Consider the following 72089-nt stretch of genomic DNA (forward strand, 5'->3'; position numbering starts at 1 on the left):
AGAGAAAAGGTGTGAATGAAGGAATCAGAGGGACCCCGAAAGAGACAGAGGAGAGAATACCAGACACAGCCTGAGTGAATCCCGGAGAGTTGATGAAAGCCCAGAGGCTTTGTGGGCCGAAGGGCCTGTATTGTGCTGTATTGTGTTCTATGGTTCTATGGTATCGGAGAGCAATGGAGAGTGTCACATAACTGTGTGGGAGAGCCAGGGACAGCCAAGGGAGAAACAGAGAGATAAACACAGATACAGCACCACACAGGGATGGTATAAAATAGGGAGTTCAGGGGAACTGCAACATCGTCCAAGACAGAGATCCAGAGACAGGCCTTTCGGCCCAATTCGTCCGTGCCGACCAAGGTGCCCACCTGAGTTAGTCCCACTTGCCTGCGTTTGGCCCATATCCCTCTGACCCTTTCCTATCCATCTACCTGTCCAAATGTCTTTTAAATGTAGTCACTGTACCTGCCTCTGCTACGACCTCTGGCAGCTCGTTCCACATACCCGCCATCCTCTGCGTGAAAAACTTGCCCCTCAGATCCCCTTTAAATCATTTCTTTCTCACGTTAAACCTCTGCCCTCTAGGTTTAGACCCCCCCAAGCTGGGAAAAAGACTGCAACCGTTCACCCTACCTACGCCCCTCATGATGTTCTCCACCTCTGTCAGGTCACTCTTCAGCCTCTTAGATAACCCTCCCCACTGTCCACTGCACCGCCAATCTTGGTGCCATCCACAAACTTACCAACTGTGCCAGCCACAACCTCATCCAAATCGTTAATATTGATAACAAATGATAGTGGACTCCGCGCCTACCCCTGTGGCACACCACTGGTCACGGGTCTCCGATCTGAAAAACACCCCTCCACAGAGGGAAAGTCGGGGGGGAGAGAGAGAAGGTGAGAGGCAGAGAAAAGGAAGTAAACAAATGCCCAGCTCAGCCAGAGAGAAGCGCAGGGTGCCAGGGACTGCGAGGGATTGCTGAAGGGAAGTGTACGGGTTGGAGAGATATGTGGAGACCAGATTGCAAGAGAGAGACTGAGAGAACCAGAGCGAGATGGAGGGAGAGTAGAGAGAAAGAGACAGAGAGAGATGGATAGAGGGATAGATGCAGGATTTCAACCCAAAACATTGACAATTCCTTTCCTCCCACAGATGCTGCTCGACCTACTGAGTTCCTCCAACAGATTGTTTGTTGCAAGTAGAATAGAGTCATAGAGCACTACAGCACAGAAACAGGACCTTCAGCCCATCTAGTCCATACCTACCTGATCTTCTGCCTAGTCCCATCTACCTGCCCTCCAAACCCCTCCCATCCATGTACCTATCCAAACTTCTCTTAAATGTTACAATTGAACCTGCATTTACCACTTCCACTGGCAGCTCGTTCCACACTCGCACCACCCTCGGGTGAAGAAATTTCCCCTTAGATCCCTATAAATATTTCACTTTTCACCCTAAACCTATGTCCTCCAGTTCTAGTCTCACCCAACCTTAGGGGAAAAGCCTGCATGCATTAACCTCATAATTTTGTATACCTCGATAAGATCTCCCCTCATTCTCCTGTGCTCCAGGGAATAAAGTCCTAACCTATTCAACCTTTCCCTGTAACTCTGGTCCTCAAGTCCCGGCAACATCCGTGTAAATTTTCTCTGCACTCTTTCAAGCTTATGGATATCTTTCCTGTAGCTAAGTGACCAGAACTGCACACAATACTCTAAATTCGGCCTCATCAACATCTTGTACAACTTCAACATAATATCCCAACTCCTGTACTCAATGCCTTGATTTATGAAGGCCAATGTGCCAAAAGCTCTCTTCACAATCCTATCTACCTGTAACACTACCTTCAAGGAAGTGTGAACCTATATTCCCAGATCCCTCTGTTCTACCGCACACCTCAGTGTAAGTCTTACCCTGGTTTGTCCTCCCAAAGTGCATCACCTCATACTCGTCTGCATTAAATTCCATCTGCCATTTTTCAGCCCATTTTCCAAGCTGGTCAAGATCATACTGCAAGCTTTGATAGCCTTCCTCACTGTCCACTATGCCCCCAGTCTTCAAATTTGCAAGTCCCAATTTCAAGTCCCCATCTACAAATTTGCTGATCCAGTTTACCACATTATCATCTAAATCATTAATGTAGATGATAGACAACAATAAACCCAGCACCGATCCCTGGGGCACACCACTAGTCACAGGCCTCCAGTCAAAGCAACAACCATCTACTACCCCTCTCTGGCTTCTCTCACTAAGCCAATGTTGAATTCAATTGGCTACTTCATACTGAATGCCGAGCGACTTAATCTTCTGGACCAGCCTCCCATGCGGGACTTTGTCAAAGGCCTTGCTAAAGTCCATGTAGACTATGTCCACCGCCTTTTCCTCATCGACCTTCTTGGTAACCTCCTCGAAAAACTCCATAAGATTGGTTAGACATGACCTGCCACATAAAAAGCCATGCTGATTATCCCTAATCGGGCCCTGTCTATCCAAATACATATCTATCCTGTCCCTTAGAATTCCTTTGAATAATTTACCCATGACTGACATCAGGCTCACTGGCCTATAATTTCCCAGTTTATTCTTAGAGCATTTCTTGAACAATGGAACAACATTAGCTATCCTCCAGTCCTCCGGCACCTCACCTGTGGCTAAGGACATTTCAAATATCTCTGCCAGGGCCCCTGCAATTTCTGCACTAGATTTGAGGGGACACCTCATCAGGACCTGGGGAACTTATCCACTTTAATTTGCCTTAAGACAGCCAGCACCTCCTCTTCCGTAATCCTGATAGAGTACTTCCTATCACAATTCAATTCAGTTGAGAATGAATGTTACAGAAGGAACTTTCGTCTCCTTCAGAAGCCATTGAATAAAATCTAGCTTTGTGCTAGGATTATGTTTAACTAACCAGAATCACATCCTAGATTGAGATAAACTGTTCTTTTTAATCCAGTAATGCTCTATTCATGAAGAGCAGAACAGAATGTTTCTTATGACAACTCAATTCCCTCGGTAGAAGTTTCTTCATACATTGAAAATGGATTTTACAGATGGTGGTAATGTACAGCTCCCTCTGCACTGTTCAGTCACACACTCCCAGGGCAGCGACAGAGAGAGCAATTTGAACAAGAGAGACTGGACCCTCATGGTGACTTGGGGCTCTGCCAGGGGAGGACTGACCCTCGCCTGAGGAGCTGTCATGCCCGAGAGAAGAGGTGCTTTGCAAACCTAGAAGAGGAAGCCTTCAGTGGAGGCTGAGAGGCTGGGGACTGACTGAGGTGGGTTGTAACAATCTGGGATGACGTCCAGCCACAGAGAGAGACAGCATGGAAACAGACCCTTCGGCCCACCATCCATGATGACCATCAATGCCCATTGACACCAATCCTACATTAACCCATTTTACTCTCCCCACATTCTCGTCTACTTGCCCCAGGTTCTGCCTCTGATCTGCACACTAAGGAGCAAGTTTCAGTGGCTGATTAATGTCCCAACCTGCACACCTTTGGGATGTGGGAGGAAACCGGAGCACCCGGAGGAAACCCATGCAGTCACTTGGAGAACGTGCAAACTCCACCAGAGGCCAGCATTGAACCTGGGCCTCTGGTGATGTGAGGCAACAGCTCTACCCACTGTGCCACTGCGGCTGCCTAAGTCGACAGGGAGCTTGTGTTTCCATCCTTGAGAGGGGTAAACTCCTTGCTCACCCTACCAGCCCAGCTCAGCTGCAGGGGCTGGGTAAACATTTATTACAGCACCTTGGAGTTTGATAAGCCCTGGTTTCAGCTGACCTGGGCAGTGACACCTCCCCAGGGGTGTGTGGCTCAGACCCCGTGACCAATGCATCATTGCCAGGGGCAGGCCTCCCCACAGTTCCACAGTTGTGGCAGCGACAGACACCCTATCCCCTGTCACCTTTCAGATTATTAACATCAACAAAAAGGGGTCAAAGGTTATGTGCACCCAAACACGACCATCAAGGCCTGCGTGAAGGCAACGGCCCAGGTCGTGGCCCCTCTCCCGCTGTCCTGGCCTCTAAGCTGTACGGGAAGGCCGAGTGGATGTGCCCCTGGCCTTGAGCATGATGCTGGCTGTGGACAGACCTTCCTGCTGGGAGATCCCCGGAGATCACTGTGTTGTTCTCCCCAATGTCCTACCCTACGTCCTTCCTCACCTGTAACTCCTGGACAAGTGAGGTCTGTGATCAGCCCATCCCCGCACTAGGTCTTCTGGACAGCTGCCCCCACCATGTCTTCTCCTCGTGCCACCAGTGCTGTGGGAGGAGGACGCTGAGGGACAGGTCAGTGTCCGGTTCCTGAACCTCGGAGGGTGCCCACAAGGAATGGGGCATTGTTGAGAGAACTGTCCCAATCTCTGGTGGTCCAGTGTGGTACTGCTACCCCTCTCTCCTGGAGATCCCACCTCCCCTGAGGCTAGGCCAAAGAAGGCAGACGGGGTGTTGCGGCAGGATTTCAAGTGTCCTACAGGAACCACTCTCTTTGTGACCACCTGATCTGCTCATCCCTCCCAACCCACCTCTCCCCCTTCCCTGGCACTTTCCCCTGGAGGTAGCATACAGCCCAGTGGTGGGTAACCCTCACCCCCAGTGTTCCCCCCACCCCCACACACCTCATCTTCTTCTCCCTCTGTTCACCTCCTATCCCCTCCCCAATGGGTTCCACTATCACCTCTACCCCCCACCCCGCTTCACCCCCTATGATGCTTGACACAGGCAATCCTTCTTCTTCCCTCTCAGACCCGATGCAGGTCTTCACCCAAAACATTGATTTAAACCTTTTACCTCCACGGGTGCTGCTTGACCTGTTGAACTCTTCCAGTGTTCTGTTTTATGTTTGAAGTATTCTTTAACATAAAGGTAACCATAGCCAGGACTGCTCCAAGGGCTTTCCTACCAGGGCTGAGCATTGGCAGTAAGCCCACTAGTGACCTCTGCGCTGTGGTACCGGTTAGTATTGGTATTGGTTTATTATTGTCACATGTACTGAGGTACAGAGAAAAACTTGTCTTGCACACCGATCGTACAGATCAATCCTTTACACAGTGCAGTTTCATTGAGTTGGTACAGAGTGCATTGAGGTAGTACAGGTAAAAACAATAACAGTACAGAGTAAAGTGTCACAGCTACAGAGGAAGTGCAGTGTAGGTAGACAATAAGGTGCAAGGTGCAAGGTCACAAGGTAGATCATGAGTTCAAGAGTCTATCTCATTGTATAAGGGAACTGTTGAATAGTCTTATCACAGCGGGATAGAAGCTGTCCTCAGGCTCCTGTACCTTCTACCTGATGGGAGAGGAGAGAAGAGAGAATGACCTGGGTGGGTGGGGTCTTTGATTATGCTGGCTGCTTCGCTAAGGCAGTGAGAGGCAAAGACAGAGTCCGTGGAGGGGAGGATGGTGTCCATGATGCGCTGGACTGTGTCCACAACTCTCTGCAGTTTCTTGCGGTCCTGGGCAGAGCAGTTGCCGTACCAAGCTGGGATACATCCAGATAGGATGCTTTCTATGGTGCATCAATAAAAGTTGGTGAGTGTCAAAGGCGGACATACCGAATTTCTTTAGCCTCCTGAGGAAGTAGAGGCGCTGGTGAGCTTTCTTGGCCGTGGCATCAACGTGATTTGACCAGGACAGGCTATTGGTGATGTTCTCTCCCAGGAACTTGAAGTTCTCAAACCACTTGACCTCAGCACCATTGATGTAAACATGTGATGTAGACAGGTACACTGCCCTCTTTCTGGTCACTTCAGTCCCAATCCTGCTCAGACAACCGAGATCTAGAAGGAGCTGGCAGATTTGAGTTGATGCTGCTGGCATCAGCAAGCATTGGCTGCCTGTGTTTTACCGAGACCCCCTCGGAGTCCGGCACACTGTCCCCTTGTCAAAGTGCTTCCCTACCCTGAGAGGGAGGTCTCCGGCTGTGAGGGCAGCTGGACGGTGGAAGCTGGACAACGGAGGCTGTCCCGTCACTTTGGGCATCGAGGCGGGGTGCTCCCAAATGGGCTGACCTCCACTCAGTTGGGACTACTCATCAGCCCCTGACCCTGAAACCCTCCTCGGGGGCCAGTACCCCACCACATTAGTTGTATCCTGGAACCCCTCACCTTGTCCAGGCTGCTCCTGCATACTCACCATTCCCTCACCTTTGTCTGCCCTCTGGACCTGCCGTGAGGATCCGTTTTGTCATCCAGCAGTAAGAGTGGTCCCCAGTGGAGGTCTCTCCTAGTGGGAGTCCTCCGCCTTTACACTGGGAACCAGGGGTGGAGAGTGTTGCACAGAGCTATGCCGTGTAACAGGTCTATAAGTTGGTTCGCAGACCCCCAGGCCGCCTGTGGTTTCTGTGGCCTGGAGGAGTATGTGTTTCATGTATGTCCCAAGTGTGAGAGATTGCAGCCTTTGTCTGAGTATCTGAATGGGCTGCTCCTCAAGCTCTGCTCACACTCAGCATGCATACCATCTTCCCCACTCTGTCCAACTGTACTGCCACTTTCAGGGAGCTACATACTTGTACCCGAGGTCTCACTTCCCCATTGATCTCGATCCTGCCGTAAATGAGATAGCCTTCTCCACTGTACACAATTACCTCAGCTGTTATCCACAAACTTACTAACCATGCCACCTGCAGTCTCATCCAGATTGTTGATACATATGACAACAGTGGACCCAACACCAATCCCTGCAGCACACCACTGATCACAGGCCTCTAACCTGAAAACACCCCTCCACTACCACCTTCTGCCTCCTTCCACCAACCCAATTTTGTATCCAATTTGCTAGCTCACCCTGGATCCCCTGTGATCTAACCTTCCGGACCAGCCTACCATGTGGGACCTTGTCAAAGGCCTTGCTAACATTCATGTAGACAACGTCCACTGCCCTGTCCTCATCGATGCTCTTGGTCACCTCTTCAAAAAATTCAGTCAAATTTGTGAGGCATGATTTCCCATGCACAAAGCCACATTGACCATTCATAATCAGTCCCTGCCTTTCCAAATGCAGAGAGATCCTGTCCCTCAGAATCCCCTCCAATAACTTCCCCACCACTGACGTTGGGCTCACTGGCCTGCAGTTCCCTGGCTTGTTCTTGCAGCCCTTTTCAAATAAAGTCAGAACAATAGCCCCATCATCAATGGTTTCTGGGATGTGGTGGGGAGCAACTGCACGCAGGTCCTGGGGGAAAGCCTGACAACCAGGGAGATGCCCATCTCGTGGCACAGGGCAGTCATTGTCCTGATGCCTGAGATGGGAGATCTCCGCCTCTTGCGAAACTGGCACCCAATCTCCCCCCTCAGCACGGATTACAAGCTCATTGCCCGGGCCCTGTCCACCCATCTGGGGCCTTGTGCTGGCCCACAGCATCCACCCCAACCCATCCCAGGCTGCTCCATCCAGGACAACATCCATTTGGTCCGGGTCCTGATCCACCTATCCCAGGGGCTGGTCTGTTGGTCGCCTTTCTCTCCCTCATCCAGGAGGCATCTGACAGGCTGATCAGCATCTCCAACTTCCTGTAACCCCTCCCCTCTTGTTCCCCCTTCCCCCCTTTGCAGAAGGAGCTTTCATCTTCAGAAGCCATTGAATAAGATGGAGTGCTTTGTGCTAGAATTACACTTAACTAACCAGAATCACATCCTAGACTGAGATAAACTGTTTGAAGCAATTCACTGTTGCTCTCTACATGATGTGAAGTACATTAGAATGCTTCTTATTACAAAACAAATTGCTTGATGAAAGTTATAACATATATCACGAAAGAGCTGTGCAGATATTCTGCAGATTCCCTTTGACTGCTATTTAACAATAAAGCTCCACATCCAAAGTTGAGATAAGCTGTCTGGTTTGATACGTACCGGAGAGCTTCTCAATACAGCTCAGTTTAGTTGATGGAATTTTCTTCATACATCAAGAATAAGCTTTGAAGGTGGTGTCATTGACACCATTGACTAAGATCGAATGCTTCATTCTACAACTGCTACTTACAAAACACAGCAATGCCTTACATTGAGATAAACCGTTCTATTGAATTCAGTATTGCTCTTTGAATGAAGAGGAACCTTCCAAACACAAATTGATGGAAGTTACTGGAGTGAAACTCCAGTAACCTCATGGCCGGACTTTGGTGGTGCCGGACTGGCCGGTTTTCTGATTGGATGTTGTTCCTTTTAATACTCCCAACACACTTTTAATTGACTTTTTTACAAAATAGAACAATAAATGTTTAAAGGGAGTGCGGGAAACAGAGCAAGGTGAGTTTAGAGGGAGTGTGGGAATCTGGGCCGGTGAGTGAGCTGGGAGCACAAGAACTGGAGCCCAGGGAATCGGAAGTGGCCATGGGATCTGGGGTCCCAGCGAGTGGGAAAGGAGTGCAGAAAGTGGAGCCCCAGAGTGCAGCAAACATTACTGGCTGAGCCAGGTGCCAAACCATTGGGATTTCCAAATCATTGGAGAGTGCATTATCGGAGTTTTGCTGTACCTGGATTGAGGGAAGCTTTGCAGATAGTGTCAGAACCTCCGTCACACACCGGGGAGAGCTTCATATTTCATTTGCTGTGAAGTAAACAAACTTACCTCTGGCATTGAGATAAACAGTTTTAAATAGTCCAGGATTTTGCTTTGAAGTAGATTAGAATCTCTCTAATTAGAAATCACTTCGGTTGTTGGAAATAATTTTATATATTTACAACATTCTTTTCAGATGATGCTATTGAGCAAACTGCAGCAGCCAGTAACTAAATTAAGCCAGTCTTCCATTGAGTTCTAACTAATCCGTCACTGCTCTTTGCATGAAAGGCAGGAGGAGGAAGTTACTACCGACAGTGAGGATGAGCTTTACAGATGGCGCCTGCTGTATTGGCCATTGAATAAGATATTGTTTCGTTTTACTGTCACAGTTAAGTAAATAGAGCTACATCTTGCATTGAGATAAACAGTTCTTACGAATACTGCATTGCTCTTAGGAGTAGTTTAAAATGTTTCAAGTAACAGATCAGTGCAATTGATGGAGGTGACTTCAGACATTGAGAATGAGCTTTCCTGATAATGAGTAGTGTCACAATGACAACCTCACACTCAACGTCAGTAAAACCAAAGAATTGATTGTGGTCTTCAGGAAAGGGAAGTCAGGAGAACACACACCAGTCCTCATTGAGGGGTCAGCGGTGGAAAGGGTGAGCAGCTTCAAGTTCCTGGGCGTCAACATCTCAGAGGATCTGTCCTGGGCCCAACATATTGATGCAATCATGAAGAAGGCACGCCTGAAGCTCAACTTCATTAGGATTTTGAGGAGATTTGGTATGTCACCAAAGGCTCTTACCAATTTCTACAGATGTGCAGTGGAGAGCATTCTGACTGGTTGCATCACCTGCTGGCATGGAGGCTCCAATGCGCAGGATCAAAATAGGCTGCAGAGGGTTGTAAGCTCAGCCAGCTCCATCACGGGCACAACCCTCCCCACCATCGAGGACACATTCAAGAGGCGGTGCCTCGAGAAGGCGGCATCCATCATTAAGGACCCTCACCACCCGGGACATGCCCTCTTCACATTACTACCATTGAGGAGGAGGTACAGGAGCCTGAAGACCCACACTCAGCATTTTAGGAACAGCTTCTTCCCCTCTGCCATCACTTGCAGACTGCCCCCAGAACATTCTATGCAAAAAAAAGATGCATTTCACTGTGTGTTTCGATGTACATGTGGCTTATCAGATTTCTGAACAGTCCATGAACTCATGAACATGACCTCGTTATTCCCCTTTTGCACTATTTATTTTTTTTGTAACTTACAGTAATTTTCTGTCTTTGCCCTGTACTGCTGCTGCAAAACAACACATTTCACGACATACGTCAGTGATAATAAACCTGATTCTGATGTTGTTCTCATGTTGAACAGAGAGCTTCATTCTTGCATTGATATTTACTAAACAGAAATTTTATATCAAGATAATCTACTTTAACTAATCCAGAACTGTTCTTCAGATGAAGAATGTTTTATACAACAACTCAATTCAGCTGAAAAATTATATCACAGATTCACATTGACCTTGGTAGATTCTGCTACTGCCCAGCCTTACAGTCCACCTGTTATTAACTAAACATAACTACTTCTTACATTCAAGGTAACAGTTCTGAGTAAATCAGTGTTGTTCTTTAAAGTTTTTCAGACTGTTTCTAATCGATTCATTTTACAGAAATTACATCACATCTAATCAATACCCTTTGCATATGGCATGATCGTCTCCTTTAGATGTTGTAGTGGATGGAGAGCTGTAAACTACAATTTTCACAAACCAAATGGAGTTACATCATACACTGTGATCAACAATTCTAACTAATTCCAAATTTCTCTTTAACAGAGACCCATCTCCCTCCATTCTCTGCACATTCATGTGCCTTTCTAAGAGCCTCTTGAACGCCTCTGTCATATTTGCCTCGACCACCACCCCTGGCAGCACATTCCATGCACTCACCACTCTCGGTGTAAAAATCTTGCCCCGCAGATCTCCTTTGAACTTTCCCCCTCTCACCCTAAATGCCTGCCCTCTAGTATTAGACATTTCGACCCTGGGAAAAAGATACCAGCTGTCTCCCCTATCTATGCCTCTCATAATTTTATGAACTTCCATCAGGTCTTGCCTCAGCCTCTGGCGCTCCAGGGAAAACAACCCAAGTTTGTCCAACCTCTCCTTACAGCACATACCCTCTAGTCCAGGCAGCATCCTGGTGAACCTCTTCTGCACCCTCTCCAAAGCCTCCACATCCTTCCTATAATGGGGTGACCAGAATTGAAAACAATACACCAGATGCAGCCTCACCAGAGCTTTATAAAGCTGCAACATAACTTCCCTACTCTTGTACTCAATGCCTTGACTAATAAAGGCAAACATAGGGTACACCTTCCATCCACTCTATTAACATGTGCAGCCAGATTCTGGGAGCTATGGTCATAGACCCCAATTTACCACTGCCCTCTGTCCTCTGTGGGCAAGCCAATTCTGAGTCCAAACGGCCAAGTCACCATCAATCCCATGCGCCTTGATCTTCTGGATGAACCTACATGAGGTGCCTTGTTGAATGCTTTACTAAAATCCATATAAACAACCTCCACAGCTCTACCTTCACAATCACCTCATCACTTCCTTTAAAAGCTCAATCAAGTTAATAAGGCACGACCTGCCCTGCACAAAGCCATACTGACTGTCCCTGATTAGGCCAAGCTTTTCCAAATGCTCATAATTCCCATCCCAAAGGATCAACTCTGAAGCTTCCCTACCACTGAAGTGAGACTCACCGAACTATAGTTTCCAGGATTATCCCTATTTCCCTTCTTAAACAAAGGAACAGCATTAGCTATTCGCCAGTCCTCTGGGACCTCGCCTGTGGTGAGAGTACACAAAGATCTTGGTCAAGGCCCAAGGAATCTCATCTCTTGCCTCTCTCAATGACCTGGGGAATATCCCATCAGGCCCTGGGGACTCATCCACCTTAACATTCTCAAGAGACCCAACCTTACCTCTTCCTTTATCTCTGAATGCCCTTGCATATTATCACGCTCCACACTGGTCTCACTATCCTTCCTGCAACACACAAAGCACTGGAGGAACTCAGCAGGTCAGGCAGCACCTGTGGAGGTAAATGGACAGTCGACATTTCGGATCAAGACCCTTCATCCAGACTGAAAGTTAGAGGGGAGGTAGCCCCTATAAAAAAGTGGAGGGAAGGGGTGGAGCAAGAGCTGGGTGGTGATGGGTGGATCCAGGTGAGGGGAATGATAGGCAGATGAGGGAAGGGAGAGTGGGAATGATGTCACCCATTTTTCTACCGAGGTCATCTGTACCAACATCCACAACATCTGGTTGCTCACCCTCCCTCTTGAGAATGTTCTACAACCGCTCAGTGACATTCTCAACCCTGGCACCAGGGAGGCAACACACCATACCGAAGTCCCTTTTGCAGCCACAGAATCTCCTGTCTCCCTCTATCGAGTCTCCTCTCTCTTTCCTGGTGGTCACCCAACTGCTTGCAGCCTGCACCTGAGGCGTGACCACATCACTAAAACTCTGATCTATGATGCTCTCAGCATCCCAGATGATCCTAAGAACGTCCAACTCCTGCTCCACTTCCTTAATGCGGCCAAACAGGAGCTGCAGCTGGATGCATTTTCTATAGGTGAAGTCATGAGGGACACTGCAGGAGGAACATACCACTGCCCTGACTGCCATCCCAGCTGCACTAATAAGAGGAGTAATTTTAAGAAAAACTTTACCTGCTTTTACCTGTCCCTCTGCTCAGCCTCCTTACCAAAGCCTCTTGAGCCAAAGCCTCAGCAATTATACACAAGTACAGCAGTTACAGGTAAACACAGCCACTCTCAAACTGGCTGCTCCAAAATGGCCGCTCCACTAGAACCTGCCTCCCTGTTATACTTGCAAAGCAACTTTTAAAACCCTGTTGGCTCCTTCTCTCTGCTGCCAAGGCTGCCGGGACAAAACACAAGCCCTTACCTGCAAAACAATTAATTGCAGGAAGATATGTAGATTAGAGTTCTTCTAATGAGAAATCTGTACAGTTGACAGAAATTAAGTCATAGATGGAAAATGCACTTTTCAGATGGTGTTGAAATCTCCTTTGGACTCTTGACCTCACAATCTACCTTGTTATGACCTTACACCTTATTGTCTACCTGCACTGCACTTCCCTGTAGCTGTGACACTTTGCTCATAATTTGTTTTTACCTGTACTACCTCAATGCACTCTGTACTACTCAATGTTAACTGCACTGTGTAACGAATTGACCTGTATGATAGGTATTCAAGACAAGTTTTTCACTGTACCTCGGTACAAGTGACAATAATAAACCAATACCAATACCAAGAGATACCATCGAACAAGACGGATTGCTTCACAATAATGTTGCTATTAATTAAACAGAGTGACATCTTACATGCAGATAAACTAAACCAGGTTTACTGTTGACATGAAGAGACATAATTTAGAATGCTTCCAATAAAATAATTCAGTTGGTGGCAGTTACCCCATACATTGAGAATAAGCTTTGAAGATGGTTTGATGCCATTGAACAAGCCATTGAACAAAGTAGATGAGCTTCTAGCGCAGTTAGAAATTGACAGGTGTGACATTGTGGGCATCACAAAGTCGTGGTTGAAAGAAGATCACAACTGGGAGCTAAACATCCAAGAATACACATCCTCTCAAAGACAGGCAGGTGGGCAGAGGGGGTGGGGTGGCTCTGTTGGTAAAAACTGAAATCAAATCCTTAGCTGGAAGTGACATAGGATCAGAAGATGTCGAATCCTTGTAGAATTCTAGAGTTAAGAAACTGCAAGGGTATAAAGACCCTGATGGGAATTATATATGGGCCTCCAAATAGTAGCCAGGATGTGGGGTACAAATTACAACAGGAGATAGAAAAGGCATGTAAAAAGGGCAATGTTACGGTGGTCATGGGGGATTTCACTCTGCAGGTAGACTGGGAAAATCAGGTTGGCACTGGATCCCGAGAGAGAACCTGTAGAATGTCTACGAGATGGCTTTTTAGAGCATCTTGTGGTCGAGCCCACTCAGGAAAAGGCAATTCTGGATTTGGTGTTGTGCAATGAACCACATTTGATTAGGGAGCTTAAGGTAAAGGAACCCATAGGAGGCAGTGATCATAATATGATAGAATTCACCCTGCAGTTTGAGAGGGAAAAGCTAAAGTCAGATGTATTGGTATTCCAGTTGAGTAAAGATAGTGATAGGGGCATGAGAGAGGAACTGGCCAGAGTTGATTGGAAGGGGACCCCAGCAGGGATGCCAGTACAGCAGCAATGGCAGGAGTTTCTGGGAGTAATTCAGAAGACACAGGATCATCCCATCCCAAAGAAGAAACAGCATTTTAAAGGGAGGATGAGGCAACCGTGGCTGACAAGGGAAGTCAAAGGCAGCACAAAGGCAAAAGAGAGGGCGTAAAATATTGCAAACATTAGTGGGAAGCTTGAGGATTGGGAAGCTTTTAAAAGCCAACAAAAGGCAACTAACAAAGCAATGAGGGGAGGAAAGGTGAAATTTGAAGGTAAGCTAGCCAATAATATAAAAGAAGATACCAAAAGTTTTCTCAGATGTATAAAGAGTAAAGCGAGGCAAGAGTGGACATCGGACACTGGAAAATGACACTGGAGAGGTAGTAATGGGGAACAAAGAAATGGAAGATAAACTGAATAAATATTTTGCGTCCATCTTCACTGTGGAAGACACCAGTAACATGCCAGAAATTCCAGAGAGTCAGGACAGAAGTGAGTGTAGTTGCTACTACTAAGGAGAAGGTGCTTGGGAAGCTGAAAGGTCTGAAGTAGGTAAGTCACCTGGACCAGACGTACTACACCCCAGGGTTCTGAAAGAGGTAGCTGAAGAGATTGTGGAGGCATTGGTCGTGATCTTTCAAGAATCACTAGATTCAGGAATGGTTCTAGAGGACTGGAAAATCGCAAATGTCACTCCGCTCTTTAAGAAGGAAAGGAGGCAAAAGACAGGAAATGATAGGCCAGTGAGCCTGACTTCAGTGGTTGGTGAGCTGTTAGAGTCCATTATTAAGGATTAAGTTTTGGGGTACTTGGAAGCTCATGATAACATAGGCTGAAGTCAGCATGGTTTCCTTAAGGGGAGATCTTGCCTGACAAATCTGTTGGAATTCTTTGAGGAAGTAACGGGCAGGACAGGCAAAGGAGAGTCAGTGGATGTTGTTTACTTGGATTTTCAGAAGGCCTTTGACAAGGTGCCGCACATGAGGCTGCTAAACAGGATCGGAGCCCACGATATTACAGGAAAGGTACCAGCATGGATAGAAGATTGGCTGACTGGCAGAAGGCAAAGAGTGGGAATAAAGGGGGCCTTTTCTGGTTGGCTGCCGGTGACTAGTTGTGTTCTGCAGGTGTCGGTGTTGGGTTCGCTACTTTTCACATTATATGTTAATGATGTGGATGATGGAACTGATGGCTTTGGGGCCAAGTTTGCAGATGATACAAAGATAGGTGGAGGGGCAGGTAGTGTTGAGGAAGGAGGGAGTTTGCAGAAGGACTTGGACAAGTTGGGAGAATGGGCAAAGAAGTGGCCGATGGAACACAGTGTAGGGAATTGTACGGTCATGCACTTTGGTAGAAGAAATAAAGGTGTAAACTATTTTCTAAATAGGAAGTGAATTCAGAAATCGGAGGTGCAAAGGGACCAGTGCAGGATTCCCTAAAGGTTAACTTGCAGGTTGAGTCGGTACTAAGGAAGGCAGATGCAATGTTAACATTCATTTCGAGAGGACTAAAATATAAAAGCAAGGATGTCATGCTGAGGCTTTATGAGGTGTTGGTCAGACCACATTTGGAGTATTGTGAGCAGTTTTGGGCCCCATATCTAAGGAAGGATGTGCTGGAGTTGGAGAGGGTCCAGAGCAGGTTTACAAGAATTATCCCAGGAATGAAAGGGTTAACACATGAGGAGTGTTTGATGGTTCTGGGCCTGTACTCACTGGAGTTCAGAAAGATGAGAGGGGCTCTCATTAAAACCTACTGAATATTGAAAGCCTGGATAGAGTGCACGTGGAGAGGGTGTTTCCAGTAGTGGGAGAGTCTAGGACCAGAGGGCACAGCCTCAGAATAGAAGGACGTCCCTTTAGAACAGAGGAGGAATTTCTTCAGCCAGAGGGTAGTGAGTCTGTGGAATTCATTGCCACAGACGATTACTTCAAAGGTGAATATCTAAGCAGGGCTAATTTCACATAAAGATAAACAGTTTTATCCTACTGTTGCTGAGGGTTACAACATACATTGTGCATGAGATTTACAGGTGATGCCATGGGCTGCTTTACGTGCTGCTGAACAAGAGTGAGAGCTTCATTCTACACTTGTCGTTAACTACGCACCTTTCACTGACATTTACAATTCGAACAAATCAGTTTTCCTCCTTGGATGAAGAGGACTAATTTAGAATGGTTACAAAGAAAAACAAATTAATTCAGTTGCTGGAAGTTATTCCATTAGTCAGAATGAGCTTTGCAGATATTGCCGTAGGCTTCTTTAAATGCCCTTCACATGTTATGGATGTGTCAGAGTCTTAAAAAATATTGGACAGAGGTCTTTCATACTTTTTCTGTACTTTTCAAAATAAATTTTAAACTTAATCCTTTGACTGCACTATTTGGGATTGTTGGAGAAAAAGATATAACTTTGAAGGCTTCTGATTTATACATTCTGGCTTTTATTTCTCTTATAGCCAGGAGGGCCATGTTGCTTAAGTGGAAGGAAGTTACTCCGCCCACTCGTGCTCAATGGTTATGGGACGTTATGTCACAGCTGAATCTAGAGAAGATTCGTTGTTCAGTTTTTGAATCTAACTTAGACTTTCAAACCCTGTGGGGACCGTTTTTGAATTAGTTTCAATATCTCTGATTTGGGGACTAAAATGCAGATATTGGTTGACACGGTTACGTTTTTAAAAGTTTTTCCTTGTTTTTTCCATCTAACAGCTTCAGGTTTTGGTAGTGGGAGTAGATTTCTTTTCATAATAAAATATTTCAATTTTTTCTTCCTTTATTAACTAACTACTATATGTGATTATCAATTTAGAGTATTGTGATCTAAGTACAATCTAATACAACATATTCAGTAGTATTTTTATCCTCTTTCTTGATACACGTACTCTGTATTTTTTTTCATGGATTCAATAAAAATATTGTAAAGAAATGCCCTTGAGTTAGATGACGTGCTTCATGCAATTGTTATCATCCAGAATGGCTCGGTCTTACATGAGATATCATGTTCCAGCAGACACACTATTGCTCATTACATAAAGGGAAGTAGATCAGAATGTTTCACATTGCAGATCTATACCACTAATGGATACTGATTCATACATAGCAGTGCACTTTAGATAGATCTGAGGAGGAGAGAGAGAGAGAGAGACTGACACTGAGGAAGAGGAAAGGAAGGAAACGGGAGAAGAGAGTGAAAGAGAGAAGGGAGCAAAGGAAGAAACTGGGGAAGGGAGTTACAAAATGAAACGGAGGTGTAGAGGTACAGGAGAGAGAGCGGGGGTGAGAAAGAAACGGATTGGGGAAAGAGTAAGCAAAAGAAAGAGAGTGAAGGGAAAGAATGAAAATGATGACGAGAGAGCAAGAGAGAGGAAGAGTAGGAAAGTTTGGAGGAGAGAGAATGTGAGGGGAAGAAGTGGAGGAGAGGGCAGGAGAGAGAGAAGGAATCTGATGAGAAGGAAGAGAGGGAAACAAGGAGCAACGGTGGAGGAGAAAATGACGGAGAGAAAGATGAAGGGAACCTGAAGAGAGGAGAGAGGGAGAGAGAAGGAAACAGATGTGCAGGGAAAGAGAAGCTGATGAAGATAGGATTAGAGAATGAAAGACTGATGTGAAAGGAAACTGATGAAGGGGAAAAGTTGCAGAGGGAGAGAGGTGAGAGGGTGAACGAGGGAATGATTGGGAGGGAGAGAGAGTGCACCGCATGTAGTGCCACCTGCAGAGGAAGGGGCGAGGTCCGAAGTGAGCCCTCTGCGTCGGGAGCAGAAGGACATGGAGGAGAGTGAGATCAGGGAGGGGGGCATTCAAGTTCTAGGGCATGTGGATATCAAGAAGGAGATGGTGTTGGATCTACGGAAGAACATGAGGGCCTGATGGGATCTATCCCAGGATAGTGAGAGAGGCAGGGGAGGGGATCGCTGGGGCCTTGACAGAGATCAGAAGGGCAATGAGGACAAACCAGGAAATTATAGGTCGATGAGCTTTACATTATTTACAGCAAAATTAGTGGCAAAGGTTTTAAGAAGTAAGATTTACTGATGTCTGGAAAGGCATAGACTTATTAGGGAGAGTCAGAATGATTTTGTGTGGGGGAGGTCACGTCCTGCAGACTTGATTTTTTTGAGGAGGTGATGAAGATGATTGATGAGGGGAGGGCAGTGGGTGCTGTCTACATGGACTTTAGTGAAGCTTTCGACAAGGTCCCTCATGGTAGGCTGCTCCAGAAGATTAAGGCACACGGGATCCATGGTGATTTGGTAGACTGGATTCAAAACTGACTTGGCCATAGGAGACAGAGGGTAGTGTGGAGGGGTGTTATTCTGACTGAACGTAAGTGACCAGTGGTGTTCTGCAGGGATTGGTGCTGGGACCTCTGTTGCTTGTGATATATAGAAATTGTTTGGATGAAAATATAGTTGGACTAAGTTTGCAGATGACACAAAAATCGGTGGAGCTGTGGATATCAGGAAGGTTGTCAAAGGATACAGCAGGATACAGAGCATTTGGAAACGTGGGCAAAGAAATGGCAGATGGAGTTTAAACCAGACAAGTGTGAGGTGCTGCACTTTGGGAGGTCAAATGTCAGGGGAAAGTGTACAGTAAATGGCAGGACCATTAGGAGCATCGATGTACAAAGGGATCTTGGGGGGGTGGGTGGGGGGGTGGGGGCAAGTCCATAGCTCCCTGAAAGTGGCAACACAACTAGAGAGAATGGTAAAGAAAGTGTGTGGCATACTTGCCCTCATCAGTCGGGGCACTGAATATAAAAGTCAGGAAGTCATGTTGCAGCTGCATAAAACTTTGGTTGAATCATATTTGAAGTATTGTGTGCAGTTCTAGTCACTGCATCACAACAAGGCTCTGGGGAGGGTACAGAAGAGGTTCACTGAGATATTGCCTGGATTAGAGAGTATTAGCTATACAGAGATGTTGGGAAAACTTGGATTGTTTTCTCTGGAGCCCCGGAAATTGAGGAGAGACCTGATAAAACAATATAAAATAATGAGAGGTAGAGATAGGGTAGATAGTCAGAATCTTTCTTCCAGGGTAGAAATGTTAAATATTCGAGAGCAGAGGTTTAAAGTGAGAGGGGGAAGGTTTAAAACTGATTTGTGAGGCAAGATTTTACGCAGGGAGTGGTGGGTGCCTGGAATATGCTGCCAGGGGTGGTGGTGGAGGCAGATACAATGGCAGTGTTTAAGAGACATTTAGGCAGCATGTACCAGAGACTTGCGGTCTCCCACTGAACAGGAAGTAACTGCTTGGAGCATGTCCTGTCCTTCTCCAGTTCGTACCACTCCTCAGCTGCAACAGAGTAACCAAGCTCCCCATGAAAGCTGTGAAGGAGTGCACGGCTCCCCTGTTGTCACACTGTGTCTGCTCGTCATTGTCTATGTGATTACTGATCATAATCAAGGGGTTTAAACGGATCATTGAGGTCAGCTTTTAGTCAACAGGACTCGGAGCTCGGCATCAATCATCAGTGGACATGAAGGTGAATCTCACTGGTCTTCTGCTCACTGCCCCTCTGTTGTGCTACTCACGTGAAGTTATGGTTCAGGTAAGATGAAGGATTCATGTATTACTCTACCACAGACCTGTCGGTGTATTCCATCGCGCTAAATGTTGACAATAGACAATAGACAATAGGAGCAGAAGTAGACAATTCGGCCCTTCGAGTCTGTGCCGCCATTTTGAGATCATGGCTGATCCTCAACAATCAATATCCTGTTCCTGCCTTGTCCCCATATCCCTTGATTCCCCTATCTATAAGAAACATATCTAGCTCCTTCTTGAAAGTGCCCAGAGAATTGGCCTCCACTGCCCTCTGAGGCAGTGCATTCCACAAATTCACAACCTTCTGGGAGAAGAAGTTTTTCCTCACCTCTGTCCTAAATGGCCTAGCCCTTATTCTTAAATCATGCCCCCTGGTCCTGGACTTCCCCAACATCTGGAACATATTTCCTGTCTCTATCTTGTCCAATCCCTTAATAATCCTGTATGTTTCAATCAGATCCCCTCTCAATCTTCTCAATTCCAGCGTGTACAATCCCAGTCTCTCCAACCTCTCAGCATAAGACAGTCCCGACATCCCTGGAATTAACCTCGTAAACCTACGCTGCACGCCCTCTATAGCCAGGATATCCTTCCTTAACCCTGGAGACCAAAACTGTACACAATACTCCAGGAGTGGTCTCACCAGGGCCCTGTACAAATGCAAAAGAATCTCTTTGCTTTAGTACTCAATTCCCCTTGTAATACAGGCCAACATTCCATTAACCTTCATCACTGCCTGCTGCACTTGCTCATTCACTTTCAGTGACTGATGAACAAGGACTCCTAGATCCCTTTGTATTTCCCCCTTACCTAACTCCACACCATTCAGATAATAATCCGCCTATCTGTTCCTGCTCCCAAAGTGGATAACCTCACACTTATCCACATTAAACTTCATCTGCCAAGTATCTGCCCACTTACCCAACCTATCCAAATCACCTTGAATTCTCCTAACTTCCTCTACACATGTCGCACTGCCACCCAACTTTGTATCATCAGCAAACTTGCTAATGTTATTCACAATGCCTTCATCTAAATCATCAACATAGATCGTAAACAGCTGCCGTCCCAGCACCGAGCCCTGTGGCACCCCACTAGTCACGGCCTGCCATCCTGAGAAACATCCATTCACCCCTACTCTTTGTTTCCTATCCGCCAACCAGTTTTCTATCCATGTTAATACCCACCCCCCAATTCCATGAGCCCTAATTTTACCCACCAATCTCCTGTGTGGCACCTTATCAAATGCCTTCTGAAAGTCGAGGTATACAACATCCACTGAATCTCCCTCATCTATTTTCCTGGTTACATCCTCAAAAAACTCCAGTAGATTAGTCAAGCATGATTTGCCCTTGGTAAATCCATGTTGACTCGACCCAATCCTATCATTGCTATCCAAATATGCCGCTATTTCATCCTTAATAATGGACTCTAGCATCTTCCCCACCACAGATGTTAGGCTAACTGGATGATAGTTCCCTGTTTTCTCCCTCCCTCCTTTCTTAAAAAGTGGGATAACATTAGCCATTCTCCAATCCTCAGGAACTGACCCTGAATCTAAGGAACATCAGAAAATGATCACCAATGCATCCACAATTTCTAGAGCCACCTCCTTTAGTACCCTGGGATGCAGACCATCTGGACCTGGGGATTTGTCAGCCTTTAGCCCCATTAGTCTACCCATCACCATTTCTTTCCTAATGTCAATCCACTTCAGTTCCAATGGACATGGGCAGACTGCAGCTGGTGGATCTGGCTGAGGATTATTCCGTGAGGAAGATGGATGAGGCAGGTTGTGGTCAGGGAGTCACCCTCTTCTCCTGTGCCGTGCGTGTGGGGAGGAGGAGCCACTGTTCCAGGCGTGTGGGGGTCACATTGCACAGTGGCACGCTGCGCCCGTGTACCTGTCATCGAAGACAAGCAGCGGCCTCATCGACCACAGTGAGAGCCACGAAGCCTGAAGGAAAGTCTGTGATTGCAGTGTGCTCATTTCCATTCACCTTTGTGCCTCAGAGTCCCGGAGGACCAGACACCAGCGAGGGTGCTCACTGCTTCTCTCCAACATCACATTTATATGGAGCCCTTCACACACTTGGGACATTGGAACAGTTTGAAATTTGAAACCTAGGAAACATGAAGTCAGTGTCTGCACAGCAGGGTCCCATGATCAGTTCATGGCTTTTGGTACAGCTCATTGTCCAACAAACCAAGGAAAACCCACCTCTTCTTCATGATGTTGTCATGGAACCTCTCACATTCATCCAAGTGACAGCTTGGGCCCATCCAGTAAGCCGCACAGTGATTCCTCCGGGAAGTGACAGTTTCGTTTATGGCCTGAAATATTTGTGGTGGAGCTTGGATCAATGGCTCTGCCTCTGAGACAAGAGTGTGAGCCCCTGATATGTGAACTATTCAGTTAATGATTTCAGTATTCTGCGATTAGAGTTATTGAGTCATACAGCATGGAAACAGGCCATTTGGCCCATTGTGCCTGTGCTGGACATCTAGTACCTACCTATAGGATCCCCATTTCCCAGGACTTGGCCCATTGCATTTTATGCCCTGATGATTAAAGTGCTTATCTAAGTGTGGTGAGGGTACCTGCCTTCATCAGCCTTCGGGCAGTGAGTTCCAACTTTTTATCAGCATCAGAAGGAAAAATAATTTTCCTCAAGCTCTCCCTGAAGTTCATAATCCTCCTCTTCAACCTACTCCCTCTGGTCATAGACACCCCTACACAGAGGAAATGCTTCTCACTATACAGCCTATCTGTGTTCTCCTCAACCGGGTGCTCCCGAAGCCTTGTCTGCTCCAGGAGAACAGACCCAGCCTCTCCAGTCTCTCCTTATCACTGAAACGGTCCATCCCAGGCAACATCTGGGTGAATCTCCTCTGCAGTGCAATCACATCCTTCCCATAGTGAGATGATCAGAACCACGCATAATACTCCAGCTGTGGCCTCACTGATGTATATCCACCCTACCCTTATATTCTAAGCCCTGGCGAATGAAGGCAAGTCTGCCTTAACCCTATCTATTTAAGGGATCTTTGCTGTCTCTACTTCCTTCTTTTGCTCCCATTCCTTATGTGGTTTCCTCCCTGACCACCACATCTTCATCAAGGTTATTACATTATTCATTCAATTACCATCTCATCCTCACTATACTCCCACCACTAATCCATGACCTAATTTTTAATATATTAATGAAGCTCTACCAAAAACTGCTCTGTGCTGACAATGGGGAATGTTCTCCTCATATCTTCAGCCATCCCTATTTCTTGTGGAGTGTTTTCAATAAAACATAAGATTCTGCAAAACATGGCACTATGTTCAATATCTGGGGCAGCACAGTGGCACAATGGGTGAAGCCACTGCCTCACACCTCCACAGACCTGGTTGCCATCCCAACCTCCAGTGCCGCCTATGTGGAGTTTGCACCTTCCCCCCATGTCCATGTGGGCTTCCCCCGGGTGCTCCAGTTTCCTCCCACATCCCAAAGCCGCACAGGTTGGTAGGTTCATCGGCCGCTGTGAAAAGCCCCCAGTGTACTGGTGAGTGGTAGGATCTGGGGGCGAGCTGAGGTGAATGTGGGGAGAACAACATGGGGGCCTGATGGTGAGCACAGAGTGGATGTGTTGAAGGGGCTGTTTTCGAGTTGTGTGACTTTGTGACTTGGTCCCATCAATAAATGTTGAAAAGTGCTACTTAACATCAAAAACGTTGGAGCAAAGAGTGTCAGGAACTTCGGGTGGATCAAGGGGCAGTCGGGTTTGGCAGGAGGCGGCATGGTTATAATGGGCTGAACATTAAACTTTTCAATTCTTACTGGGGGTAGAAATGAAGGAAATTGGTTTTCCAAGTGAATCAAAACTGAGAAATTGAAATTATTTTAATCCTGAATAGACTGAAAAGCACAGATGATCTTTCTGTTCTTGTCAAAAGGCAAATGCGTTCGAGCTACCATTGCAGGATGTCTTGAAGTTGAAGAACCTCATTATAAAAGAGTCAAAATCTAAACGGAAGTTCAGTTTTGCTGGATTATGCAAATACCAAGATGTTCCAAAATCAATGATAAGAATCTGTTCTTCTCAAAATAACAGTGGGATATTTTATGTACTGAGTAAGTATTGCCGTGAATCTGAGATTTGCTTACTCGTGTGTGTTGAGGTTTGGTCATTGAATAGTATCAACATTGTGGGCACAAAAACATAAAGGGACATGGAAATGGGGTGGGAATGTGGAGCTGCAGGAAGACAGCAGGTTTGGGGGCCCTACGGAGTACTCACCCTCCAAGTCCCCAACAAAGCACAGAATTAATGATCTCAATCAGAAATGTATGTAAAAACAGAAATGTCCATTTGCAGCAAGTCCTCAGAACTTCCCAAAATACTTCCCACTGCTGTTAACAAAGAATTGTGGAAATCACTGGACTCAGTGGTCCATTCCGATAACGCATCTCATTGGAAAGCTGACAAATCAGAGGTGGCTATCTGTTTATCTTCCAATCTGCTTCCTGTTAATCCCGCAGAAGTTGGCAGTGTGATGCTGAGCTCTTCTGAAGATCAGCATCCCAGCAGCACTTCGCCACAAGACCATAAGACACAGGAGCAGAATTAGACCTTTCAGCCCATCGGGTCTGCTCTGCCATCCGATCATGTTTGATTTATTTTTTCCTCTCAACCCCATTCTCCTGCCTTCTCCCTGTAACCTTTGATGCGTCTACTAATCAAGAACCTCCGCTTTAAATACACCCAATGACGGCCTCCAAAGCCGTCTGTGGCAATGAATTCCACAGATTCACCACCGTCTGGCTGAAGAAATTCCTCCTCATCTCTTTTCTAAAAGGACATCGTTCTATTCTGAGGCTGTGCCCTCTGGTCCTGGACTCTCCCACTACTGGAAACATCCTCTCCATGTGCAACCTATCCAGGCCTTTCAATATTCAGTAGGTATTCATGGTCCCACTGCTGCTGATTCAGGATTGCTGAAAGGCAGGGAGCACATTGATGGTCTTGAGCTAGAAACCTGTGGCATGTCTTCAACAGAGGGAGCACACTTCATAGTGGACAATCAGGTTCAAGTTCAATGTTGTCATAGGCAAATGTTGTCATTTATACACAGGGTATAAATGCCATGAAAATTAGCTTTTCACAGCAGCAGGATCCTTATCGTATAATCTATTGTGTCAATCACTCTCACCCTGAAACTCTTTGAATTAACTTGCCAATCTCTTTTCCCAATCTTGCTTAACTTGAGGTTTTAATAAGTTGTGGATTTGCAGTTAACTAAACTCAGTGGTTTGTGAATACAAAGGAAGTTAGTTATTTCCAGAGGTTGCTTGTGCAAAAATGTAACAACGTCATTACAATGAAAAGCATCCAAGAAACAATTTTCAGAGTGGGAAGCAGGAATAACAAGTGGAAATGTAGCATTTGCTCTGCTGACTGTGGGCAATGAGCTTCTAATTTAGGAGTACAATTTCAGTGCTTTATCTAGACAATAAACCAACGTTTACGAATCAATCCAGCTAAGTGAAGCTTGTGTCCACGTCTCGGAAAATTTCATTACCATTTTCAGTTACAATTTCAAACCCCAAGGTGGTTTCATGCAGAGATATAAATTGGGAAATTAGTTTATTATTGTCACATGTACCGAGTTACAGTGAAAAACTTTGTTCTGCATACCGTTCGTACAGATCAATTCATTGCAATAATGCATTGAGGTAGTACAAGGTAAAACAATAACAGAGTGCAGAATATGGTGTTACAGTTTCAGAGAAAGTGCAGACAATAAGGTGCAAGGCCATAACAAGGTAGATTGTGAGGTCAAGAGTCCATCTTATCGTACTAGGGAACTGTTCAACAGTCATCACAATGGGATAGAAGTTGTCCTTGAGCCTGGTGGTACGTGCTTTCAGGCTTTTGTATCTTCTGCCCAATGGGAGAGGGGTGAAGAGAGAATGTCCAGGGTGGGTGGGCTCTTTGATTATGTTGGCTGTTTTACCGAGGCAGTGAGAAGTGTAGACAGAGTCCATGGAGGGGAGTCTGGTTTCTGTGATATGCTGGGCTGTGTCCACAACACTCTGCAGTTTCTTGCAGTCACGGGCAAAGCAGTTGCCATTCCAAGCCGTGATGAATCCAGATAGGATGCTTTCTATGGTGCATCGATAAAAATTGGTGAGGGTCAAGGGGGACATGCCAAGTTTCTTTAGCCTCCTGAGGAAGTAGAGATGCTGGTGAGCCTTCTTGGCCATGGCGTCTCCGTGGTGTTGCTGCCTATCCTCACTGACATATTTTGCTGACATTGAGGGCAAGGTTGTTGTCATGACACCATGTCATTAGGCTATCTCCTTCCTGTACTCTGACTCATCATTATTTGAGACTGGTTTCAACAAAAGGTGAATTGCAGTGGGTCGAGGTTGTCTGGGAGGCTGGAGTTAATGTGTGCCATGACCAGCCTCTCAAAGCACTTCATCATGGTGGATATCAGAGATGTGGGCGGCACGGTAGCGTAGCAGTTAGTGCAACGCTATTACAGCGCCAGTGATTGGGGTTCGATTCCCGTCGCTGTCTGTAAGGAGTTTGTACGTTCTCCCGTGTCTGCGTGGGTTTCCTCCGGGTGTTCCGGTTTCCTCCCACATTCCAAAGACGTACGGGTAGGTTAATTTGGGTCTAAAATGGGTGGCACGGACTCGTTGGGCTGGAAGGGCCTGTTACCACGCTGTAAATAAAATGTAAAATTTTTAAAAACCCGGAATTGGTCATTATGGCACGTTACCTTGTTTTTCTTCGGTACCATTGAAGTGTAGACCTGCCACAGTTTTCTCTGTGTTTACATGACAGACACAAATAGTCCATCATCTCCCACTAAATAGTGGGACTGCAGGAATACATCGAGGACATGACTCTAAAACTGTTCAGTCATTAGACATTTTGGGAGATACAACTGTTTGCCCATCTCCAAGTAGCCAGGGGTGGGGCTTCACTGTCTGCCAAGGCCAACTACGGCTGGGTTTGGCCACACACAGTTGGACCAGCTTCGTGTCATGCAGGTTTTCACCAACGCACTGTGTCCAGCTCACTGCCAGGGGAGTGCACTCCGGAGCAGGCTGGAAGAAGCAGCATCTCCCCAACTTGCTGTGCATCAGAAGATCCAATCCAATGTCTCTGAGATATGCAATTGGTTAATGATTGGGGAAGGATTCTAGACTTGAATTATTAATCCATAAACATTATTCCATAAACTCGCACAGGATCTTTCTCATCCACCTGAAATTCAGATGGGGTCAAGTTAGTTACCCATTCAAGGAGACAGTATCTCCAGCTAAGCAGGACTCCCTCAGTGCTGTTATTGAACAGAGAAGATCCTTTGATTGGTTTGGAAACATCGGGCACTGTGCACGCTCACCCGTTTGAGGGCTGGCTTTTCAGGCAGCTTGCTGTCCAGGGAGTGGTTGGGAAGGAACAGACCTCATATTCATGCTACATTTTACACTAATCCTGCCCGCACATGGTCCATCTCCCTCCATTTTCTACATGTTCACATGCCTATCAAAGAGCCTCTTAAATGCCCCTATTGTACCTGCCTCCACCACCGCCCCTGGCAGTGCGTTCCAGGCATCCACCACTCTCTGTGTAAAAAACCTGCCCCACACATCTCCTTTGAATTTTCCCCCCTCACCCTCTAGAACTAGACATTTCGACCCTGGACAAAAGATACTGGCTGTCTACTCAATCTATGCCTCTCATCATTTTATGAACTTCTATCAGGTCTCCCCAGTTGTGAGGAGGATGGATAAAGGTTGTGGTTTCAGTGAATGAGCGAGGAATGACAGATGAAACTGAATGTGGAAAAATGTGAAACCATTCACTGTTGTTGGCGAGGCAGGACACCAGAGCTTTTGTAAATGGTGGGAGATTGAAAGGTGTTGGTTCTCAGAAGGATCTGGGTGTCCATGTACACCAAATCATTGAAAGCTGACACACAGCTACAGCAAGCAAAGGGGAAGGCAACCAATATGTCGGCCTTTATTGCAAGAGGACTTGAGTGCAAGAATGGTATTGGTATTGGTTTATTATTGTCACTTGTACCAAGGTACAGTGAAAAACTTGTCTTGCATACCGTTCATACAGATCAATTCATTACACAGTGCATTGAGGTAGTACAGGGCAAAAACAATAACAGAATACAGAATAGTGTTACAGCTACAGGGAAGTGCATTGCAGGTAGACAATAAGGTGCAAGGTCAAACAAGGTAGATTGTGAGGTCAAGAGTCCATCTCATTGTACAAGCTGTCCTTGAGCCTGGTGGTATGTGCCCTCAGGCTCCTGTATCTTCTGCCTGATGGGAGAGGGGAGAGGAGAGAATGTCCCGGGTGGGTGGGGACCTTGGAGCTGTCTTCCTCCAAATACATCAGACCGCAGTGAGAAAATATCTGTACAGGTCTGATCTCAGTAATGTGACAGTAAAAGTGCAACAAAGGTTCACCAGATTGATTTCCATGAAGCTTGGATTGTCTTCTGAAGATAGATTAATCAAACTGGGCCTGTACTGTCGAGAGTTTGGAGAAGTGGGAGGTGACCTCATTGAAACATGCATTTTTCTCCTACGTTTGACAGATTGGATGTGAGGGTAATGATTTCCCAGGTGGTAGATATATGGACTTTAGTAAGGCATTTCACAAGGTCCTGCATGGTAGGCTGATCCAGAAGGTTAAAGCATGTGGGATCCAAGGCCAGCTGGCTGATCCAAAATCAGTTTCGAGATAGGAGATTGAGGGTAGTGATGAAACAATGTTTTTCTGATTGGATGTCAGTAACTAGTGGTTACTGCAGTGATTGGTGCTGGGACCCGATTTGTTTGTGATACACATTAGTGACTTGGATATGAGTGTCGGAGGTATGATTGGTATATTTGTGGAAGTAAGTGAGGAAGGTTGTCTGAGGCTACATCAGGATACAGATCAGGTGGAAAGTTGGGCATAGCATTGGCAGATGAAGTTTAATCCCAACAAGTGTGAGGTGATGTCTTTGGGGAAGTCAGATAGGGTAGGACATATACAGTGAATGGTAGGGCACAAAGGAAGGTTGAGGAACAGAGGGAGCTTGGAGTTCAAGTCCAGAGTTGCCTGAAAGTGACAACACAGGTGAAGAAGGTACATGACATGCTTGCTTTCATAGCTCTGGATAGAATATAAAACTTTGGATGTTATGTTGCAATTTTACAAACCACACTTGGAGTATTGTGTACAGGTCTGGTCAACACACCGACTGCACTGGAGTGACTGCACTGGAGAGAGTGCAGAGGAGATTCACCAGGATGGTGCCTGGATTAGATGATTTTGTTTATGGGAAGAGATTGGATTGGCAGGTCACGTTTTCCCTTAAGCGAAGGAAACTGAGGGGCAACTTGATAGAAGTATATAAAATTATAGGAAGCACAGACAGGGCCGATAGTCAGAATCTATTTCCTGTGGTGGGGATAGCAGGAACAAGAGGGCATAGGTTCAAAGTGAGAGGGAGGAGTTTTAAAGGGGATTTGAGGAATATGATTTTTTTACACAGAGAGTGTTTGATATCAGAGGAGGTGGTGGAAACAAATACAGTCACTAGACAGACATGTAAATATAGGCAAGGTATAGAAGGATGGTGTCCTAATGTGGGCTAATGGGATTAGTGTATAATAATAAGCCAATACCAATAGTGTAGTTGGCAAAAAGGTCAGCACGGACATGGTGGGCCGAAGGGCCTGTTTCTGTTCTGTGTCACTCTGTGACTCTGTGGCTGAGATGTCAAGAACTCAAACTCAGAACTGGCCATTCAAGAATAAGACAGCAGGAAATTTCTTCATCTAAATGTGAAGGTATTTTTGGAATTTTCTACCCAAGTGGGCCAAGGAGGTTCCGTCACTGACATGTTCAAGACAGAGAGATAGATTTTTCGATGTTACGGGAATTATGAGATACGGAGTTACTGTAGAAAGTGCCACTGAGGCAAAGGATTAGCCATGATTTCACTGAACTGTGAAGAAGGTTTGAGGGTCCAAAGAGTCTGCTCCAGTTTCATAAGTTCTTAGTGATGTGAGATTGTGTTTCCAGTCTATAATTAACTCATCTCCAATGTTTCTGTCCAGGACACGTGGCTGAACATCAGGTGCTCTGCTCCTCCTGTTTCTATCCAAGTTGCAAAGGCTGTCGGTGAAATATTCTGAACTTTAATGCTGTAAAACTTGGATCCTTGTGAAGAACAGAAGACGAGGATCTCGCCTTTAGTTCCTGACATCCCTATCACTTGGATGAAGATATCCAGGATACTATATTTATCAATGTTAGTTCTGTTCATAAAAAAATGAGAGTAACATAGAAATTCTGAAGAAGGGAGAAATGGAATGGTCAATGTGATGGATAAAGTGCTTTTCCTCAGTTGCTTTTGCTGTGTTACACTTCCTGGTGATTGGGCCGATGACACGTCCTGTCCAGGGTCTTTGCCTGACTTAAAGAAAAAGCTGACATAAGTTTTGTGAATTTAACTCAGAGAATTGCTTAAGTTTATCTTGCAGCTTATTTTAAAACAATCAAAAGATCTAAGCTGAAGTGTGGTTAACAACCACACAAGGACACGATTCAACTTTTGCACTGAGCACCCAAGATGTGGGATTAAAACATCCTAACAATGAATTTTTCTCTTGCATCCACTACAAAAAGAGGAAAACACCTTTCAGATCCTTCTTGGTTTGTTCTCAAGCTTTGGAAAGGAGGAAGTGTCCATGTTCCAGTGAACTGCCTGAATCAAGCAGATGCATTTTGATAATTGTAGATACTCAGACTGTCTCCTCCTGGGAACTGGGACATTACTCTCACTCACCTCTTTCCTAGCACTTTGCAGGCCAACAGATCCAACCTTCTCTGGATAAATGGATTCAGTGGGGTTCATTCTGCAGTCTCCCTGCTGATTTAAGACTGATGCCCTGCTCAAGTGCTGATGGCGGCCTTGTCTGAGAATTCACAGCCTGATCTTCCATCCATGTTCTGCCTCTGCGTAAACCCTTCACCCTTTTTCCTTTCAGACGCGTAGAGTCATAGGGTCATACAGCACGGAAACAGGCCCTTCAGCCAAACATCCATGCTGTCCAAGATACCGACCTGAGCCAGTCCCATTTGCCCACATTTGACCCATATCCCTCTAAACCTTTCCTATCCGTGTACCTGTCCAAGTGTCTCTGTGTCTATTAAACATTGTAATTGTACCTGCCTCTACCACTGTCTCTGGCAGCTCGTTCCATACACCCACCACCCTCTGTGTGGAAAGTTACCCCTCAGGCCCCTTTTAAATCTTTGCCCTCTCACCTGTGCCCTCTAGTTTTAGACTCCCCTACCCTGGGAAAAAGAATGTTATCATCCACCTTATCTATGCCACTCAAGATTTTATATCCCTCTCTAAGTTCACCCGTCAGCCTCCTTTGCTCCAGGGAAAACAGTCCCAGCCTGTCCAGCCTCTCCTTTTAACTCAAGTCTTCCAGTCCTGGTAACATCCTTGTGAAATTGACAGAAGTATGAGTCAAAATCCACAACTTCAATATTGCGCCAAACTTTTGTAATTTGTCCAACAACCAATTGTGACGTTAATTTATTCAGGATGCACACTCGTTTCTTCCCCTTGTGGAGACAAAGCCAGGTCAGGCAGTCCCAGTGTTCCCAGGGGTGGCATCAGTTCCTCTTCGTGACCAGCCTGGTACACAGCCTACAGTTCAAACCAAGTGATGTTAGTCTTGTTCCAGCGGGAACACCTTGCTCACATACACAGTGATCCATTAAATCTTCCGGTCATAAAACTCACCCAAGCGAGTCATCACTGACTGCACAAGCAAACAATCCTCGAATGGGCAATGAGTTGTGAAGTGGGATGGGTTTTCCGTAAAGGGATTTCTTCCCATGGAAGTGAACCTCAAAAGAAACAGAGAGAACAAATCTCCATTAACAAAATATTTTACACAATCCCGGGCAGTCTTTCAGTCAGTGAAGTAATGTTGCAGTGTAGAAAATGCGACAGCCAGCTTGTGGATAGTAAGATCCCACAGACAGCAATGTGAGTGTCATTAGAGAGCTTGTTTCATTGGGTTGGCTGAGGAATAACAATGGGCCTGGGGCATCAGGAGAGTTCACTACTGGATCTATAGATGATTGTTCCATAGACAAGCTGTGCCTGTCATGATTCTGTAGTCCCCAGCTGCTTTCCTTGCCATCAGAGAGTCCTGTGGACACATTTGGATTGGGTCTACCTTTATCTGGAAGCTGATGAAGGCTGACTGAGGCAGCCCTGCAGTGTCTGACCCCTAATCAACATCTGCAAGGGGCCCAAGCCCTACTTCAGATGGTCACAGTGAGGGTAGACTGATTGGATACTTCATTGTTGCCTTCTACACATTGAATGGTTGGATACTCCCTGGGTTGTTAGACTGGCAACAGGGCTCCTCCCTGCATAAACTGTTGCATTCCTCGAAGTCTACTCTGTTGGGCAATGTTGGTTGTGCACACACAATATGAATGTAATGACATCCTAAAATGTGTCTATTCGTGTAACTGAAGACCACATCCTTCCTGCAGTGTGGTGACCAAAACTGTACACAATGCTCCAAGTGTGGTCTGACCAATGTTTTGTACGGCTGCAACATGTCGAACCAGCTCTTCTACTCAATGTCTCAACCGATGTGGCAAGCACAGCAAATTCCTTCTTCACAACCCTATCCACCTGTGTCGCCATTTTCAGGGGACTATGGACCTGCACCCCAATGTCCACCAATGTACCTCAAGGTACACAAATGTGACTACCAGAATTTGACATCCCAAGGAAGGAAGTTAAATTACCTCACAGTTGTCTGGATTAAATTGCATCTGCCACCACTCTGCCCAACTTTCCAGCTGATCTATGTCCTACTCTAGGTTTAGACAACTTTCTTCACTGTCTATGGCTCAACCAATTTTCGTATCATCTTCATATTTAAACTGAACCACTTACTTTCTCATCGATGTCATTGATGAGAAACAAACAAACAAGGCCCCAGCACTGACCCCTGCGGTACACCACTGGTTACAGACGTCCAATCAGAGAAACACCCCTCCACCACTGCCCTCTGCCTCCCATCACTGAGCCAGTTTTGGATGCAGTTTGCCAACATGCCTTGGATCCCTGCACCTTAACCTTCTGGACCAGCCTACCATGCAGGACTTTGTCAAAAACCTTACTGAAGTCCACATAAACCATACCTACCACTCCACCTCAGAAAACTCCCCAAAAAAACTCAGTCAGATTTGTGAGACATGATCTTCCCTGCACAGAACTTTGCTGAGTCCTTCAGCTCAGTCTCTGCCTTTCCAAATGAACATAAATCTTGTCCCCCAGAATCTTCACCATCAACTTCCCTACCACTGATGTAAAGTTCTGGCTTATCGTTTCTGCCCTTTCTGAACAAGAAGACAACATTAGCTATCCTCCAGTCCTCTGGTACCTCACCTGTGGCTTACAAAGATGCAACAATCTCCACTGGTGACCCAGCAATCTCCTCCCTTGCTTTCCTTAGCATCCTGGGATAGATCCCATCAAACCTATCCCATCCTTAACTCTCCAGTCTCCAGGCCTTTCTCCCTGGTCAATACCAATGAGAAGAAGGAAAAACAAGGTAACATGCCCTAGTGACTATCGCCCAGTGGCTCTGACATCCACCATCCAAGTGCTTCGAGAGGCTGGTCACGGCACGCATCAACTCCAGCCTCCCAGACAACCTCAACCCACTGCATTTCGCCATCCACCGAAACAGGTCTACATCGGATGCCATCTCCCTGGCCCTATATTCATCTTTGCAGCACCTGGACAGTAAAGACACCTACATTAGACTGTTGTTTATTGACTACAGCTCTGCCTTCAATACTATAATTCCGAGCAAACTCATCACCAAACTCCAAGACCTGGGACTCAACACCTCCCTCTGCAATTCGGTCCTTGACTTCCTGACCAACAGACCGCAATCAGTGAGGATAGGCAGCAATACCTCCGGCACGATTATTCTCAACACTGGTGCCCCACAAGGCTGCATCCTCAGCCCTCTACTCTACTCTCTATACACTCATGACTATGCGGCCAGATTATGTTCTAACTCCATCCACATTTGCCAATGGTACAACCGTAGTGGGTCATATCTCAAAAAGCAATGAGTCGGAGTACAGGAAGGAGATAGAGAGCTTAGTGACATGGTGTCATGACAACAACCTTTCCCTCAGTGTCAGCAAAACAAAAGAATTGGTCATTGACTTCAGGAAGGGGGCAGTGCACATGCACCTGTCTACATCAATGGTGCTGAGGTCGAGAGGGTTGAGAGCTTCAAGTTCCTAGGAGTGAACATCACCAATAGCCTGTCTTGGTCCAATCATCCCGGCCAACCACCAAGACGTCATGGCCAAGAAAGCTCACCAGCACCTCTACTTCCTCAGGAGGCTAAAGAAATTTGGCATGTCCCCTTTGACACTCACCAACTTTTATCAATGCACCATAGAAAGCATCCTATCTGGATGCATCATGGCATGGTATGGCAAGTGTTCTGCCCAGGACCACAAGAAACTGCAGAGAGTTGTGGACACAGCCCAGCACATCACGGAAACTAGCCTCCCCTCCATGGACTCTGTCTACACTTCTCCCTGCCTTGGTAAAGCAGCCAACATAATCAAAGACCCCACCCACCCTGGACATTCTCTCTTCTCCCCTATCCCATTGGGCAGAAGATACAAAAACCTGAAAGCACATACCACCAGGCTCAAGGACAGCTTCTATCCTGCTGTTATAAGACTATTGAACAGTTCCCTAGTACGATAAAATGGACTCTTGACCTCATAATCTACCTTGTTATGGCCCTTACACCTTATTGCCTCCCTGCACTGCACTTTCTCTATAGTTGTTACACTTTATTTTACATTCTGTTATTGTTTTTCCTTGTACTACATCAATGCACTGTGTAATGAATTGATCTGTATGGACAGTATGCAAGACCATTCACCGTCACTCAGTACATGTAACAATAATATATCAATTCCAATTCCAAGTATTCATCTAGGACCTAACTCATATTCCCTGGGTCCACGCATAAATTAACCTATTTTCTCCTCCTGCTTCTAATATACTTATAAAAGCTTTCAGGATTCTTCTTAATCCTGCTTGCCAAGGTAATTTCAAAGCCCCCTTTTGCCCTCATAATGTCTTTATTAAGTTCTCTCCTGTGTCCTCTATAAACGTCAAAGGACTCATTCGATACCAATTTCCCATACCTGACAAACACTTCTTTCTTTTCCCTGATCAAACCTTCAATATCCTTCATTAACCAGGGTTTCCTAAATTTACCATCTTTGCCTCTCAACCTTACAGGAACATGCTGACTCTGATCTATTACTGTCTTACTTTTAAACGCCTCCCACTTATCAGATGTCATTTTGCCCTCCAGCAACTGTTCCCAATCTGTATCTGTCAGATCCTATCTTACACGATCGAAATCCGGACTCTGCCTTCCCCCAGTCTAGGGCCCTATCTCAAGGACCAACTTCATCTTTTTTCATGACTACCTTGAAGCTGAGTGAACTGTGGTCACTGTTCCCAAAGGATTCATTCGCAGATATATCAATCACTGCCCCACCCTTGTTGCCTGAGATAAGGTCAAGCACAACTCCCTCCCCAGTAGGACTCTCCTATACCGCTTCAGAAAACCCTCCTGAATGCATTTTACAACTTCCTCCCCTTGCACGGAGGGAGTCCTGGTCAACACTGGGAAAGTTAAAATCCCCTGCCATAGGAAAAATGATTTTCATTATCTCCCCCATCCTCTGCCTCTTATAATTTTATACACCTCTGTCAGGTCATCCCTCAGCCTCCTTCACTTCAGGGAAAACAGCTTATCCAACCTCTCCCCAGAAATAGACCTCCAATCCAGACGATATCCAGGTGAATCTACTCTGCACTCTCTCCAGCACAGTATTCCTATACAATGGTGACCAGAACTGCACACAATTCTCTAAGGGCAATCTAACCAGTGTTTTGTTAAATTACAACATAAAGTAACAATTTTTATATTCTGTGCCCCAACGTCAGAAGACAGGCATGCCATATACCTTCTTCACCACCCAACCTACCTGTGTTGCTATTTTCAGGGCACTCCAAAGTCCCTCTGTTCATCAACATTCCTTTGTACAACATTACCACCTACTGCATGTGTCCTACCTGTGTTGGACTTCCCAAAATGCATCATCCCGCACTTGTCAGGATTAAGTTCCACCTGCCCACACTCTGTCCAATTTTTCAACTGATCTATATCCAGTTGTAGCTGAGGACAACCTTTCTCACTATCCACAACACCTCCAATATTTGTGTCATCCACAAACTTACTAATCACACCTCCTACATTCACATCCAAGTCATTAAAGTACATCCCAAACAACCAGGGTCCCAGCACAGATCCCTGCAATACACCACTAGTCACAGACTTCCACCACCAAGCCAATTTTGGATCCAATTGGACAACTCACCATGTCCCTTAACCTCCTGAACCAACCTACCATGTGGAACCTTGTCCACTGTGCAGAGAGACCAGGCTAATGACATTGTTGTCCATACAGTGGACAAGGTTTGACAGAGAAGTTCAAGGGTATGAGGCGTGTTGACACAGGGGATTGGGAAAAAGTGTTCCTGCTGGTGGGTGGGTCAGTAACCAGTGGAGACACAGCTAAAGGAGATGAGATAGGAAAACGTTAGATATCACCACCTGAAAGTGGTTGAAATAGTTTAAAAGATGGTTGGAAGTCCACCTGTAAAGGAAAACATAGTGAAGTTGTGGAAAAGGAGCAGAGAAGGGGAAACGGTGGCGTGGGTCAGAGGTGGGCCTTAAACTGCCTCCTTCAGTACTCACCATTTAACAGTCCTCTCTTGCAGCCTTTGTTCTTGGCTTGTCATACAAAGTTCTTTTTAAAATCTAGTTTTTAATTCCATGCTTTTTGATGTTCCCAACTTGGCCTCACTTCACCCACCAGAAGAGAATATGAGTTAGGTCCTAGATGAATACCCACAAATGTAAAAAAAAATCAAACTGTTCCAGAAAAAGCACTCGTTTGAGTTTAGCTTACAGAACACATTTATAACTTTGCCACACATCATGTACAGTGAAAACATTCCCTTATTTGAACCTCAGTAGTGACACTCTGTTACTCATTAATGACATTATAAGGTTTTAGAAAAATGTCATTTCATTTAGTTGCTGTACAAAGGCATTTCATGTGCATTGTGACTCACTGGGCTAATGTTATTGAAGCAATATCAGATGACTTAAAAATCACCAACCAAGACTTTAAAAAGACAGTTCAAGCTGACAAGTTGTTTGATTTGTTTCAGGAGAGCGTCAGCAACCATGAGAACGGTTTGGGTGAGCATTCTGCTCAGCACCTGCTTGCAAACTCTCTCGGGAGTTATCGTAGTTCGGGTAAGATCAGTACTCAGACTGTCTCTACATTTGACTGTGATGGACACTTGCCATTTGTCGGAAGTACCCTCTACTAAAACAGCAGACTTGGAGGGAATTCCTGACGGCAGGATATGGATCATATCTCGGGAACGAGAGGGGGAAGAATAAGCAAAAGAATAGCGTGCAATGTTGACAACCAAGTAATTACATTAAATAATATTTGGTTTGACCACTATTTTAATGTTGTACCTTTAGTCTTTGGTAACCAGTCATTCATGTTGTTGGTACAGTAGCAGAAGTTCTCTTGGTCAATGATAGATCAGTCAACTCTACAAACTTTCAAAGTCTGCAATGATCATTGAGCTGTTTGGTCTCAATATCCTGGGATTTCATCAGATGTCTATACCCCAAGAAAGATGTGATTTGGACTCCAATTGACTCTGTAAGCTTAGTGAACTTCTGCTTCTTTGAACCTTGAGATCTGCCACAAAAAACCTGTACAACTAGGTCCCAGGCAAGAGCATTACAGTGAAGTTAGTGAATGTTCCTGTCTTCCGGTGCAATTTCCCATTGAGGATTTGTGAATGCAAAAGGTGACCTTCACTAGTCAGTGTAACACAACCTTACTTGCAATTTACAAACTTGCAAACAATAATGAACAGGAGAAACCACGTAGGTGCATCCAGTCCGGCACACACAATTGATAAAGCTGGTGCATCACAATACATGCACTCTCCTCACAAGAAACCATGTGACCTTTCTGATCACAGTACTAAACGACATGATGGTTTGAACCAGGCTAGACTACTGGTGAGTGAAATCCCACTCAGCACATCCCTCACCCAAGAGATTCTGCTAATTTCAGCGACAGCGTCTGCTGGACGATATGCTTCAAATTAACCGGAATGTATGAGTGAGGTAATGGCTTCTGTTTCTCCTCTTTCTAAGCTGGGGGTCCATGATTTTCCATTGGACGACGTAATCCACCTGAAGGAGGTGATGGATGACGAGATCTTTGAGAGGCCACGTTTTACCTACATGGGCACCCGCTCATTCTGCAACAACACGAACCTCCCTGAAGTGTTTAAACCGATCTGTACCAAGGGAGATGCTCCTCAGGTTTTCTACACACTGAGTAAGTATCCCCGAGGGAATCCGTGAGCATTTATTATCTGCATATGTGTGGCAATAACTGACCTGTATAAAATAGATGTAAGTTTCAATCAATTGTCTTGTTGGAACATAGGAACTGCCAGACACAAAATGACAGAGAGAAGTGACTGTGTCCTCAGGAGAACAATATAGATAAAAAGTAGTAATTGGACAAGTATATTTATGTTAAATGAACTCCTGACATTTGAAACAAATTATACTCTAATAACAGAGTCATACAGAGATACAGCACAGAACTGGTCCTATAAAAACAAAGGACTGCAGATGCTGGAATCGAGATGAAAAACACAACGATGCTGGAGGAACTCAGCAGGCCAGGCAGTATCCATGGAGAAAAGCAGGCACTCAACGTTTCGGGTCAGGACCTTTCTTCAGGACTCTGTTCTTCAGAACAGGTCCTTCAGCTCACCAAGTCCCTGTGCCGATCCATCAATGCTACACCAACCCATGTTTTTTATTCTCCCACATTCTCATCAACTCCCCCTAGATTCTACCCCTTACCAACACACTGGGGACAAGTTACAGTGGCTAAACTAGCAACCCAGACATGGAAACCAGAGCACCTGGAGGAAACCCATGTTGTCACAGGGAAAAGGTGCAAACTCCACACAGACGGCACCAGAGGTCAGGATTGAACCCGGGTCTCTGGCACTTTGAGGCAGTGGCTTTACCAGCTGTGCCACAATGCTGCCCAATTATGTTGGACTATTTCACTAAGTGATATGCAAGCTGCACAATTTGTGCATGAGATCTGTTTTTGCCATTGCTGTACTTTTGACTCATTCTTATTTAAAATGTTCTCATTATAGACCTTTGTGTCCACACTTGGTCAATTTGTCAGGGAACACAATTCCTTTGTAATCTTGTTCCACAGGGATTCAAACTTCCTCCCACTGATGGTGCGAATGCACTGAGTTTTATATTCTCCATATCCTCAGCTTGTCTAATGGACAAGTTGAGAAATCTGAATTCATAACGCCTGGAAAATTGGCATTGGACAGAAGAAAACTGCAAATAATTGGAACTAGAACTGGAATCAGTTTATTATTGTCACATGTACCAAGATGCAGTGAAAAGCTTTGTTTGCGTGCCATCCAGACAGATCATTCCATGCATAAGCAGAAAACAAAATGCAGAATACGCTGCATTAAACAATTTTGCACATATTTCTGGGAGAGTTAATGCAGGCATAAAATGTGAGCGGCATTTTTGGCAGAAGATTTCCAGGTATGGTTTATCAGATGTCCAACTTGTTTGAGTGATTTGTGCAATGCTCACATTTCATCAGCAGAGCAGTGCAGGCACTGGTGATAGTTAGTGTGTGACCTCCGAAAGCTTCAAGGTCAAGTGCAAATGTTTGCCTGCACCACTTTCACCGTCCACGTCATCCTCACTTAGAAACCTTCCTGGATCGGTGCAGGCTGTCCCTGCTAATGGACGCTACATTGCAGATGTCAGAAAACAGAAGCCCTGATAGGTACCTGTACGGCACTTCCAGACTTGAGTGCCCTTGGCTCCAGGAAGCTGCTTTCTGTGCAGACTGTTTTTGAGGATCCTTCGCTGCGTCCCTGGGAATACTCTGCCACCCCTACCCCAACCACCATCACTACAACGTGCCCCCACTCCTTGCCAACAGCTCCTGTAACTGGTTGCAATAAGTCCATGCTTTTCCAGATGTGAGTAAATCCTATCCCTAAGAATCTTCTCCAATAATTTCCCTATCACTGACTTAAGGCTCAGCAGGCTATATCAATGGATTATCCCTATTGGCCTTTTTAAACAAAGAAACAACAATGGCGATTCTCCAATCTACTGAGACCTTGCCTGTGACTAAAGAAGATACAAAGATCTCTGACAAGGTCCCCAGCAATCTCCTCTCTTGTCTCTCTAAATAACCTGGGATATATCCCATCAGGCCTTGAAGACTTATCCACCCTAATGTTCTTCAAAAGACCCAACACCTCCTTCCCAGAAATTCCGCCTACCCCACAGTGATCTCACTACCTTCCATGTCCTGCTCCTTAGTGAATACTAGTGTGAAATATTTACTCTTTTACTATCTCATCCACTTCCTCTGGCTAAATGTATAAATTCTCACCTTTGCACTTGAGTGGGCAGGCACGGTAGTGTAGCAGTTAGCGTAATGCTATTACAGCGCCAGCGACCTGGGTTCAAATCCGACAGCTGTCTGCAAGGAGTTTGTACCTTCTCCCTGTGTCTGTGTGGGTTTCTTCAGGGTGCTCTGGTTTTCTCCCACATTCCAAAGACATACGGGTTAGGAAGTTGTGGGCATGCTGTGTTGGCACCGGAAGCGTGGCGACACTTGTGGGCTGCCCCTAGAACACTCTACGCAAAAGATACATTTCACTGTGTGTTTTGATGTACATGTGACTAATAAAGATATCTTATCTTATCTTATCTTGTCTTATCTTATCTTATCTTATCTCCCGAGCTACCTTCTTGTTTTTAATATATGTATAAAATGCTTTGGGATTCTCTATAATTCCACTCACCTAGGACTCTTCATGGCCCCTTTTAGTCCTCCTGATTTCCTGTTTAAGTTCTTTCCTGCTTCCTTAATATCCATTGAGGGCCCTATCTGATTTCAGCTGCCTAAACTTTACATATTTGTCCTTTTCTTTTCTGACTAAACTTACATCTCTCATCATCTAAGGTTCCCGACCCTTGCATTCCTTGTTCTTTATCCTCACCGGAACATGTTGAGTTCTGACCAGTTGGCCTTTAAACCATGCCCACATGCCAGATGTGGACTTACTCAATAACAGCTGCTCCTGATCTACTCTCCCCAGCTCCTGCCTAACCATAGAACTATAGAACCAGAGAACACTACAGCACAGAAAACAGGCCATTCAGCCCTTCTAGTCTGTGCCAAAACGGTATTCCGCTAGTCCCATTTACCTGCTCTCAGTCCATAACCCTCCAGACCTCTCTTGTCCATGTATCTATCCAATTTATTCTTAAAACTCAAGAGTGAGCCCACATTTACCACATCAGATGACAGCCCATTCCATACTCCCACCACTCTTTGAGTGAAGAAGTTCCCCCTAATGCTCCCACTAAACTTTTCCCCTTTCACCCTAAAGCCATGTCCTCTCGTACTTCTCTCTCCTAATCTAGGTGGAAAGAGCCTACTCGCATTAATTCTGTCTATACCCCTCATAATTTTGTAAACCTCTATCAAATCTCCCCTCATTCTTCTGCGCTCCAAGGAACAAAGTCTTAACCTGTTCAATCTCTCCCTGTAACTCAACTCCTGAAGACGCAGCAACATTCTAGTAAATCTCCTCCGCACTCTTTCAATCTTACTGATATCCTTCCTATAGTTAGGTGACCAGAACTGCACACAACACTCCAAATTTGGCCTCACCAATGTCTTATACAACCTCACCATAACATCCCAACTCCTATACTCAACTTTGATTTATAAATGCCAGGATGCCAAAAGCCTTTTTACAACCCTGTCTACCTGAGACTCTACGTTCAAGGAATTATGTATCTGAACTCCCAGATCCCTTTGTTCCTCTGCACTCCTCAGTGCCCTACCATTTACTGTGTATGTCTTACCTTGATTTGTCCTTCCAAAATGCAACACCTCACACTTGTCTGCATTAAATTCCATCTGCCATTGGTGTAACGTTGGTGTAATTTGGCCTTGCTCAGTTTAGCAGTTACCCCCGAGGTCCAGTCTTATCCATGGTTATCTGAAAATGTACGGATTTATGATCACTGTTCCCAAATACTCTCCCACTGAAAATCAGATCACCTGTCCTGGCTCATTTCCCAATACAAGGTCCAGTATGGTCCCTTCCCTAGTTGGACTATCCACATACTAATTCAAGAAACCCTCTTGGATGCACCTAACAAATTCTACTCTATCTAATCCTCTGGCACTAAGGGAGTCCCAGTCAATACTGGGGAAGTTAAGTTACCCATGACAACAGCCCTTGTTTTTACATCTTTCACCTTTCCACAATCTACCTACATATCAGTTCCTCTCTCTGCAACAGCTAGTGGGAGGCCTGTTGTATCACTTCATCATGGCGATTGCACCTCTCTTGTTCCTGAGCTCTCCCCATAATGCCTCACTGGATGAGCCCTCCAGGATGCCCTCTCTGTGCCACTATGACATTCTCCTTGATCAGTAGTACAACTTCCCCAGCTCTTTCACATCCCTCTCTATCACGTCCGAAACATCTGAATCCTGGAATGTTGATCTACTAGTCTTGCCCTTCTCTCAACCAAGTCTCTGTCATGGCCACAACATCGTAGTTCCATGTACTAATTCATGCCCTAAATTTATCTGTCTTATCCACGATGATAGGATATTTAGGTACAACCTGTCCCTCTTGCACAGGTCCCACCTGCCCTGGAAGAGCCTAATGATCCATATTCCTGAAGCCCTCCCTCCTGCACCAGCTCCGTAGCCTCCGTACTACCTATCTCTTGCCTCGCTGGTGCATAGTACAGGGAGTAATCCTGAGATTACAACCCTAGAGGTCCTGTTGTTTAATTTTCTACTACTTAACTACCTAAATTCTCCATGCAGGAGAACAACAACTCTCGACATTGTTAGTACCGACATGGACCGCAACCTCTGGATGCTTACCCTCCCCTTCCAGAATATCCTGTACCTGCTCTGAGACATCCTTGACCCTGGCATCAGAGAGGCAACATACCATCCTGGAGTCTCGCTCACCGCCACAGAAACGCCTGTCTGTATACCTGACTATAGAATCCCTATCACTACTCCTCATCTAGACTCCTGCACAACCTGCCTGCCCCTCCTGGCAGTCACCTATCTAATGACTGAACCTTTTGTGTGACAACATCCTTGAAGCTCCTATCTATAACACTTCCTGCCTCCTGTATGCTCCTCAGTGAGTCCACCTGCCACTCCAACTAATCCATGCAGTCTGAGAGGAGATGCTGCTAGACACACTTCCTGCAGACATAGTCACCAGGGGCACGACTTTTCCCCCGATCTCCCTCGTCTCACAGGAGGAGCATTCCCCACCACTAACGTCCAGAAACTACCTCTACCAGCAAGAAAAGGAAAAATTGTACTGTGCTGCTCGCCCTCCTCACTGAAGCCCACACTTTGACCTCAACAGCAGCCCTTTGACCTCAAGACAGCTTTTTCAAAATGGCCACTCTGTTCGAACCCACCTCCCTTTTATGCACTGCTGGGCGTCTAGGTAGCAAAACAACCGTTAAAGACTCACCGAGTCACACAGCACAGAGAGACAGGCCCTTCAGCCCAACTCATCCATGCTGACCAAGGTGCCATCCTGAGCCTACTCCCATTTGCCCGCATTTGGCCCTTCTCCCTCTGAATCTTTCCTATCCCTCTACCTTTCCAAACATCTTTTAAACATTTTAATTGTACCCGCCTCTTGCACTTCCTCTGTCAGGTTGTTCCTTGCTCCTTGGGTCCCCTTTAAATCTTCCTCGTCTCAGCCTCAACCCATTCCTTCCAGTTTTAGACTCCCCTACCCTGGGAAAAGACTGTGCCATCCCCCTTATCTACGCCCCTCATGATTTTATAAACCTCTTTAAAGTCGCCCTTCAGCCTCCTTCGTTCCAGGCAAACCAGTCCCAGCCTGTCCAGTCTCTCCTCATAACTCAAGCCCTCCAGTCCCAGTAACATCCTCGTGAATCTTTTCTGCATCCTCTTCAGCTTAATCACATCTTTCCTATCGTGTGGCAACCAGAACTGCGCACAATATTCACAGGTGTAATCTCACCAACATCCTGTACAGCTGTAACATGGTGTCACTCACCACTAACTCGCTTTTTAAATGGTCTCTGTTCCTCCTCTTTGCTCTGGGGCTCTTGGTACCAAAACTGGTTCTGTTTAAGCTTTTTAAAACAGTGCTCATGACATTATTGATGCCAGGTGAATTTCTAGGCCAGAAACTCCAACAGACAATTCCATTCACTTGCCTGTCGACCAAACTGCCCTAGTTCCTCCTCTCTGTCAGTCGGTGCTCAGGTCTCAGGTCAGTTCCCTTCCTACTTTGCCCCGGTACAGTTTGGTCTTCACACAACAACCAGAGGGATACTGGGCCTCGGCAAGGCTGCAGAATTCTCACACCGTCTGTGCCTTGCCCTCAATCTGAAGAAGGAACAGTGGAGCGGCTGGCAGAGCTGCTGCCTCACAGCTCCAGTGTCCTGGGTTCAGTCCTGACCTCGACTGCTGTCTATGTGGAGTTTGCACGTTCTCCCTGTGGGTTTCCTCCAGGTGCTCCAGTTTCCTCCCACATCCCAAAGATGTGTGGGTTGGTAGGTTAATTGGCTGTTGCTCCTAAATTGCTCCTAGTCTGCTGGTGAGTGTGGGGGTGTTGATGAAAGTATGGGATGTTATGCCTCTATGCCTCTAAAGCTGGGTTCAACAACCACTGGTGATCTCTTCTGTGGACAGATAATTTCTCCGTTATTTCTGGAGGACAGTTAGCCAGGAGGAACTGTGCAGGTCTCTCACACTGAGGGAGGAGAATCTCTGAAGTTCTCTCACACTAAGGGAGGAGAATCTCAGAAGGTTTCACAATGAGGGAGGAGAATCTCTGAAGATCTCTCACACTGAGGGAGCAAGACCTCTGAAGGTCTCTCACACACTTTCTTTGCTTGTTTGCATTTCTCTTTCCCTTTTCTTCTCATGCTTGACTGATGATTGATGGCAAACTAAATGCTGGGAATATCTAGTCACCAATGAAATACCATTGTCCCCCTACAGGTCACACCTCCAGTGAGAGGCAGTTGGGTCAGGTAGTCTGGGAGATGGCAGATCTAGAAAGGATTCAGGGAAGGCACCACTGGCTGGAATCGAGGTCAGCTGGATCATCACAAGATCACAAGATAAGGGAGCAGAAGCAGGCCATTCGGCCCATCGAGTCTGCTCCAAGGAAAGGGAAAAAGAAATGGGGTGGGAAAAAAAGAGAGAGAAAAAAAAACTATTCTAATCCCATTTGCCAGCCTTATCCCCATATCCCTTGATACCCTGACTATTTAGATATCTGTCTATCTCCTCCTTGAACACCCCCACTGATCTGGCCTCCACTGCTGTGCGTGGCAAGGAGTTCCACAATTTCACCACCCTCTGGGTAAAGAAACTTCTCCTCATCTCTGTCTTGAAACTGTACCCTCTAATTCTAAGATTGTGCCCTCTGGTCCTGGACACGCCCACCAAGGAAACAGCCTAGCCACATCTACTCTATCCTTACCTGTCAACATTTTAAATGTCGCTACGAGGTCCCCTCTCATCCTTCTGTACTCCAGCGAGTACAGTCCAAGAGCCGACAAACGCTCATCATACTTAAGCCCTTTCATTCCTGGAATCATTCTCGTAAATCTCCTCTGAACCCTCTCCAACGTCAGCACATCCTTCCTAAGATGCGGGGGCCCAAAACTGCGCACAGTATTCCAAATGAGGCCTCACTAGCGCCCCGTAGAGCCTCATCAACACTTCCTTACTTTTATACACTATACCTCTCGAGATGAATGCCAACATAGCATTCGCTTTCTTAACCACCGATCCAACCTGGTGGTTAACTTTTAAGGTATCTTGTATGAGTACCCCCAAGTCCCTTTGTACTACCGCACTATCAATCTTCTCTCCTTCTAGATAATAATCTACCCGCTTATTTCTACTTCCAAAGTGTACAACTGCACATTTCTCAACATTGAATCTCATCTGCCATTTCCTTGCCCATTCTCCTAAACTGTCTAGGTCCCTCTGCATTCTTTCTATTTCCTCTATGCTCCCTACTCCTCCACTTATCTTGGTGTCATCCGCAACTTAGCCACACAACCATTTATTCCATCATCCAAATCATTGATGTACAAGGTAAAAAGGAGAGGCCCCAACACCGACCCTTGCGGCACACCACTAGTAACCGGTAACCAACCAGAACGAGATCCTTTTATTTCCACCCTTTGCTTCCTGCCAACCAGCCAATCTCCACCCATTTTGCTACCCTGCCCATAATTCCATGACCTCTCATCTTATTAATCAGTCTCTTGTGAGGCACCTTATCAAAGGCCTTTTGAAAGTCTAAATACACAACATCTACCGCCTCTCCCTTATCCACCCTACCTGTGATTTCTTCAAAAAACTCCAATTGGTTGGTCAGACAGGACCTCCCCTTCACAAAAACCATGTTGACTAGGGTCCTATCTTGCCTTGCGCCTCTAGGTATTCGGTAACCTCCTCCTTGAGGATAGACTCCAATAATTTTCCCACCACTGACGTCAGACTAATAGGTCTGTAATTGCTTTTGTGCTGCCTCCCACCTTTCTTATATAACGGAACTACATTCGCTACCCTCCAGTCCTCCGGAACCATGCCAGAATCTATCGATTCCTGAAAAATAATCGCCAACGCCTCCGCTATCTCCACAGCCACCTCCTTCAGAACCCGGGGATGCACCTCATCCGGTCCGGGAGACTTATCAGCCTTAAGCCCCTTTAGTTTTCCAAGCACCTTCTCCCTATTAATCTCAATTGAACTCAGCTCCAATTCGTGAGACTCCTGACTAATGGGCACATTGCTTATGTCCTCCACGGTGAAGACCGATGCAAAATATTCATTCAATTCCCTTGCCATCTCACTATCATCCATTATAATACCTCCTGCACCGTTATCAATTGGTCCTATGTCAACCCGTGTCTCTCTTTTATTCCTTATGTATTTAAAAAAACTCTTAGAATCCTTCCGAATGTTGTCCGCCAGCTTCCTTTCGTAACTCATCTTTGCTTTCCTAATGACCTTCTTAGTTTCTCTCTGCAGATTTTTAAAATCGTTCCAATCTTCTGTTTTCCCACTAATTTTTGCTACTTTGTACGCCGCCCCTTTTGCTTTTATTTTATCCTTCACCTCCCTCGTTATCCACATCTGTGCCTTTTTTCCATTCAAAACCTTCTTTTTTTCTTGGAATATATCTGTCCTGCATTGTCCTTATTTCCTGTAGAAATTTCTTCCATTTTTCCTCTGCCGTCCCTCCAGCTAACTTACTCCTCCAATCAATTTGGGCCAACTCATCTCTCATACCTTTGTAATTTCCCTTATTCCACTGAAATATCGATACACCAGTTATCAGCTTCTCCTTCTCAAACTTGAAACTAAACTCAATCATATTGTGATCACTTGTTCCAGTGGTTCCTTTACCTTTAGTTCCCTAATCACCTCGGGTTCACTACACAGCACCCAATCCAAAACAGCCGATCCCCTGGTGGGGCTCCTCAATAAGTTGCTCCAGAAAAACATCCCTTAGACATTCCACAAACTCACTCTCCTGAGTACTACCGCCTTGCTGCATTTCCCAGTCCACCTTCATGTTAAAATCACCCATAATTATCTTCACATTGTCACTCTGACATGCTTTTTCTATCTCAATCTGCAACTTATGGTCCACTTCCTGACTGCTGTTCGGGGGCCTATATATGACTGCTATTATTGTTCTTTTACCCTTGCTATTTCTCAGCTCCACCCATAAGGATTCCACCTCCTCTGACCCAATGTCCTTCCTTTCTATTGATTTTATATCGCTACTAACCATCATGGCCACACCTCCCCCTCTGCCTACCCTCCTATCCTTCCTATATACTGTATACCCCTTGACATTCAGTTCCCAATCACATCCATCATGAAGCCACGACTCAGTGATTGCAACGATGTCATATTTATTAACCTGTAGTTGTGCCACTAGGTCATCTACTTTATTCCTGATGCTACGTGCATTTAAATATAGTATGTTTAGACTGGTATCTGCTATTGATTTTATTGTACCTCTATTGATCAGCAGATTATCCTGACTTTCTACCTGTCCATCCTTCTTACTATCTTCGCTACCTACTATCTTAGACATGTTCGTGTAGACCTCATCCCCTATCCTAACATTCGGTATCCGAACATCCTCATCCCCGATCCTAACATTCTGTATCCTAACATCCGGATTTGTTGTACTTCTATTATTCAGTAAATTATCCTGACTTATCACCTGCCTGTCATTCTTGCCATCCTCAATGGATTCGTTTCTATACACTTTCTCCCTCACCTTAGCATCTTGTAACCTAGCATCCTGGTTACCATCCCCCTGCCAGATCAGTTTTAAACCCTCCCCTACAACTAAATTAAACATTCCCGCCAGGATATTGGACCCTTTGGAGTTTAGATGCAACCCATCCTTAGCAAATAGGTCTTGCCTCCCCCAAAAAAGGTCCCAGGTATCCAAGAATCTGAAGCCCTGCCCCTTGCACCAGTCACTCAGCCACGCATTTAACTGCCAGAGCTTTCTATTCTTCCTGTCATGTGATACGCGACACGGGTAGTAGTCCTGAGATTACTACCCTTGAGGTCCTACTTTTTCAACCTTCTCCTAATGCCTTGTATTCCTCCTTCAGGACCTCTTCTCTTTTCCTACCTACATCATTGGTACCTACATGTACCAAGATTTCTGGCTGCTCACCCTCCCCCCTCAGAATATTCTCGACACGGTCTGTGATATCCCGTACCCTGGCACCAGGGAGGCAACACACCATCCGAGACTCATTATCGCTATCGCAGAATCTCCTATCCGTACCCCTTACTATCGAATCCCCAATAACCACTGCATGTCTCTTCCTCTACTGGACCACAGTATCAGACACGGTGCCAAGGTCCTGGCTGCTGAGGTCCTTCCTCTATGAAGTCATCCTCTCCAACCGAATCTAAAAGAGATATCGGTTTTTGAGGGGGACTGCCACTGAGGTGCTTGTCTACATAATCTTTTATAACTCCTGTCTATCTCCTGCTCGCTCTCCCTAACCAACCGAAGGTCATCGTACCACAAACCTCACATCTGATTGGCCACAGCAGTACCCTCTACCCCTCTACCCCCGTCCCTCCAATGAAAACAAGTGCTGAAAGACTGTGTTCACAACCTGCCAGAGCTCTGACTGGGTAACTTACTTGTGAATGGAACGCAGTGAAGTCTGGTAAAATATTTGTTAGGCAGGGTTGTGTTTTAGCGAGCTGGAGTAATTTACAGAGGAAGAAATTTAAATTGCAAAGTGCTGATGACTGAAGTGAAATCTGGTTATTGAAGGTGAGAACAAAGGGGATCAGATTAATTAAGCCCAGATCAATACTTTGTGGAGGTCTTGTCACCATTAGTGTTGAACTTCTCTTACAATGATTATGTTGGAAGCTACTTGCTAATGGCTGCGTTGCAAATATTAGTCATAAATTAGTTGATTACTGAAGTTATTGATGAACTAATTAATTTTGTGGATTTGATTAGAACTCAACAACTGTGTGAGGACAGAGCTACACAACGGGCATGGTAGGATGAGAAATGATTTCGACTTCACTTCACTGAATGTCCAAGAGGATGATATTTTTCCCTACAGATATTAAAATATCAAGCAGAATTTGAAATTTAAATGTTTGAAGAATCTATAATTTTTAACTGGATACAGTTATTTCAACTTACTTTAATTTTCAGTGACAGGAAGTGAGCTCAGAAATGAATGATTGTTGCTGAACAGACGGTCCTCTGCCTATTAATTAAATAAAGTAATCGACCAATCAGGACGGACAAACATGACTTCCTGTTCTTGGAAGTCTCTCACTTAAATGAATGGCAGCAATAAGCCCAAACAATTGGGAAACCACTCACCGTTGACCCAACCATTGAACCAGGAAACTTTGAACCAAGGAAATTAGAATTAACCTTAAGGCTTTGGTTGACAATATAATGGTTGATGTTAAAACACTTCATGTGATATGTGATACATAGTTAACTTACTTCCAATCTATCGTTCCAGGGCAGATTGCTACAAACCCCTACCCTTGCACCATCTGTGCCTACATCGCCTGTGTTGGATGCAGCTAACTTCAGGTGTGGACACCTGTCCCATGTGTAAAATATCCATCCCTTTACTGTTCTCCAATCCACTCAGCCATGGAGTTCACCAGCAAGGAATCAAGGAAACTTGTCTTACGCTTGTGTGTGATCAATAAAGCATAAATCAAGAACTTCATGTTGAAAACGTCCACTGCCTTCAAAGCATTAATCCTGCAGTACAGAAGATTGCCAGAGGCCACTACCTATGTTTAGAAAGGACCAGCTTCAAACTTAATCACAAAACATTGTCTCCACTTTCCCAAGGTGACTGACAAGGATTTCTTCTTTCAATATAACATCATTGCCAACTTCCACATCAATTATTCTTCCGTGTTTCTGCTTTCAAAGCTGAACAACATGTGAAACAGCAAGCTCTATTGCCCAGTCAGAGTCACAGAGTCAGTTAATACACCATTTTGCTCCTTTAGATGATGCTATTTTATTTTCATCAAACTCGTGGGGTACTTTTCCCTTGTGTCAGAATTAAACACTACTGGGTTATAGACAGAGCCAGCTGAGAATTCTCACATCATGTATCATTCATTAGCCACATGGACAGCATTATAAGCCACCCATCTCCAAGCCGAGAGTGTCCTCTGGTAGGCTTCCAGTAAGGAAAATACATTTAGTTAAGTGGCTATGAAAGAAGGTAGTTGAAATAGGCTATTAGATGGGGTTATACTTTACTGCTCTGTTTCTCAATGGGTTTCCCTGAGTGAGACCAATGTTCCCATTGGCACAATCTGATGTACCTTGCTTGGGCTGCATGTATTTTACTGGATTATCCTGGGACAAGCTAGGCTGTAGATTGATGCCTAAGGGGCCAAGGACTCACACCATTCTTTCCTGAATAAAAAAAGGTTCCCTAGTTCCTTCTTCAGTACAGATATTCTGAATGAAGTCTTGGCCTCCTGAACTGAATTTCAGTGTTGGATTGGGTATACAGTTTAGGGTTTGAACTATTTAAGATCTGCAGGGATTTTACAAACACAGGTTGCACTGTCACTGCTGACGCAGAAGATCCTGGGTTCCAGTCCAGAAACAAGACCACAGAACTGGGCTGTATTGTGGGTGTGCTGCTCTGCAGAGGGGCATTGAAGGTATTAAGCCATGAAGCTGCAGCGAAACAGCGACAAGATGTTGGAGGAATTCAGAGGCCAGGCAGCATCCGTGGAGAAAAGCAGGCGGTCAGTGTTTTGGGTCAGGACCCTTCTTCAGGAAGATAGGAAAAGGGGAAGCCCAATATATAGGGGGAAAGAGCAGAGCAGTGATAGGTGGACGAAAGAGGGGAAGTGGGGTGGGCACAGGGTGGTGATAGGTAGACACAGGTAAGAGATAGACAGGTGCAGGGGAGGAGGGGAACGCAGATCCACCAGGGGATGGGTCAAAGATACGGAGGCAAGCACCCCATGGGGGGAGGGGAGGGGAGGAGAGGGAAATAAAGAGAGATAGGCTGGGAAAAGAAAGAAAAGAAGAGGAATGGTGGGGAGTTACTTAAAGTGGGAGAAGTCAATGTTCGTGCCATTAGACGGTAAGGTCCCAACACGGAAAATGAGGTGCTGTTTGAAAATGAGTTTATGTTTGGATTTCTCTCCGCAGTGGAGGAGGCCGAGGACTGACATGTCAGTGATGGAGTGGGGGGGGGGGGGAGTTGAAGTGATGGGCAACGGGGACAATGTTTGCCCACCATTCCTCTTCTTCTCCAGCATCTTGTTCAGACTCCAGCAGCTGCAGACGTTGGTTTCTATAAAGCTGCAGTGACTGGGATTCGATCCCAACCTCCAGCGCTGTCTGTGTGCCATTTGCATGTTCTCCCCGTGACTGCGTGGTTTGCCCTGGCCGCTCACATCTTATCCTACATCCTAAAGGCCACTGGTAGGTTAATTGACCACTGCAAGTTGCCCCTTGTATAAATAAACAGCAAAGAATCAAAAGAAAGTTATAGGCATGGGAGAGGGAAAACTTTGTGTGCAAGTAAGAAGAGACAGGAATGGGATTGATGGGATTGCTCCGTGGAAGCTGGAATGGTACCAACAGGCTGAATGGCTGTGGGTCACCCTCTGTGTCATAATTTAAACTTAGCACCATCAAGTCTCCATCCTCCAGTTCTGGTCGGAGGTTCAGTGGGGGTGTTTGACTGTGTGAGGTTCAGACTATCTAATGCTCAGCCACGTGTCCACCTGATCAAATCACCTCTTCAGTTGTTACTGCTTTTACTGTTTGAGTTTCAGGCTGCACTGGTTGGGAGTTTTACTGGGGTGTCTGTCTCAGCAGTTGTTGCCCAAACAGCCCTGAGAATCAGCTGCCAGCAGAAGACCGAGGTAGGGCAGGGAGGTGGGAAACTGACCACTGATTGTGTGGAGGGCAGGAACTGGAAGTGGGGAACTGAGGTGTGCAAGGTGACAGATCAGACCAGGGAAGAGTGGAAAGTAATGAGGAAGGTTGGGATAACTGAGGGGAAGGAGAGGGGTAGTGAGGAGGTTGGTGAAGAGGGGACCTCATAATGATTTCAGCCCACCGTTCTCTCCTCTCTGGAGATTTCCACACACGATTTCAGAGACTACCCCCTCTGGTTGTTGAGACCCTATCCTCTCGTATGATTCCTGAGCCTCGGTGATTGTTGACCCAGCCCCCACCTGACATGACCCTGGATACGTCGATGGCAACACGGAGCGAGGTGGGGGGTGGTGTGAACTGTATCCTGAAGGTGAAGGTGGTGATCCCCAGGGTGCTGAGAAGGATGCTTGTAGGTGGTATTCCCAAATCCTGGCAACTCCCATTGATTCCAGAAGGGTTGGAAGCCCTGCCTCTCAGTACAGAAATCCAGCTCAGTGTTGGAGGAAGTGTTGGGGAATTCTCCCAGGGTCCTGGCCAACATATATCTCTCTCCTACACCTCTAAGACGTGGCATTTTGTCAGTTCCATTATACATTTGCAAAAGTGGTGTTGCAACGGTTCCTCCTTTATGGAAGTGCTAAGTGTGAAGAACAAGCCAATTCCTGGCAAACTTATTTCTCCAAATGGTATTACACTTCACAAAATTCTGATGTAAGGTATGAATGAAACAATGGTGTGTCAGTGCAGAGGTAGCTACAGTGCAGTGCTTGAACTAATGAATATTAATGATTGAGGGAGATTCGTGCAACAATCCTCAGGTATCATCACATCACCTGGTACATCACTGGATGCAGACCTTCCAACAGAGAATAAATCCAGAGCAGAGAAGATGTCCTGATCTTTACACTGATTTAACTGTTGAGTTCAACCTGTTCCAGTTAAAGTATTCAATTTCCCTGTGTCCAGGCAGAGATCGATAGCGAATGGGAATACAATGAGTGCTGGTGATGGACTTGGAGCTTTCTGTTAGAACATTGAGCTTCTCTGGATTCATTTTGAGAAGGTTGGTGTCACAGTAATGTGATAGCCCATGCTCCGCACACTGTCAACAAGCCAATGATATTGCTCAGACGTGCGGCTGTTTACTTGTCCTCACTCATCGGGAAATCCCTCAGCACCTGATGGGAGTTGGTAATGAGCCTGGATTGTTTCTATGGTTCTTGTTTGTGTGATCTTGAAGACTTAGCATTATGTTCCATCAGAAGTACCAGAATTAGACATTGTTAAAAGACAAACACCACAATGGTGGATCAAGTGCCCAGCACCAGTGGGATTCAGGGATAAGAATCCCTGAAAATTCATGGAGCTCCTAGAAAAATTGTGAACGTGAGATTACCATGTGACACTGTCTTGTATTACTCTAATTGTTCAAAACCCTAATGTAGGCTTAACTTACAGAATGCTCTAATATGTAGGTCTGTATACTGGTCAGTATTCTGGTCAGTATACAGATGTAATACCAGTCTGCATATAGGTCCATATACAGGACTGTATAGTGGTCTGTGTTCAGGTCCATATACAGGTCAGTATATTGTGCAGCTGGTTACTGGTGGTGAAGTGTTGCTGCTGGTAGGTTTACCAGATTCTCTGTATATTTGCAGTTACATCATGTCATGTAATGTCACTTTCAATTTATTCTATTGAAATTAATAAATCAAGTGATTCAAACACTTTTTTATGATTTCTTAAATAGTTCAGTTTTTGCCAGCTGAGTTCCAGCTGTTCGAAGTTGCAGGACAAGAGCAGGTGAGTCGGGCTGAGCAGGAGGTTTACAGATAAACAGCACAGCTCCTGTCTGTGCAGTAACATCCGACAATTCTACTCTCTCACAGGTAGCTTGTCACAGTGATTAAAACACAGAATTCAGGAGGTAATCGACAGCTCAGGCAGCATCTGTGGAAGGAGAAGTAGACAAGGTTTCAGGTCCATGACCTTTCACCAGATAGAGTCATAGAGCACTACAGCACAGAAACAGGATCTTCAGCCTATCTAGTCCATGCCGACCTGATCTTCTACCTAGTCCCATCTACCTGCACCCGGACCATGTCCCTCTAATCCCATCCATGTACCTATCTCAACCTTTCTTAAATGTTACAACTGAAGCCGCATCCACCACTTCCGCTGGCAGCTCGTTCCACACTCGCACCACCCTCTGAGTGACGTAGGTCCCCCTCAGATTTCCCTTAAATATTTCACCTTTCACCCTAAACCCATGACCTCAGGTTCTAGTCTTACCCAACCTTGGGGAGAAAAGCATGTATGCATTCAACCTATCTATGCCCTTCATAATTTTGTATACCTCCATAAGATCTCCCCTCGTTCTCCTGCATGCCAGGGAATAAAGTCCTAACCTGTTCAACCTTTCCCTATAACTCAGGTCCTCAAGTCCTGGCAACGTCCTTGTAAATTTTCTTTGCCCTCTTTCAAGCTTATTGATACCTTTCCTGTGGGTAGGAACTGCACACAGTACTCCAGAACTGACCAGAACTGCACACAACATTCCAAATTCAGCCTCACCAACGTTTTGTACAACTTCAACATAACATCCCAACTCCTGTATTCAGTGCCCTGATTTATGAAGGCCAAAGTGCCAAAAGCTCTCTTTACGGCCCTATCTACTTATGACGCCTCTTTCAAGGAACTTTGGATTGTATTCTCAGGTCCTTTTGTTCTACCACACACCTCAGAGCCTTACCATTCACTGTATAAGTCTTACCCTGGTTTGCCCTCCAAAGTGCACCACCAGATCTGAGAAAGTGCGGAAGTAGGCATGCTGAAACTTGCAGGGAAGCGGGAAAGGTGGAGTGAGTTAAAGGGCTGTCCGTGATAGGGGGGGAAAAGAAGGAGGCCATAGATGGATGCCGATCAGGAGAGGGTGCTGAGGCTTCCTAATGACAGTGAATCTGTCTGGAGGAGGTGGGAATAGAGAGGGTCAGAGTGGAGAGAATAAAAGAAACCTGTCCAGAACTGTAGGATACAGACTCAGTGAACCTGCACTGAGGGAGAATGTTTGGTCAGGCAGCATCTGTGGAGAGAGGAAAAACCAAAGGTTACTTCAGAACGGGGCAGGGACTGAAATTTCGATTAGCTTGACTGCCGTCTCTCTTAAGACATCCATTGGGATCCATAGTCTGTCCAATGCCTTCAGTGAGAGAATTTGGCCACAATAGCAGTCAGGCCTCACTTGGTGATATCATACAAGCCGAACAGGTCTGGGGAGATGAGATGCGGGGAGATGAGATGCAGGGAGGCCGTTCCTGATGACAGGGGAGTCCAGCAACCAGGGGTAACCAGCCAGGAATGAGATAAGCAGAAATTTCTTCTCTCAGTGAGGACTGAGGACTGTGGGATTCACTACCTCAGGACAAGGTTAAATTTGTTCAAGCAGGTTCTCCGGGCCAGAGGGATCGGGGATGTGGGGAGGAAGCTGGAACGGGGGACTGGATCTGAAGGATCAGCTGTGATCTTATTGAATGGTGAGGCAGGTTCAAGGGGCTGAATGGCCCACTCCCGCTCCTCTTTGGTATATCCCCATATTTTGTGGATGACCCCTGACCTCTGAGTTCAGAACCAGACCTCATAAGAAGCTCAATGGGTGGGAGGGGCAATTTGACAGCTCCTTCATGGAGCAGAAGCAGTGGCCACAACAAACGGTCAGGAGTATGTGTGTGTGGGAGGACAGGTGGGGGCATGGTCTAGAATCAGCACTTGTCCTTAGTTCACAAAATCCCCTGGAGACCCCTGAAGCAGATTCCAAGGACCACTGGTCAGGCCATTCTACTCCTGGCAGGAAAGGGTGAAGCTGATCGGTTGACACTCCTCCCACTGTACCTGTGACTTACACCTTGGCCATTGTGCACCAACATAGCACATCAGTGACCTGCCTTAGGGAGAATCAGAAGGCAACGGCTTCTAGCAGCCTGACCTAAGCCTCTTCCAAAGCAAAATCTTCACCTATTGCTCTTCAGCACACTAATGTAGTCACGCCAAACATTTCACAAAGCAAAGGGCAGTCGAAAGAAATAGAAAGCACTGAAGGATCTTTAATTCACAGAATGGTGGATGCATGGAACAGATTATCTGTATGGTGGGGCAGTCAGAGCCAAGGCTGTGGATTTGGATTTGTGTGGGATGTTTCAGGTGAATGTATAGGGATTGATGAGATGGAAGAATGGATGATGTCCTGCTGGGAACTGTTAGTACGTTACTGTGGTGCTGGAAATCTTACGTGACAATGGAGAGTTCTTGCCATTTCCAGTAAATTATCTGCCACTTCAAAATGTGGAAATGATCAGACTGTTGCCCTGATCTTAAAACTGTCCAGACTCATTTCATAAATCAGAATGATTCATGGATAAAGAGATTGCCCAGCACATATAGCCACACACAGTGAGTTGTTATCCAATCCTTGGGAGCAAGCAGTCTCAAACCTTACAGAAACACAACAACAGCATGCATTTCTATACCATCATTTAGGCAGCAAATCAGAACAAGTGCATTATCAAAGAATATTGCACAGTAAACACACACAGGGAGATCTGAGGGTAGGTGTCCTAGACCTCAGTCAGAGAGGTAATCTATGAGGGGCACCTTGAATACAGACCGCATGCGGAGATTTGTAGATCCTCCACACCTTTGTACCACTGCCACAGCACTGAGGCAGTTCTCACTTAAACAATTGATTTCTGGAGTTACCATGCCTCTGGTAAACCATCAGCGAGTGATGGATGAACAGCTGATTAACCAGAGAAGATAGTCCTTAGTTGACAACAAAAGATCTAAAAGCAACATAAGGAAAAAGCTTGTCTGTCCTTTCTCAGAAAAATAGCCTTCAAGAGAAGAGAAAACATTGAAAGGGAAAGGGAAATAAGTAATAGAGAAGCCAAACAAATTTGATTGCAGTTTGAAAGAGCCAACGGGGACTGAATGAGCAGAGTGGCCAATGTTGCTGGTGTATCATTAACTATTGTTTCAGGGACAGTGGCGAGGAGAGCCCCTGTAAGACCAATGTTAGAAGGTCTGCTGTGGCTCACCATCAGGGTCCATTAACATCAGCCCCGGGCACCCAGTGATGAGCTGCAGATATGGCTTCATGGAAATACATGTTAAAGCTGCAGTTTGGAAGGTGAGAAACATGAGGTAGAAACCTGTTTTTGCTCACATTTTGTAAATTAAGATTAAACCTTGTTTTAAATGAGATTGCCAAAAGTAGGAGAGGCTGCTCGGCAACATTTTCACACCTGACTGGCAAGTGTGAATCTAGTGTTGGCCCTGTTGAAATTAACATTGCTCAGTGGCTGCACATGAGTTGTCTGCAGGTTACTTCATGTTCCTGTTCTGACTCATTAACCAATCAACAGAGCTCAGCCTTGTGCGGTGGAGCTGCTTCAGGACGGTGCTGAGCGGAGGTGAATGGGAATATTTTCCAACAACAACTTGCAGTGATATAACACCTTTAACAAAGTAAAAGTGGGGAGGGGGTTACTGCGATAGGCTGAATTACTAGAATGTAGAATCATGGAAAACTTATAATATAGGAGGCCATTCAGCCCACTATGTCTATGTCGGTCAAAACAGACCCACCTTTCAGCACTGGGTCCATAGCCCTGCAGTTCACAGTTCTTTTAGTAGACAGAAATACCACAGTGATGGGTTGGAGATGAACCACAGTGATGGGTTGGAGATGGGCCACAGTGATGGGTTGGAGATGGACCACAGTGATGGGTTGGAGATGGACCACAGTGATGGGATGGAGATGAACCACAGTGATGGGTTGGAGATGGACCACAGTGATGAGTTGGAGATGGACCACAGTGATGGGTTGGAGATGAACCACAGTGATGGGTTGGAGATGGACCACAGTGATGGGTTGGAGATGGACCACAGTGATGGGATGGAGATGGACCACAGTGATGGGATGGAGATGGGCCACAGTGATGGGTTGGAGATGAACCACGGTGATGGGTTGGAGATGGGCCACAGTGATGGGTTGGAGATGGGCCACAGTGATGGGATGGAGATGGACCACAGTGATGGGATGGAGATGGGCCACAGTGATGGGTTGGAGATGAACCACAGTGATGGGTTGGAGATGGGCCACAGTGATGGGATGGAGATGGGCCACAGTGATGGGTTGGAGATGAACCACAGTGATGGGTTGGAGATGAACCACAGTGATGGGTTGGAGATGGGCCACAATGATGGGATGGAGATGGACCACAGTGATGGGTTGGAGATGGGCCACAGTGATGGGATGGAGATGGGCCACAGTGATGGGTTGGAGATGGACCAGAGTGATGGGTTGGAGATGGGCCACAGTGATGGGTTGGAGATGGGCCACAGTGATGGGCTGGAGAGGAATTATGCCGATTGGCTGGGAAACAAGGCCTCATTTATTTCACATATTTGAAAGCACATTACAGTTAAAGGAGTACATTTATAAAAAACAATTGTTACTTTTATTAAAACATAAGAATCAGAAGCAGGAGTGGGCCCTTGTACCTTCAAATAAGACCATGGTTGATCTTTTACTTTAGTACCTTGTTCCGTCACTAACCTTGTATCTCCTGTGGTCTTTTATATCCAAAAAAAATCTAATGATATACAGCTTGAATGTAGCCGATGAATGAACTTCAGCAACCCTCTGTAGTGGAGAACCAAAGATTCACTAGCCACTGGGTGAAGAAATCTCTTCTCAACACTGCTCTGCATGGCTGACAAATATTTAGAGACAGTGACCCAATGTTCTGGACACCCCAGGGGAATCATCATCTCTGCCTTCACGCTGTCCAGCCCCACCAGAATATTTTATGTTTAAATGAGGTGTTCTGGGGACTGCAGTGTCACTTGTACACAGCAAGCTCCCAGAAACACGATGACTAAATAATCTTTCTTTCACTAAAGTGAGAAACAAAGCGGAATAACTTGCAAACTTTTCTTTAAAATAGTGACATGGAATCTTTTACGTCCACTCCAGAGAGCAGTTAACATCTCATCCAAAGAACAAGGGCCCAGAAATAGCTCCGTTCCAGTTTTGCAGTATCAAAAGAGCAAGTCAGGTCACTTGAATGTTATTCAAAGGAATTGCATGAAAAGTGAAAAGTTTACTTGCTGCCGTGGTCAGGTTTCCCTGAGCAAAGCCACGCTGGGATTGGTGTTGACTTCCCTTCCGATGTCCTGCCATTTCACACCGCTGTCAGCAGGCCGTCTGGCAGCTGTAACCACAGCAAGGGACGTAGCAGGCACACCCCACTCTTCCTCATGGAATCATAGGGTCATAGACCAATACAGCATGGATACAGGCCCTTTGGCCTATCGAGTCCATGCTGACCACTGTACCCACCTGCTGGAGGGGAGAGCTCTACTGAGTGAACAGATGTTGCAATGAAAGGAAGGTTGTAGGAGGATGTTCCCAAGGGAGTCAGAGAGACACTTCAGAATGGTGAAGAACAGTGCCAACAAGAGGCATGTTCCTTGTGCAGGAGACGGGTTGGTCCCCAGGGCTGCAGCCAGACAGCTCTCTGTCTCTGTCTCTTGTTACGGACTCGGTGAAAGTCCCTTTAAGATAGAGTGTGTGTGTGTGTGTGTGTGGTGTGCTTACGTCAACAGAAGATAAAGGACGTAATGATGTTGTTGAAGAGGTCAGAAGAAAGGGAGAGAGAGAGAGAAAAGGGAGAGAGACACTAGCCTGCTAGTTTCTCTATCAATGGATGAGAAACAATAACTGTGTCTGCCACTGAAATCCATGTATGGAAATTGGAAGTAATCCGGTGGAGTTCACTTTGTTGCTGACCTGTAGAAGGAAACAGGTATATTTGTGTGGATGACCACGATTTGGATGCTTTTCGGGGTGAGGACGTCACTACAGAGTAAACACTGAGGTGTTGTCTGGGTTCCATCGTGGAACATTTGGACTTCGTAATTACTCTCTCTATGTTTCTCTACGTCTACATCTTATCTTCAGACAACGGTGGTTGTTGAAGAAGCCTTTGCTCATGTTTCACCTTATGGCTTTGGGAACTGAACTTTAAGAACCATTCCTGAACTTGGAGTTTGGGACTTTGCCACACACACGAAGAGTTTAGTTTTTGGGTTTAATGTTCAAGGTTTAACATTTTTGAATTCTAACATACTAACATTTTTACTTTTATTTTATGTTTTATCATAAGTAGTGATTAATAAAATAGTTTTTAACACCGAATCATGACTCGGTGTGTTTCTTTTGTTGCTGGTTCGTGACACTCTTCTTTGGCAGTCACTCAGGGCCGAGAATAACTTGCTTCCATTACAACGCTATAGGTTGTGAGGGAACAAAGCCTTATGCAGGTCTCTGGGGCAGGAGGAGCTTGGAATGTTGCGTTCCTTCCTTTGTTTGTGCTCGGTCACTTCGTGCTCCTCTCAGGGAGACGTGAAGTGCTGGGAATGTCCTTGGATCCCTCTGCCAGTCTGAGTGGCCACAGGCTGAGGATTTCTCTATGTTGGTAAGGACATTATATTTTTTCAAGAAATCCTTTTGGACATTCTTGAAGTGTTTTTCCTATTCTTCTGAGATTACAGAATTTGGAGCAAAGTGTGTGTTTTGTAATTTTAGAATCGGGCCTGTGGATGGAGCCCTTGGGACGTCCTGCAGTATTTTTCTTTTAATTCTCTTCCAGTCCAGAAAACCGATCTATAATCTGTACAAATTTTGGGTAGTGGCAGACAGAACTGGAGGTTGTACAGTCGTGCCCAGGGCACAAGGATTTCCTTGTTGGTGCAGGTTCCTGTGAGTGGCCACCAGTGGGCGGCTGGGGGACTGAGTGAATTGGCAACAATTTCCCAGAGCTGTTCAGACACTTTCCAACACACTGCTTGAGAACAAGAGAAACCAGTAACAAGTGAAAGCATCTCCATATGCCTGGCCCATTGATGTCTGTAACAATTGATGGGATAACTGGTAAGGAGCCTCAGCCGGGGGCACACATTTGTCTACTATACTGAACCCCTGGTAACCGAACCAAGGTGTGCTGCCTGCTCCAATGTATGGGCTCTTGCATTAATGGAGGATTAAAAATTAATAATGGGCAGGTTAGTAAGATTGCAGATGATACGAAGATTGGTGGTGATGAAGACTGGCAGAGGACACAGCGGGACGTAGATCAGTTGTGGATATGGGCAAAGAAATGGCAGATGGAGTTCAGCCTGGCCAAATGTGAAGTGTTGCACCTTGGGAGATCATATGTAAAGGGGCAGGACCCTTAACAGTGTTGATGAGCAGAGGGATCCTGGGGTCCAAGTTCATAGCTCCCTGAAAGTTACACAGGTTGATAGGGTGATAAAGAAGGCATACAATATGTCTTCATCAGTCGAGGTATTGAGTTGAAGAGTCAGGAAGTTGTGCTGCAGATTTATGAAACTTTATTTAGGCCGCATCTGGAGTATTGCATTCAGTTCTGGTCGCCCCATTACGGGAAGGATGTCGAGGCTTTGGAGAGGGTGCAGAAGAGGTTAACCAAGATGCTACCTGGATTAGAGGGTATGCGCTATGAGGAGAGGTTGGACAAACTTGGTTTGTTCTCTCTGGAGCGGTGGAGGCTGAGGGGAGATCTGTTAGAGATTTATAAGATTATGAAAGGCGTAGATAAGGTAGACAGCCTGTATCTTTTCCCCAGTGTTGAAATGTCTAATACCAGAGGGCATGCATTTAAGGTGAGAGGGGGTAAATTCAAAGGAGATGTGCGGGGCAAGTTTTTTAAACAGAGAGTGGTGAGTGCCTGGAATGCGCTGCCTAGGGTGGTGGTGGAGGCAAATATGATTGGGGTGTTCACAGATCGGCACATGACTGTGAGGGAAATGGTAGGATATGGACATTGTGTAGGCAGAAGGGATTAGTTTAGTTGAGCATTTTATTACAAATGTAATTGGTTCTGCACAGCATTGTGGGCTGAAGGGCCTGTTCCTGTGCTGTACTGTTCTATGTTCTATGCTCTAATCAGTGTTAACAACAGCGAGATGTTAGCTATCTTGAAACACATAAGGGTGGATAAATCCCCAAGGCCGGATGAGATCTATCCCAGAATGTTGTGGGAAACAAGTGGGGAGATTGCTGGAACCCTGTGGAGATTTTTGCACCCTCATTAACCACAGGCTAAGCACTAGTAGACTGAAGGAGAGCTAATGCTCTTCTTTTATTTAAGAAGAGCAGCAAGGATAAGCCAGGTAACTATAGGCCAGTGAGCCTTAGTAGGGAAATTATTGGAGAAAAGGTTAAAGGACAGAATTTATGTGCATTTGGAGAAGCAGGGATAGTTACTGTGTGGGGGAAATCCTTTCTTATTAATCTGACTGAGTTTTCTTGGGAGGTAACAAAGGAGATTGATGAAGGCAGGGCGATCGATGTTGTCTGTCTGGACACGTCTGTATGAATTTGACAGGACCCCACATGGTCGGCCTGACCAGAAGGCGAAGGTCCACAGGACCCCAGATGAGCCGGCAAATTGTCTGAGTGATTGGCAGCAGAGGAAGGAGGTGGAAGTCTGTGACTAGTCGTGTACCGCAGGGGTCAGTGCTGTCACATTTGCTGTTTGTGATATATTTTAATGACTTGGATGTAAACGCAGGAGGATGATGAGGAAGTTTGTGATATTGTAGACAGCAATGAAGGTGGTCTGAGGCTGCAGAGCGTCGTAGATCAGTTGGAAAGTTGACAGAGCATTGGAAGATGGAATCTAATCCAGACAACTATGAGCTGATGCCTTTTGTGAAGTAGGACACAGTAAGTGGTCGGGCACTAAGAGAGACCAAGGGGTTCCCTGAAAGTGGTAACACTGTTGATAGGGTGGTGAAGAAGCACCCTGATCACTGCGTGCCCTGCCTTATATGGTGCTTCAGGACTGGCAGCTCACCAAGGTGACCAGCTGACACCTGTGTCGGTTTGGCTGCACCTGCCAAGAAGCCAACCATTTCTACACATTCCAACACCGTAAGGGGACTGGCACAGAGACCTGGGTTTGCAAGCTCTGGGTCAGCAGAGAGGTGAGTCTGTACCACCTGCTTTAAGGACACTTATGGAGCCAAAACGAATAGGAAGACACAAGCAGGGCCAGAAACGGTGCTGAGCTGTATCCACTCTCAGACACGCTGCAGTGAACACTCTCCAGAAAACGTCGTTTCAGCCAAGACACACAGAGCAGTTCATGTCTGCTTCGAAGCCTTTGCTAACACAGCTGTAAGTCATCAAAAATAATCTCTCGTTTTGCCACAAGTAGCATCCATTTTGCAAGTTTCTGTTTTGGTGTCCATTATTTGTAACTGAGTAAGAAAGTTCATTTACCTATTGATGTCTCTGAAATAATAGAGACCTGATTGCTACAAAACTTCCTGCTTATATCCTAGTTACTGTTCACTGACAATATAGTTCATGCCGTGACATCCTGTCCTTCTACAGCTGAGGCACGTCCGATTCATGACCAGAAACCAAGGCTTTAAAAGACTTCTAAGGCTACAGATGCAGCAGAGTTCCTGAGCCAGCTGGTCTACCAGGTTCACACTAAATATCAGATGTCACCCGACATGAAATTCCTTATCGCCTTTGTTCTATTCAGCAGCTCCTTGTCAAGTGCCCCAACAAATATTGTGCTACAGGTAAGAGTACCTTCTTCATTCATGGTCAGGGTTTACAACTAGATGCATTGAAATGTTAGAAGAATTTTGTGGTTTAACTACTGAGTGTAAGTTAGTACAGGAAAAATATTTCCAAGAAGGAAAGGAAGGTTTTGTATTGTTGTTGCATATTTCAAATCCTCAAAGTCCTTCACACAACAAAGCACAATGAAGTCTTGTCACTGTTGTTGGCAGCAGGTGTCGCACTAACCTATGCCTGTCCAGCTCCCAGAGTCAGCAATGGGATAAATCAGTCGTGGAAATGGGAGAAGTGTTGGCAAAGACTTTGGGAAACTCAGCTGCTCTCCTTCGGCATGTTGTTTGCTCATTTGCGATCACTGAAGTGGACATCTGGCTCCCGTGTTCAGTATCTTATTGGAAACACAGTGGGGGGAAAGTAGGTTACATCAATCAGGCAAAGCAGCCTCATAGAAGGCTTTCCTCCTACTCTGTAACTGATTCATTTCCTGCTCACAACTCATAAAGGCCAATTTCATCCCCATTACATCCTGATATTTCTGAAAATGGGGTTGTCCTCCTCAGGACTGGTGAAGAATGTGGCTAGTCAAAAATGGAGAAAAGATCCAACAAGGACCCTGCACTGAAACTATTCGGGATGGGCTTTCCTGTCACCGGTATATCTACCTTGTCCAATAATGTGACAGGAGGGCCCATCCGGAATAGTGGTGGTGTTGTAGAGTCATACAGCACAGAAACAGGCCCTTCAGCCCATCATGTCCATGCCAACCATCAATTAATCCCGTTTACCAGTGCCTGGTCCACAGCACTCTGTACCTTGGTGAGTCACATGTTTGTTGAAGTGCTTCTTAAGTTGTTGAATCACAGAATCATACAGCACAGAAACAGGCCCTTCAGCCCATCTTGTCCATGCCGACGTGATGCCTGTCTACGCTCATCCCACCTGCCAGCATCAGGCCGTGTCCCTCTGCGCCCTTCCTTTCCAGGTACTTGTGCAAGTGCCTTTTACCCATTGTAATTGTCTCTGCTTCCTCGACCTCCTCTGGCAGTTTGTTCCAGATACCCACCAAACTCTGTGTGAAAAACATACCCCTTAGATCTCCTTTACATTTCTCCCCTCTCACCTTAAACCAGTGCTCTCTAGTGCTAGACTCCCCTGCCCTGGGATAAAGGCTCTGATTATGTATTCTATCTATGCCCCTGGCAATTTTATAAACAGGTATAAGGTTGTCCCTCAGCCTCCTATGTTCCAGTAAGAACCATCCCAGCTGATCCAATCTCTCCTTCTAACCACAGCCCTCCATTCCAGGCAACATCCTGGTGAATCTCTTCCGTAATCTCTCTATTGCTACCACATCCTTCCTGCAGTGTGATGACCAGAACTGTCCACGATGCTCCAAGTGTGGTCTAACCAATGTTTTGTACGGCTGCAACACCATGTCTGATCCTTATATTCATTGCCCTGGCCTATGAAGACAAGCATACCAAATGCTTTCTTCACTGCACTATCCACCTGTGTCACCACTTTCAGGGAGCTGTGGACTTGCACCCCAGGATCCCTCTGTACATCAACATTCATTAAGTCTCTGCCCTTTACTCCATAAGTCCTGGCAGAATTTGCATTACCTCACACTTGTCTGGATTAATTTCCATCTGCCTCTGGCTCCAGCCACCTATCCAGCTGACCGAGGTCCCACTGCATCTTTTGACAACCTCTTCACTACCTATGACTCGTGTTGATGACAAACTTACTAATCAAACCACAGACATTCTCATCCAAGTCATTGATATACATGACACACAACAAAGGTCCCAGCACTGACCCCTGCAGTACACCACTGGTCACAGACCTCCAGTCAGAGAATCATCCTCCACCACTATCCCCTGCCTCCTATTACCAAGCCAACTTGGATCCATTTTGCCAACATGCATGGATCCCTTCTGGACCATGTGTGACCTTGTCAAAAGCCTTACTGACCTCCATGTGAACCACATAAAAAGTTTAGACAGTCTCTGTCTCCACCACTCCCTCCAGCAGTGTGTTCCAGCTTCCAACCACCCTCTGGGTGAAAGATTCTCCTGATCTTTCTGAAACTTTACCCATTACCCTAAATCTGTACTTTCTAATTTTTGACACCTCTGCCATGGAGAAACGTTTCTGAGCATCTACCCTGCTTACACCCCTTGTAACTTAGTGTACCTCATTGTTTCTGGTCTGTTAAACTGGGATTGTCTTGGGTCCTTCAGAGCAAAGTAACCAGGCACCGTGCAGCTGAAGCTCAGGACCAGGATTCCAAAGGCTGGCAGGTCAGTGAGTCGACATACCAGGGGAACACTGGTGTCAACTGAGCATTCCCAGCCAACTCCTTCCATCCTAGTACAGCAAAATGGCACAGGTATCACCCTCAATACTCCCAGCAGACTTGGCAAGGTGAGATGTTCACAGCGGATTCCATTTCCTTTCTCCTACTCTTGGCAGCATCAGGCTCTCTATCCTGTTAGAGCATTGTTCACGTCGATTCTAACTCCACAACTGGTGTTAGAATTACAGCATCCCATAAACTTTACCCTCCACTCAGAGATCTTTATGGTCCAACAGCTCTCACTTCAGCTCTCCCATCACTCACTGCACACTCCTCTGCCACCAGTCCAACTCTTCATTCATGTGTTGCAGAGAACCTGCTCCACCGAAGTCCAGGGAGAGAGGGTCCCAACACGGCACACCTCCCTCCCACGTCCACCCGCGATGCTGAAGTCAGCTGGGGCCAGTGGAGTAATTCTACATCTATTAATGCTGTCCAGCCAGGCCTAACAACACAATCATATACTCCCCTTCAATGTGCTATCCTATCACCTCAAACCAGCTTCATTCCTTCCCAGGTTCACCCAGATATTTTTGTGAGTCAACAGCTGTATTAGCAGTGGAGGAGGGGTGCAGTGAAACAGCCCACATTCACCCTTTAGCCGTATTCCATCTGAGAAGGTAACAGGAAAGGTCTGAGCGAGCTGGAAGCACTGGAACGAGCCCCTCTGTCGGACTCCCAGCAATATCATTGGCTAGCGATCTGCCGGGCCCAAACCGGGAGGGACTCTGGTCCTGAGGAATTGTCAGCAGATGAGTGACTGAGCATTGGGATGTGGAGGGGTGGGAACAGGACGAAGCTGTACCTTCTCCTCCAGTGCAGACTCCTGCCCATGATTTCACTCTCACAGGACCCAGAACTCCTGGCACTCACTTCAATAGGAGCACTTCAAGAGGAATTGCAGCATTTAATGCAACTCTGGAGCCTGTAGCGCTCCTTTGCAGCAATACCTGACGGCTTTGCATTCCTTGCAGCACCAAAGCATCAGGCAGTGAACCAGCTCACTACAACAGTGACAATACTTTACAAATCCTTCATTAGGACTTTGGGATACCCGGAGGGTGTGAGAGGTGCCATCTGATTGCAAGTTATCTCTTTCCTTTACCCCGGCACTGAAATACCACAGCACACCAGCCTGGTTCTGTATGGATTCAACGCACTGCAAAATTTCCAATTTGAAGTGGTAGGGGAGCTTGAAGTACATTAAGCTGGCAGCTTAATGTCTCTGGGATTCAGAAGGAGGGGCAAACAGAAGCGAGTTTATTTTGACTGTGGCAGATTTCAGAGATCACACAGTCGTCACAGAGTTACTCACCGGGAAACTTAATTCCAAAGGACAAAACCTACAACAAATTAAAGCAACTAATGCGATGGTAAAGACCTTATCGTGCTGGAAGAAGAGTTAAAATTCTGTAGAGTTTGCAAACATAATTGCATTTCCAGCACTATTTTTACTCCTACCATCATCCTTGGCATATTGTTGGTGATTGATCATCAGTAATTGACAGTCTCTAGGCTTAATCTAGAGGAGCTATCCTTGAGGCTTCTCAAGGAATTGATAAATGAGTCATATTTCTACACTAGTTCTCCTTGAGCAGCCAGCTGGGTTTTGTCTGAAATAATTCCAAAATGCTAAATTGTTTGCAAAAGCAGACAGGACATATTTAAAACTGATGGTGGGATACTTGGCCTCCATTTTAAACATTTAGGCTTTCAACGCTTATTGATCACATCCAAGAGGTGGATGTAGGGATTGCCCAAATATTCTGAATTTCCAACTAACTTTGACAATTAAAGGAGATTTTTATATCACTTGAGGAAGTGCCAGTGAAGAGTAAGGACGGTGACACAGGATGCTGTAGTTCAGATGAAAGAGAAATGGAAAAGTTAAAATGTTGAGCCAGAAAATAGTGAAACATCGGCACATCAGGCAGCATCTGAGCCAGCAGAAAGAGGGTTAATACTTCAGGTCTTCAAATACCAAGATTTCCAGAATCTCCAGATTTTTGATTTTCAAGATAAATTGAGTTGTTTTTGCAAACTGCCAATCGCTTTAGTATGATTGAACATAACTAACACTTGCTCCATTCCTCTGTTGAAAGATTGGAGACTTTAAGTTCCCAGTGGAGAAAGTGGTGCAGTTGAAGCCACTGATGGACAGCAACACAAGCCAAGCACAGTTCTCTTCCTATACTAATGTCATTACGTTATGCAGTAGCGCTGATCTCCCTCAGGAATTTCAACCAATCTGTGGCAAGAATGATGCTCCTCACATCTTTGACACACTAAGTAAGTTTGGAACAAATGGTATGAAGCATTTTCTTTTATTTGAATAGTTAACCCTAATGAAGGGGTAATGATTCCTTTCTGTTCCATGGGTCCAAGAGTTCCCATACCACCTGATCCTCAACCCAACTGGCTACCAAGCCTTGTTAGTAACAGTCAGTGAATATTCCAGCAGGGGCTGAGCAGAGGAGAAAGGGTAATCTTCCTGGCCATGCAGGGGAGGGAGGAGAGTAACGATAGCTCTGTCATTGTGCCCCTCACTCATTTCAATCAACTCAACATGGAACGAAAACTGAGCAGGGTCCTTCCCAGATAATGTGGTACAACACTGAGAAACACACCAAACCATTGATGCAGCCCATGCTACTGATAAGAAATATGAAGATTCATTATATATATGGCACTAACAGAGTTCAACTTATAGTGTAGCTGCTGAGGAACATCTAGACTAAGAGATGAAAATGATCTGATGATATGTGCAACAAAGATTTAAACAGTTCTATGATTTCTCAAAATTTGAAGTCAGTGGGGCATCAATGTTCAACAATTTGTTTTTTTGACAGAATTCAAAGTTGCACATCAGGGAGCTGTACAGAATGCTGCTGAATATAGATTCTCCATTTTACATATCACCCAGCGTTAAGACTACACTAAACTTTCCACACATAATGGGGACTGACTTAATTTAAGACAGAGAAAATGAATTCAACTTATGGCTCCCCAACGTTCAAATCTGGACAAATCACAAAACTATTCAGTTTTAGAAAACAATGTAAAGATGCCACTGCATTGTCCCTCTAAGATCTCACCAAGTTTTGATCTCAGGTTCAAAACCAAAGCATGAAAGGCTCAGACCAAGAACTGACAAATGGGATTCTTGTAGGTGGGTGCTCGATGGTCAGCATGTGCATGGTGGGCTGAAGGGCCTGTTTTTTTTCTATATGAATCAATGACTGACAGTAAAAAATGGAAACTGAGAAAATATTAGTGAGCGCTTTCACGTTCTGTGGCTGCAGATACCCAACACTCCTCAAACAGGAGTCTCTGGGCTGATACTCTTGGTACAGCCATATCGGACATATAGAATGGGATTAGTCAGACTTGGATGAATCATTTTCTGCAGCTCTTAGCCACAGAGGCTACTTTAGGTTGCAAACACGCATTCATGGAAATCCTAGAAACCAACAGCAGAGAAGGCCATTTGGCCCATTGTGTCCATGCCAGCCAAATATCCAGTCAACTGAATTCAAGTGATTTAAGCTTAGGAGGCTCCTAAAGCAGAGTGTGGTTTGTGTACAGTATTCCTCAAAGTGGGTTTGGTGAGGTCCAGGGAGTGGCAATGGCCAGGGTAATAGGAAAAAGTTAACTCTGGCATCAGCTTGAATATGTGACTTTAGTCAAGTCAGTTCACTGATTGATGAGCGGGTGAGTAGTTTCTTTCCTGACAAATTTCTAATTTCTAATAAATTCTCAGTAAAGATGGGTGTGGCTTTGAACAAAGTGCTAGGAGTTGGAGAAAGAAGGTAGTTCTGTGCTTAGCGTCTGGTATTAAACTAAGTAATGGGACATAGGATCAAAGCTGGGAAGATGCAGCAAATCAAAAGCAGAGGCAAGGCTAGGGAGAAAGGCGTACCGGGGAAATGATAAATAACTGTGACAGAAAAGGTAAGGAGGCACAAATGTAAAAATAAATCAGTAGGCAAGGCTCAATAAAGGAATAAAATTAAAAGCCGTTTATCTGAAAACATGTTGCATTCGAAACTAACCAGATGAACTGAGAAGTCAAACAAAAATACATACAATCTGATGGCCATTACAAAGACACGGCTGCAGGATGGCATGGACTGGATCTGTACATTGCAGGGGACATTTAGGAAGTTCGGGAAGGAAGGAACAAGTGGAGGAGTGGCTCTGACGGTCTTAATGTGGTAGCGAGGAATGACCAAGTTCCAGAAACCAGGATGTAGAAGCGGTTTGGATGGAGATAAGAACTGAGCTGCTGGTGGTTCGTGCAGGTTCCTTACATCGAACGAGTATAAAGGAACAATGGCAGCTTGTTAGAACGGTGTGGCAATAAGGTCGCACATCAAAGGTCACTGTGGAAAATAGAAGCTCAACATGTTAGCATAAATGGGAAAAAGACTGGCTAACAACAAACGGATGTTCAGCATAAATGGGTCTCTTTATGGTTTGTCAGGTGCAACAAGTGGTGTGCCGTGGGGATTGGTACTGGGGCCTCAGCTTTCCACAATTTATGTGAATGACTTGAGTGAAAGCACTGAGGATTGGTTGCTGAATTTGCTGATGACACAAAGATGGACAGGAAAGCTATGAAGACAATCTGAGGAGGCTACAAAGGGAGTCTTGCTCTGTGGCTCAGAAAAGAAGGAGCCGGGGGAAGAGGAGTGTAATGGTGATAAGGGATTCCTTGGTCAGGGGGACAGACAGGAAATTCTGTGGAAAAGAATGAGATTCCCAGATGATATGTTGCCTCCCAGATGCCAGGGTCAGAGACGTCTCGGATCGAGAGCACAGCATTCTTCAGTGGGAAGGTGAGCAGCCAGAAGTCGTGGTGCACATTGGCACCAACAACATAGGTAGGGTAAAGGATGAGGTCCTGAAGAGCGAACATTGGGAGTTAGGAAGGAAGCTAAAATGCAGGACCTCAAGGATAGTAATCTCTGGATTGCTGCCTGTGCCACGCGCCGAGGAGGGAAAGAATAGAGCAGACTAATGGGTGGCTGCAGAGTTGGTGCAGGGGGCAGGGGTTCAGATTTGTGCATCATTGGGATCTCTTCTGGGGAAGGTATGACCTGTATGAAAGAGATGGGTAACACCTGAACTGGAGACGGGCCAATGTCTTGTGGGCAGGTTTGCGAGAGCTATTGGGGAGAGTTTAAACTAGTTTGGCAGGGAGATAGGAACTGAAGTGTCAGATTAGAAGATGGATCAGTTGGTGTAGAAGTAGATGCGATAATTACAGAGAAGGTGAGGAAGGATAGGCAGGGGACGGGGCATAAATGCAGTCAGTTAGATGGGTTGAAATGTGTTTACCTTCATGCAAGAAGTGTTAAGAATAAGGGGGATGAACCTAGAGCGCGGATCGGTACGTGGAATTACGACGTTGTGTCCATTACAGAGACTTGGCTGTCGCAAGGGCAGGAGTGGCTGCTTGAGGTTCCAGGGTTCAAATGTTTCAAAAGGGATAGGGAGGGAGGTAGAAGGGGTGGGTGGAGAGGGGTGGTATTGCTGATCAGGGATAGTATCACAGCTGGAGGAAGAGAGGACATTATAGAGGGATCGTCTATTGACTCAGTGTGGGTGGAATTCAGAAACAGGAAGGGAGTGATCACTCTATTGGGAGCATTCTATAGGCCCCCATTAACCACTAGGACACTGAGGAGCAGATTGGGAGGCAGATTTTGGAAAGGTGCAAAAACAACAGGGTTGTTGTCATGGGTAACTTCATATTCCCTAATATTGATTGGCACCTC

General features: G+C 45.7%; 1 protein-coding gene across 1 annotated transcript; it reads left to right on the forward strand.

Moving 5' to 3' along the window:
• The first annotated feature begins 36683 nt into the window (after positions 1–36683).
• LOC127583473 (guanylin-like) lies at positions 36684–51259 on the forward strand. Its single transcript, XM_052039504.1, has 3 exons — positions 36684–36872; positions 37803–37989; positions 49851–51259. Exons 1-3 carry the CDS (start codon positions 36801–36803, stop codon positions 49916–49918), a joined length of 327 nt encoding a protein of 108 aa, XP_051895464.1. The 5' UTR covers positions 36684–36800; the 3' UTR covers positions 49919–51259.
• Positions 51260–72089: the final 20830 nt, after the last annotated feature.

Source organism: Pristis pectinata, chromosome 26 (genome assembly GCF_009764475.1).
Source record: "Pristis pectinata isolate sPriPec2 chromosome 26, sPriPec2.1.pri, whole genome shotgun sequence".
Taxonomy (NCBI): domain Eukaryota; kingdom Metazoa; phylum Chordata; class Chondrichthyes; order Rhinopristiformes; family Pristidae; genus Pristis; species Pristis pectinata.

Bases quoted from the DNA above. Each gene is read 5' to 3' on its own strand.
- LOC127583473 (XM_052039504.1), top strand. From the start codon at position 36,801: ATGAGAACGGTTTGGGTGAGCATTCTGCTCAGCACCTGCTTGCAAACT. The intron at 36,873-37,802 runs GTAAGATCAGTA...CCTCTTTCTAAG, and splicing joins CGGGAGTTATCGTAGTTCGG to CTGGGGGTCCATGATTTTCC. The intron at 37,990-49,850 runs GTAAGTATCCCC...CTATCGTTCCAG, and splicing joins TCAGGTTTTCTACACACTGA to GGCAGATTGCTACAAACCCC.